Here is a 60,948-nt window from a genome sequence, read left to right as displayed (position 1 = left end):
AATATTTCTACACTGTACTTTTCTTCAGTAAAAGATCTGAGCACCTCATCCACCACTGATTTTCTTTTTCAAACATAAACACAACTTATTGATTAATTATTGTAAACTTAGTGTTCCCTTATGTGGCTTCTTTTTTTTGTCAAGTCACAAGGATGCAGCATAACAAGCTGTAAACCCAACATTGATATATAACAGCAAAAAACAAGTTAATGCAATCATTTTTGCTTTAACTTATCATTATGAAATACATTTTGATTGCACAATGTAATGTCTGTAGAATAATGACATTTAGATTGGTTCCCTATAAGCTTTGCTTTACAATGCAATTCTGTCTGCCACCTTGTTGCGATTTCCCTTTCATAATAAAAGCCCTACAGATATACTCTGCACCACTGCTTACCTGAAAGCATTTCAGTAAAGGAGAAAATCAACTAAATAGCTTAAAGTATATCCTCAGCAGAACAACCGGAGTAATAATAATAATATCACGTGGAAACACTAGCTGGGAAAATGAAATGGAAAAGGAAGAAAATGTTTTTTTGTCAGTTGCTTTTAGCTGATGAAGGAACCTGTTTGAGATCAAACATCGACCGACATTTATTGCATCGACATTGTCAATGAAGACAACACTTTGAAAATAAAATTTATTCCCCGTTTTTTGAAAAATTGTCATTAAAACACATACAGAGAAAAATACTATTAAAAAAATATTCCATCAAGAACATAAACAACAAAACAAAACTACGGTAACCTGCAGTAACCTCTTTGTAGCAACAGATAAGTGTTGAGTAGAATATAAAAGGTCGGTGATGATGGAAAGTAAATTGGGATTAGAAGAAAAACTAATATGACAAGTATGACGACTGGGTTGAAGCTTCAGCTGCCAGGGTCAGGAAGTTGGGCCTTTGAAGGAGTGTGCGAGCGGAACAGCATGGAAGAGTAGTAGTAGAGCTCATAATTACAAGTTCTTAAATGCAGTAGGTGTGGCCACAGACGCACACCGCCCTATTGGTTGCTTGGTTTTTAAAAGTGTTCATGGTTGGAAAACACTGAGAGCCAGCTCTGTAATCGGTTGACTGGGTGCGTTGTTGATTGTTGATCATTCAGCTGAGAGGTCAAGGCTCGATCTCATCGGGCACGATGGTGAGGATGATGTCCTCGTTGCCTCGCCTCACAACCGTTCGCAGCTTCTCGTTCCGTTTTATGGCTGCGCTGACATCATTGGCCGATGTGATTCGCTCGCCGTTGATACTGATGATGACATCTCTCTCCTTCAGGCCGGCTCTGTCAGTAAGAAACATATACATAACAAGGATACTTATTATTTGACATTAACCCTTGTGCAGCGCTAGGGACATTTTGACTGTGTTAATGCATATGGGATATATTTTAGCATGGATGTGAGTTTAAAATATATCTGGAAGTTCAACCTCAGATCCTATAAGTCAATGTGCAGCCAACATACAGACAGTCAGACCCTTAAGGACAAACATTTCCAAATTGAAACTGATTCATTCCACACTTTTTGATTCCACAGCCATTACATCATAAAATCAGATGTACTATTACATCTGGCTTCCAACTGGTACCTTCTACTATTTTCCACCAGATTAATACATGCTATGTTCCTGGTTTATTGCACAATAAATAAAAATGCATCAACATTTTAATGCATGTTGTTGCTCATCATTGCCATAACTCAAGACTGTGAAAAAAACTACAACCTAGCATTTAGTATACAGAAAATAATTAAAATGTTTGTGTGGTTTTTTTAATGTAACAAACAGTGGAATTATGTAAACAAACTGATGTTTAAAGGGTTAAAGTTCTGGAAATGGACGAATATTTTGTAGTTCTGATCAGGACTGATGTTGGTTAGAGATTTTACTCAGTGAAAGTGGAAAACTTTTTTGTCCTCTAAGTATATCAAAACATTCTTTTCAAAAGGGTTTAAGGGTTTAAGGGTTTAAGAGTTTAAGGGCCACTGAGTTTAATGAAGTGACACTAATATATCTGCATGAGGATTGATATGGTTATTGAATAATACTGATTAACATCGAAACAGCTGATTGCTTTTTGGTTTGGTTTGTGGTTTGGCCATTTTTGCAATTGCCTCATGATCTACTTCCATTGCTGTAATGAATACAACCTGCCACATGTAGACCACAATAGACAATCATGGGACACATTTGATATTGTGTATTGATGTAGATCTGGATCCAGACACAGATGAATCATTTCTCAACATTTTCATTTAGTAAAGTAACAGATTCAGAGGATCGTGTAGCCTTGGTGCAGGTATGTGCTGATTCCCTGTTTCATCATATTCCGTTAGCTTCTGAGGTGAACTCAAAGCAGTCTCTTTTTGTTCCTTAAATATAAATGGCTCCTGAGTAAAGACAAATCAGAATTAGCTTAACTACGACTGAAGCAGTTTGTCCTCTGTGCCAGAAGGAGTTGGACAGTCTGGGTGGGAAACATTCAAGATTTCACTGCCAGCTTTCAGCAGCTTTGAAAGCAGAAATGAACTTTCCATATCCTGCAGTCTTTACTCACAGATAGTTCACACCCAATAAATGTGCTTTCAGGCAGATCAGATCATCCTGACTCCTGCTGCTGTTTCACATAAACTCACCAGACAATAAGAAAACAAACTCGGCCTGCTGTTTTCTCAGGTGGAACGCTGTCAACAAGCTTTTCATGTGGATACCAAAACTCTTTCCAGGGACAAAATACTGTACGTTCGGAAAGAGTGAGTCTGGAACCAACCAGCATGCATCCTTCTATCTATGTTCACATGTCACAAGCTTCATTAGTGAGAGTGAAGTCCAAGAAGTGAAACATGTGCCACTTGCTTGTGGAAATACAGCTTGTTGATGTGACATATTGGGCAGTGAACACCAGATAATGTGGGAATGAGAAGCGATGAGAGAGACACTCACGCCTCAGCTGGAGTTCGGCTGATGACCTCAATGACGTACGCCCCGGAGGTGACATCTGGGAAGTCTGACTGCCTCTCCTTCAGCTCCTTAGCCAACCTGATGGGAGGAGAGAAGAGAAAAAACAGCCAAAACACGAGCTTAATTAAACCTGAAGGGATAATGCACTGAGACACATTTTAAATTCAAACATGGAAAGCATTGCTCTGATTAATCATGGCACTGGTAAAACGGAAGATTTCCAGCTTTGAAAAGCTGGAACTCTTTTGGTCTGACTTTGATGAAGCATCGTGCTGCTGGTTGGATACTTTGCACTTATTTAATTGTTCAGGCTCAACATATTCTCCTAGCTAACACGAGCCAGGTTCACACAGGAACATAACATTATAAAACAACATGGACACTTTTCTAAAACCACTGAACAAATCCTAAGTCACTTGTGCATCTTCAGTAACTACCACAATATAAATATTCTTAAAGAACCATACTAGTACCATGTCCATGTATTAGCATATTGAACTACAAATATATAAAATGTATGTTGTATATTATTATAACAGTTTACAGTTTTTGGATTAATTTTCTGGCATCCAGGCAGCCATTGGTTTACAATGAACATTTACAGAGACTCGCAAACATTAGATCTTTATCACACTTAAAAATGGCCAATAAAATGGCCCTTACAACATACATATGGTAATTTCTGGCATAAACTGTTTTCAAAAATGTTCTTGCTGGGCGATTCAAGGACGCTAAGAATTTAAATCCATCAGGCAAAAACCACTGCATTCATGAGCTTGTGAACAAACATAGACATCAAGAATAGAACAATGTAAAATTGGGCATTTATTACAATGAAAGGGTTGTTGTATGGGAGTGTCCTTTAATGCAGCAGTGGTGAAAGTTGTAAATACAGTCAAAGCTTGAAACTGCTTCACGATATGATGATAAATTTGCCCCAAAAAAAGGTGACAAAATGTTCACTCTGACTCACAGTTTCTTTCTCTTGTGTAGTGAAAAAACGGTTACAAGGAAGAAGGAAATCATCTATAAAGTGATGTGTGATGACACACACACCCACACACACACACACACATTTGGTCTTGTATCATTGTGAGGATTAATCACATCTGTTTATTGGTTTAGACTTGCTTTAATACTCGGACAGTGAGCCTTGGTGTAAAACTGGTCCTCACAAAGATATAAATACTAATGCACATACTCCTTACCGAGGTTTCCTCCCATGTACATACAAGTTTCATGAGACGTTTTTCCTCAACTTCTCAGAGAGCTTGGGCTGTGCAGCTGATCTGGGTCTCTAAGGCCCACTGAAGCCCCTTCAGCTACAATAAATACACACTAATTATTTTATGTTCATTGGTCAGTTTTTGTTGAAGAATTTAATTTGCACTAGAGTAATGTTTAATATCCAATGCTTTGTATTGATTTCTAAATCAGGGGAATATAAATTGGCCCAATTTTTCTAGTCTAGATTTGATGTTGTTCCAAATATAGAGACTTTTAAAAACAACTGTGTCATGATCGTGATTTTGTATATCCTGTTTTATTTTTAAGTGTTCACTCCCCTTGTGTCATGTCACGTAATGTACTTCCTGTCTGTGTGTTTTCCCTCTCTGTGATTGTTGATTTGTTCCTCCTGTGTCCGTTCACCTTGCCCTTGTGATTTTGCTTCTTTCCCCAGCTGTGTCTCGTTCCCCTCGTTTAGTGTCTGTGTATATATCCCTGTCTGTCCCAGTGTTCCTTGTCATCTAAGTGTCACCCTTGCAGATGTCTGCTTGTGCGTCCTCGTGCTCCCTGTGTCGTCCCGGTTTGTTTCTCACCTTTTCCCCACCGTGACAACCTGAGCATTTCTAAAGTTGCTGAAGACTTTAAGGCAGTTTTATTTACTCCGATCACATTTTCTATAACATTACCACCCTTGTTTGTTAGGACAGTCAGGATTGAGATAATCAGGAATTTACACTCTGATCTCAGAGAAATACAAAAAATATGCATTTTATTATCACTACATGTATGAAAAATAAGGACTGTATGGATACATCTAGTGTCTGATTACAGTACTGAGAATCTGAAACCATATCCCACATACTCACGTCTGTGTTTTTAAAACAATATCTTCACTAAACAAATATTTGAGCAGTTTAATTGTCATATGGTAAAAATATTAAATGGTAGTATCTTTTTAGCTACCAATTTATTTACATATTCAACAATGTGAACGTGGGGCATTGAGCATGATGTAATCAGAAACATGAACTTACGTTTGAGTGAGACTCATCATTCTGACTCCAATGTATTTCTTCTTCTGGAATATTTTACCTGGAGAACATAAGGAAATGTTTGTGTTGTTGACAATAAATGCAAGTTATCATATTCTACTTTGACTCTGTTTGTATAGGTCAAACAGTACTAACAGTAATAGTAGTAACTTAAAATCAACAATAACATGAATTTCTCTGACATGGAAGGCAATCATAAATTCACATCTTTTGTTAAATATTATATATCAAAAACAGAACTATAACAAGGCTTCTGATAATGTACAAGAGGTTTACCAAATAGGAGTAAAGAGCAAAATGCCCACAAGCCTGAAGTTTATCTTGATGAAGGCATTTTCCTCCTTTCCATGACTTTGTCCATGCAGGTAACTGCAGGCTAACTTAAATATTTTGTATCATCTATGTTTAAGAAATACTAAACAAATCATTGCATAGTTCCCTTTTTAAAAAGGACAAAAGAAAACATACCTGCATTAGTTAAAACATGAAGCTCACTTCCTGCTAAGATACATTTTAAGATCTCGTCCTCCTCTCTCTTCGGCCCTGGTCTCTATGTATATATCACTCTGTGATAAAACGTCAGAAAACAAAGAGTGAACCTGCGAACCTTTGGCCTGTCTGTCGTGTGCCTCTGCCAGGAACTCTCTGATCTTGTCTGAGGGGATGGCAAAGGAGATTCCTGCTGTGACCTTCAGAGTGTTAATGCCAATAACCTCTCCATCCTGCAGGACGCACAAACACGCACATTAGTTTGCCTTTTTTCCTCTAACGCCCCACATTAAAAGTCCAATTTCCACTTTGTAAACAGCATTTCTGACACCATATTGTTCTTCGTTGAGCAACACGGCTGGCTGAAAACAGACTTATAATCAGAGTCAGCTGCGGAATGCGACTGTTTGCCAGGCATTACCTAAACTCTTTATTTAAATGTACAAGGACTTTATGGGCCTTGGTATTTGTTTACATGTGGATGTGAACCCAGTAATGACAAACTCTGTTTCTGTTCCCGTTTCAAAGACGGCGAGAGATGATGTAACAATTATATTTTCCACTATTTGAAAAGTAAGCATTTTTAAAGTTATTTACAGAAATCTTGGAGAGCTTAAAAACCAGATAAATGTTCTAATTAATCTGGTTAGTATTTAACGTAACAAATAGTAAAATAATACTGCAATGGATAATAGGGATAAAGTGTAACGGATAGGTAAGATAAGTAGCTAGATCCTCAACGACAATAATACAATATAAGCACCATTAGACAAAACATTTAATAAAAAAAATAATTAAAAAAAGATTAGATGATACAAATCTGACAAAAACAAACCAAATAAGTAAATATCAAATAATAAGACATACAAAATCAATTATAGAGAAGTGAAACATTGTATTTTTTAAATAAAGATTTTTTATATTTAAAATGATTTTCATGATATTTGCTGCAATTAGGTGTAAAAAACATCTGCGTATATCGGTATCAGCAGTCGGCAAAATGAGTTGGAAAATATTGGCATATTGTATGTAGGCAGAAATCCAATATTATGCATGAGGACAAATAATGTGTGAGCAAACATACAAGATGAACAATACATTTTTGAACAGGTGCACGTCTTATTTTGAAATCAAGCTTGTATATTGTTTCTCATCTAGTAGGTTTTCCTTCACTCACCAGATTGACTAACGGTCCTCCTGAGTTGCCGTACTGCAAAAAAACAAATAAGCAGACAAAGAATGTAAAAGCAAAGAAATCACAATAAGTTTGAGCGAATCATTTCTGAAAGGAAAGAACTGTGAAAAACGATTTTGGCAGATGTGTGCAGTAGACATCAATGTAATTATAAATAGTTATTCTATACACATTTAACATCAAACGATGTTATAAGTTTCCTTGCAATCAATCAGCAGATAAGGGAACAGTGGAATTAACATTGAATACACATAGACAAACATCTATTGATACAAGGTCGAGCACACACACGTGGTTTTCATTAACGCAAACAATTTGGGTCGTTACCTTTTCAGTTTTGCAGAATTAGGAGATTATTGAGAGCAAAATAACTAAACCTCATGAAAGCCTCAGTCTTTTTGTTCTCCTCAAATACTTTTCTGTCTGCCTGTCTGTGTCTGTCTGTCTGTCTGTCTGTCTGTCTGTCTGTCTGCCTCAGTCTCTTGACTCACGTTGATGATGGCGTCTGTCTGGATGTAGTCCATGTCGGAGTTGCGAAGGCCCAGCTCCTTGCCTCCCCTCTGGGTGGTGCTGACGATGCCGGTGGTGACGGTGTTCTGCAGGGAGAACGGGCTGCCTATGGCCACCACAAACTCTCCAGGACGCAGGTCTGCCGAGCGGCCGAGCATCAGCACCGGCAGCTTCATCTGCTCCGTCAAACACACATGGGAGGGAAAGGAAATATGGTTGACAAACGGATGCAGTTTGAGACACAAAATATAGATTTGTTGTTGTCTTTGAATTGTGTTAATTTACTGTATTATCTGTTTATGTTGCCTAATTGTCTGATTGACAACACATCACTGGACAGTTGGCAGGACACATCTCATCCCAGCACTCAACACGCAAACACGCACGCACGCACGCACGCACGCACGCACGCACGCACGCACGCAGAGCTAAGTCAGCACTTAGTCTGGACGAGGCTTCTTTTCATTCACAACTCAAACTCTAAACTGTAAATTGTCATGAGCGACGGCTCATTTCAGCCTCATTCCACCTGGAGGGGAACAAACTGTGCGTATCAAGGGAGAAAGAACATTCAGTCAAGAAGGAAGGAGGAACAAAGTAAGAAGGGGAGTATGAACGACAGACATGAAAGATGTGACAGATGTGAATGTGTTTTATATCTCAGGGCAGCTGTGGAGTGATGAAGACATTTCCAGGCAACCATTGAAGAGGAAACACAAACTCTTTCTCTCTCTCTCTGTGGTTGAGTTTGATTGACATGCACGAAAAGCTTATCTGAAAACCACAGGTATGCTCAACACATCTGTACATGACTAACACCTTGAGTATGTGCATTGGTGTGTGTGTGTGTGAGAGAGAGAGAGAGAGAGAGAGAGAGAGAGAGAGAGAGAGAGAGAGAGCGACGGGTCCTGAGGTCTGGATGAGTCATGGTATCTGATGCTTTGGGTCTACAAAAGCTATAAATTAAATGTATTTTTATTTATTTTTATGATGAAGTAAAATAAAATGTGGAGCCTGAAACAGAAGCCAAACCAGAGATTGTGCTGTACCTCTCCCATGTGCTTCATTCTGTTAACACCTCCATTCAGTCAAATTCCATCATGTTTGAAATATTAACTCTTAACACTTCAATCGCGACTTCAATGTCAAAGGACTCGGAAGTATTTACAGGAGACGACTGGAGAAATCTGGAGTTCATAAACTTTGTTAAACTTAACAAAGTGGGGTTTGTTTATGAAATGAGAAGACTACCAGGAATGTGTAGCAAAGGGAGTAAAGCAGTTGAAAGGCCACAGGGGCCCATTGTTGATCTCATGCTTTCAAAATATGGCTCTGATAGTTTAAAACATTTACAAGAATGGTGTAATGAATGTGGTTTCCCGCAGGAGGATCGTTGAGTACGGCACAGCTAGGGAAACTAGGCATGATCTCCAATGTTATTTTATACTATGTTAATTCTGCTATTTCATACTATTTTTATAATGCTACTTCAGACTCATTTACATCAACACTGTGATTATTGTTCTGTAAATGCTCTTATTCTGTCTAATCTTGTACTAATTGTTATGTTTTTGCTGTGAAGCACTTTGGGCTGCAATTCTTGTATGAAAGGTGCTATACAAATAAAGCTTATTATTATTATTATTATTATTATTATTATTATTATTATTATTATTATTATTATCATTTCTGCATTTTTCCCACCAGCACGGAATTGTTACAAATGTCAATCTAGAGTGATATAAAAGTTGCTAATATGCACATCTAATTGTATCTGATTTAGGACCACACATGAAAGTATCCCACATGCTATTTCTGCTGTTCACACTTATGATAAAATAAAAAAAGATATGAGTCACATATGTGCAAAAGAGAACCAGATTCGGACCACATCTGCAGTCTGAACGTAGCCGAGATCACTGAGTGATCATAGGGTTTTAATTAGAGCCCATTATTAAGTATATATCTGCTTATTTTTCTTTTTGTACACATAATACAAACAAACCTTTTTTTAAATCCCTCAAAAGAACTGTGACCAAAATGTGTACTGAGCGATACGTTTACATTATACAGTGAAAACAAATAAGAACTTTAGTGGACAAAGTATGTAATAGAGACATGTAAACATTTTTTAAGGACTCTTTGCATGAATGTATGTCTGATTTTTCTCGACATCTGTTGATCCGATCGACTCCACATTTGGTGGGTGTATTACTCAGGACCTAATGAAGCGCAGTGTCGAGTGTGAAGTTATTTGAATAAATGGTTCTCGAAAAAGCTGCAAGAAGCAATACTGGAGGCCAAGCTGAACGGGCAATGCACGAGTTGTTTCTAAATGACCTCAAACACAAAGCCATTTCTGTACTGCAATTTCTTATTGCTCACCTAAACATAAAGTACACTTTTGTTGTGTTCTTTGTCAGTTTGTGCTAAAATAAATTTTGATAAACCGCCTTATTACCTGCAAGTTAAGGAACTTGAACTTGAAATTGCATTAGTTATTCTAATGAGGTCAGTCCCTACACCACCACCATGCACACAAACTAACTCCCTCTTAAATCAAACCTATAAGGACATAAACAATGTGCTTATGAATGGACTCATTCAGCTCTTTTAATCAGAGCTTTACTCTATCCGTTAAACATAAAGCCCTCTGTTCGTCTGCACTGAACCACATCCAGAACTCAAATCATCTGAAGCCATGCTGCGCTCCGCCCACCAGGAACATGACTGTGTTTCTCTCTCTGTGGTCTTCAGGACGACAGCACTTTGTACAGGGTGAGATCACAAAGCCGAAGAGCTGTGTTCATTTGTAATTTCAGAGACGCCAACACAGCAGAGCAACCAAACACAAAGACCACAACAAGGAACAAAGCAGTGGTTTCTGTCTTCTCCTCTCATATTTCTCTTCTTCTCATTATCCCTCTCTGTCCATTCATCTAACGTGCATTAAATCTTGAGTACAGTAAACATGTTACAGTTACAGTTAACTCACATCACACACACACAAACATGTCTCACTAGTAAAAAGCCATGCAGGTAGTTCTGGCTTTATGTAACAAGGATCTTCCCCTCTGCTGCTACCGCATTACTATGGAGAATTTAGTTTTTAGCACTGAGGAACTGAACAATGACTTTGACACAACAATTTGTCTGTGTTACTCTATACAATTCACAGATTTAACTGTAAACTGTTTTCAATGGGACTATGTTGCAGGTGTAGATGGTTATTTCTTATGATATTCCGTCACAACGGAAGTGGTACTGTTTTCAGGTAGCTTGACAGCAAACACAAAACGTAACTAGGCAAACTTGCAACTGGTGGATGGTTATATGTAGTGAGTGACTGATGAGGGAATGAGGTGAGCAGGTGGGCGGGGAAGAAGGTAACTGCAGAGCAGATGAAGGAAGTGGGAACAGGTGTGTAGAAGTGTGGGGCTGTCAGGTGACGGGGAATAGGAATAGGAAAGTCTGAGGGCATCAGGTGGATGTACGGAGAATGTCAATTAAAGTGTCTGGGGTATAGGGAATGTGGCTGGAGAGGAGGGACACAGGGTCCATCCCAATATCACTCCTTGATTCCTCTTTCCTCAATTACTCGACCCGGAAATCGGAGGCTTCCAGAGGAGAGGGAAGCAAGGATACATGAGTGCAGCCTACGCAGAAGTGTTATCGCTACACATGTATAGATGCTCCACAGCTGGCAGAATTCAAACAAGCCATGACAAGCACCACTTAATGAATTCCAGTTCTTACAGTTCCGTGGGAAGAGACACAAGTGAGGGAAAGGAAGCCATAAATAAGGTAACCCAGAGAGACAGACATGAAATATGAAGACACAGATATGAAGGTCAAGAGTTTAAAGCTGCTGTAATCAAATGTTTGTATTAGTTTGCTGAAGGGATAAAAGATTGAAATAAAAAAAATAACAGCACAGATAATTCACTCTCTTTGCAAACAACTATTACTCAAATCAAATTACAAATAATAACAGCTATTTGCTTCCTGTAACTTTAAAAATGATCTCTGTCGCTCTTTGAAAGCCATAATTCCTGCATCCCTCCAGCTAATTCCATTCAAATGTTAAGTTGAAAGTGTCTGCAGTAGCAGCAGTAGTTCTATCATCAATCACAGTAAACAACAGTATTAGTCCAGTATGGATGAGATGCTGCTGATCCAATCAGCTGAGAGCGGTTTCGAGGAATATGCTCATTAATATGATCGAACACCAAAGAGCTCCTGTCTGCACATGCTCAGAAGACACCTGCCTCAGCGGCAACAGAACAGGCCAACACTGGGGACTGAAACACACACTTGTATAATAAGTAATGATTTACAAATATATTCTGTTCAGTGTTCAGTTTCACCAAACTATGCGCTAATAGGAATGATAATGATGTAACTTGTCCCACCCTAACAGGTGACACCAAATTAAGGGAGATGTCAATAAAGTTTAGTTTGTGAACACCCGCACAGTTCTGAGAAGAGGTCCAATCAGGCACCATGAAAACACTTGGGTGTAGGGGCTTTAAAAGCAAAATAAGATATTTTTGTGCCACTTGGGAACAGAAAGCTGTAAAAACACTAACAGTATCACGTAAACTGGAAACATAAGATATTATTTGTAGTCCTGTTTCTGGCTACGAGGGGAATTTAAATCCAATATTTACTCTCCTAGGGCAAGACATAAGGGAAGAAATGAGAGGATTCTTTTTATTTTGCATTTCAATAATAAAATTGAACAACATTTATATATATATTTTCGACTTTTTGAATTTATTCTCGACATTTTAATTAAATTTTTGACTTTATTCTCGACTTCTCGACTTCTCGTCTTCATTCTCAACATTTCAACTTTATTCTTGACATTTTGACTTTAATCATGACATTTCGATTTCAATTAAAGAAGGAATCTTCCTCCTCCGTTTTCTTCTCCTTATGCCCTGCCAAATACTCTTGTGTACTTTTTGTTCTCCACCAACAACTGAGAAAGAAACGGTCTCTTTAACCGCTAAATGCTTCACTGTGTTCACCAGCTGGCCGTTAACTTTGTCAAAAGATCCTAACAAGACACTTTGACCTAACTCAAGATCTTTATCATTATTACAAAGCTAACAAAAGAGAAGTCTGTAGAATTTACAGTGACAAGAATTTTATTTAGTAGATAGTCAGAAGTGAGCATGAAGGCCAACGAGGTGAACAAAACCTTTATGTCTCTGTCCTCTGATAGTTATGAAGCAGAAGCTCATCTGCCCTGAACATGCAGCGACACGACTGATTGCTTCGTCTGCAAACACTTCACTGCAGCAATTACACCTAAAAGCTGTTTAACACTGACGTGCTCTATGTACACAGAGATATTTATTAATAAGTGACTATATTCCCGCTATTTCTAAATAGGACTGATTTATTGAATCTATAACACTTCCTCTTCTGCTGTGATTTGAATCAGTATCTAGTGGAATCATATAATTCGCCTTTCAACGTCAATATTTGGAAAATAAAACCAAAAAAAACTTTTCAATTACAACACTAACAGTTAAATTCCCATGATCACAGTTTTTATGTGCGATTACAGTAGATATTTTGGGAACTCTCCTCTCTATTTTGTTACTTCTTAATCAAAGGTTTAGATCCTGTAGGTGAGATTGGGACAACCTGTTGCTGCTCAACTAAACTCAGTTTAGCTCCCCAGGTTATATAATCAACATCACAGTAATAGGAACAGTGGATTCATCTACAAAAACAAAACGCAGAACTACAACAATCAGACAGTTGAGACAAACCTCTGTGTGTGTGTGTGTGTGTGTGTGTGTGTGTGTGTGTGTGTGTGTGTGTGTGTGTGTGTGTGTGTGTGTGTGTGTGTGTGTGTGTGTGTGTGTGTGTGTGTGTATTGGGATGGATGTGTGGGAGGGTGGAGGGCTGTAAGTCATTATTGCAGAAGCACAGTTGCCTCTTGGGTTTTTGTGTGCATGTAAACCACAACCACAAGTGTTGAGCAGTTTGAGGATTTCTGCACAATTTCATCCCCTGAAGCTCCTGTTACACCCAACTGCTCCGCCCAAACATGCCGGGGAAAACCATGATCGTCTCTTTCTGACCGGCAAACATGAACTCACATCCTGCAGTGTCAGTGTCTCTGTGTGTGTGAGTTCATGTTTGTCTCTGGGCTCATTCTGCCCATGTCACATCACATCTAAAGTTAAGACACACCTCGTACCTGAGTTTAATTAAACTTTTCAGCATGTTTTACACTGACCACAACAGCAGCAGTTTGTTTTAGAGAAAATATATAATATCTGTCAAGTGTCTAAATCAGTGGTCCCCAAACTAAGGCCCGCGGGCCGGATACGACTAGACTATATAGACTAGCCCCTGTCAAATAGAACGGAATAATGGCGAAAAGGTTAGGTAAGAGAAAAATTGATTCAGAATGCAGGGTATTTAACCTGCAGTGGTCAAACGATTATTTTTTTGTTCAATGCAAAGAAAAGGCTGTTTGTCTCATCTGTTATTTCTGTGAAGATCCCGGAAAGGGTTATTAATATTTGGTTATGTGTGGCTTTCTGGAAAACAATAAATGTTTACGTTTAGGCACCCCTGCGATCGTCACACTTTTTCTGTTACAAACTGACCCCGGCCCCCATCAGAGAAGGGAACAATTATGTGGCCCTCACAGGAAAAAGTTTGGGGACCCCTGGTCTAAATAGTGGAGCCTGTATGAAATAATGAGGAATTCAAACACTTTTTCCTGCCATATATGAATATCTGACAAACTGCGAATCACAGAGGCTCAACCAGAACATTGTTACATTAAAGTAAGTGCAATCATATCCAAAATGATGTCCTTAATTATATAATTAAAATGACAAAACTTTACCAAAACAATATATATACATTTGGCAAATGTATAGTTTTCTACAAAAAATATAGCGGTTATTTTTCAACCGATGACATTACCTTATCCTCCCAGTTTCTGTCAAAATAAAGTCTGTCTGGATTAAAATACAAATCTGGTAGCACCTCTGTTACACCAATAATTCACAACTATCTACTGCAAGAATTTAGAAAATGAATCCTATATACAGTTATTATTATTGCTGTTGTTAAAGGTTCTGTATTACAGAACTGACATGTGGAGAGTTTCAGTGTCTCACTGTAAACGTGATTTCCATCAGCCTGTTAGTTTACTCTATGGAAGCAGATCTGCTGATGGCAGTTCAAGATGGCAGGAAGGATGTTTGTGTATCGCTGGCATGAACAGGTCTGAACTAGCTCTCCTGACAGACTGGAGGAGGCAAAGAAACAGTTAATTGTTTCTAAACTCTTAGCTACCTAAATCAGTTTTGTTTTAAAATGTATTTATTTTATTTGTGTGATCAATGAGGATGGTAACTGTATTAGTTTATATTTTATGGTCCAAATGTCACAGTACTACTTTGAATAACTCATGCAGGGCATATGCATATCTGTAAATACAGCCATTACAGTCTACATTTTAAGACTGTTCAAGACAACAAGGTTTCTCAAATCTTTATTTATTTTAGATTGTGAAACAGAATCCAGATCAGAGTTGGGTAATGCATCCTGTTTGCCTTCATAAGCACAGCTGGACTTCATTTCTCTTATTCCCTTAAGTCCATTGCCTGCTTTCTCTTATTCTTATATCTATAGATCCATAACTTTAATAGCTACATTCAGCTCGAGTCAAATGGCTGCTTTTAATGCTTTGATACTTTACTTGGTTGCTAAATTGGGGGAAATGGATCTCTGACTCCTCTGGGCAGATTTAAAAACAACATGGAGAGATGATATATTGAGCAATTTGTTCTAATTCGTGAATCTAGCATGAACTGGATGACGTTCTCCTTTTAGTGTCTGAGTGCATAATGTTGCAGTTCGGACTTCCCAGTGTCTCACAAAAATGAGACCTTCTTGTTTTTCTATTGTACAAATGTTGTGGAAAACCTCACTTCCTGAACTGAACCCGGCCGTTGAGTCATCCCTGGACCAAAACAAAGTGCGGCGATAAATTAGAAAAACCTAAATGAACCGGTTCCCTTTGTCTCCTGACCTGCTCCACAGATATCCATTTTCATGAGTCATGGTATTATTATTGCTGAGGCGCCTCGCCTCAAAGATCACACTGGGCTAAAATAAAAACCAGGCTTTCCATTTAGGGAATGCTTACGAAGAACACATTTTCCAAAAAGGAATAAATACCTGAATTTACTTTGGAAAATAAAACAAGAGAGAAAACACAAGTCTGTCTGAGAGAAGATGAAAAAAGAAAGAAAATAAAAGAGAGGGTCACAAGAGGACACAAAGAGAGGAACTTTTCAGAAAGATGCATCTTTAAACTGAACCAGACACAGAGAAAGGAAGAAATCGAGGCAAGGTGCATTTTCTTGCGAATGATGAAAAATAAATCTTATTTATGCTAAATCTCTACTAGATAACTCCTCTTGATTAAAGGGATAGTTTGGGGCTTTTGAAGTGGGGTTGTATAGATCTGATACAGTGCACGGCACAGCTGCACTTATTCGTAGGACTACAGAAGTTCTATGGTTGAGAAGATTTACTGCCAAAGTAAAGGGCTTTTTGACGGCAATGTAAAGCAGTGAAAAGATTTAAACATGGCGTACACTTAAAGCTTGGGTTGGTGACATTGTAGAAGCCAGCAAGAGTAAACTAGATAAAAAAAATTATACAACCAAAAAACCAGCTCAATGTTGTCAACTCTTGTGAATAAGTTTTGCTTCCGCCCCCATCAACAGCAGTATATTGCTTTGCTGCTGTGTTGGTACTCCTGTCTGTTGCTCAAAACTGGCTGGCCGCCATCTACACTGACAATCAAATAAGCGTTGTCTCAGATTTATGGACGACACATGAATAAGCAAATAAATTATATTGTACACAAGTAAGATTCATCATTCCTCCAGAAAAAAAAGAAAAAAAAGATCTGACAAAGAAATAAGCACTGCAGCCAAATAGCTCTGGGACAAAGAAAATCCCTCCCAGTAGTCTGTCAACACCCGATTGTTCCTCTGCCATTGCTCTGCTTCCACAACTACAAAAAGTTCTGCAGACTTGTAAGAAAGCAATAGAAATGCTGACGCCGCAAATTTAGATTAAAAGATTTCTCCATTATAAGGCAACTTCAAGATCAAATTGAAGGGAAGATAAAAGGAGGAGTCCCTACAAAGACAATAAAAAACATTAAGAAGATCTCTCTCTCTCTCTCTCTCTCTCTCTCTCTCTCTCTCTCTCTCTCTCTCTCTCTCTCTCTCTCTCTCTGCTCACCGGTGCATCAATCTCGATTAGAGCAATGTCAGCCTTCTCATCCACATCTTTGATCTTGGCGTCGAATGTGGCTCCACTCTTCAGCTCCACCTGGAGGAAACAAAAACAACAATACATTACATGAACTAGCTAGCACATTGAATACAATTTGTCACAATAACAAAATGTGAATATGTTTCCCTTGCACTCTCTCTCTACAATACAACTGCTTTGCATACCTTGATTCTGTGCTTGTTGGCCACCACGTGGGCGTTGGTGATGATGAGTCCGTCTTCTGATACAATAAAGCCAGAGCCGCTGGCTACTGCCACCTCCCGCTTAGAAAAAATCATCCTGAGCAGAAAGGAAGAGACAGGTGCATATTTCTGAGTAACCTCAAACAACAACGTGAGGTCACTAAACCTAAATAAATGAATGTTAAATAAAAACTAAATATGCTATCCTTCTACACTTGCTTCACTCAACTACAGTGTGTGCTTTGATAAATTACTAAGTTACACAGTGTTGGTTATAATTACATTTGACACTAAATGGAAAGTCATAGTCCCCAAAGTTATTACAATTAATCCCGAGGAGGACATGAATCTATTAAACAAATTTCATGGCAATCCATGTAATATTTCCCATTAAGGCCAGATGAATGACCCTGTAATGTTTAATCTAGCAAACATTATTGATCAGTATTTTATTTTCTCTCAAGTACCCCCCTGATATATATTTCAATTTTTCAATGTCCAATGTGGGATCTGTGGATTGCAGAGGAAATAATTAAAACAGCTTTGGTGTCTCAAAATTATATATAAAAAACCCCACAAAAAAACCCGAACAAGAGTCAACCTCATGAAGGCGCTAGAGCAGGGGTGTCAAACATGTGGCCCGGGGGCCAAAACTGGCCCACTAGAGGGTCCAATCCGGACCGCGGGATGACTTTGGAAAATGTAAAAATTAGTTTTCATAAAGTAAAGTACTGTTCCAGATACCTGTGACTAAATGTTTTGTGCCTTTGTAGATACACTGTGATCTGTAAGTTGTAATGCACATGTGTAAATTATCAAATGAGGCATAATATTGTTGAAATTCCGTATGACAGAAACAGCATACGTTTTTGTCATACGGATATGTGTAACAGGGCCTTTAAGAAAAAATTGTGCAATTTCAACAATATTGCATACGAAATATCGTATATATATATATATATATATATATATGATACATTTTGTACATTTTGTGATACATAAGTAAGTGATACACTATCAATAGGTTAGACATGCGTATCTGTATATATTCACTTTTCTGATCCGATCCGATGAAAAGTTGGACGTATTTGGACTCTGACAAATTTTCGTATGCGCCGGCATGCATTTCTGTCATACATGTGACAGGGCCTTAAGAAATTTCAGGTTGTTCATAATGTTTTGTAAAAAGATTAAGTTTGAACATTTTCAGAATGTACTTGTACTTTTTTGCACTAAAACGAAGGGAAGAATTTGAAGTTGTCGTTATTTATAGGTTATTATGCTTTGATTTTACTGGTCCAGCCCACTTCAAATCAATCAAATCAGATCAAATTGTGCTGCATGTGGCCGCTGAACTAAAATGAGTTTGACACCCCTGATCTAGATGAAAGTTCAGGGGATCAACAACGTCAAAAGATTGTAATCCGCCAGTAGACCATGAGTGGTATCTATTTTTGGAACCATGAGATGCCAGTGACACAAGAATAATATACTGGACCAAACGTCACTGACTTTAATTAAAGTCCCTTGATCCTTCTCTTATCCCATTTGAACCTTCCAAAGTAGAAAGGCCGGTTCAGGTAGTTTTTCTTACTTGCGGTACAGTTCAATGTGAACGACAGCAGGTGCAATCTTCTCCACCACGTCAGCGATGAAGTTGTACTTGAAACGAAGACTGTCAGGGTTCTGCTGACCTGAAGGGGGGGAAACACACCGTAAATTACCTGCATTACACACACACACAAACGCACATGCACATACAATCACAAAGCATTCAGATTAATGGCTGATCACATCATTAAATCAGTCGAATGGATTTTGCTCGGTAGCAGCACAGTTACATCAAGTCAAGTCCTGTTGCCAGGTTAGATAAAAACTTCAATGTTTAAATGTTGCTAACTCGGCAAAACAATATACTCGTCCACGAGTTCAATCTGAAGCATGGTGAATGCTGTGTGTGGTGCAGCGCGGTGTGATTGGACATGTAGTGGCTGAGTTAAACCCAATCCAGATGTGTAGTGCAGTGACAGTCTGAGAGCAGCTGCAGGCTGTCTGCTACTCCCACTGATGCTTATAAAACAAAGGAAATGACTCAGAGCCTCAGAAGATACAGAGAGATAGCAGGGAGGGTGTTTACTGAGAAAATTGTTGCAGTCCATGCATTACCTTACATAACCCCATTTCATTCCAGCGATGCTACACAATCTTTCTTCTCTCAATTCACTGGTCATTTGTAAAACCTGAAGGGACCATTTAGTGACGTAAAAGCAGCACACGGGACGAGACTTTGAGATATTATGGCACTATTAACCTCCTTACAGTGTGGGCGAATTTACCCGAAAATACCTACAAACAACATACCCAAAGTAAATTGAAAGCTGCTCTTCAACCATTTGCACCAGCTGCATGGTTTTGGGCTAATTCAAAAGATAACTTCTTATTGTTCTTGCAAAACAGTGAAGAATCACTCCAAGTGCTTCTGGCACTAGTGGTCTGAATATACTGAATTTGAAGAAAATACACTCCGCCAGAATTTCTTTGTTGAAAAAGATGTCTGAAGATGGGTATAACTGGTAGTCCCGAGCTGAAATACACAATAGAAACATAGAACCAAGTGTTATCAAGTTCACCACCAAATTTCAGATAAAAAGGGATAAAAACTTAATTTATTAGACAGGTTTGTCCAAGAGTAACACCAGGCGTACACCAACTGTGCAATATGTACATGTACATGTACATATTATAATATTTATTAATAAATATTATTTTTATTTATTTATAAATAACTAATATATACCCATATTCCCTGTTAGTAGTAATCACACAGAGTAAGTGAAGTATAAAGACTTTTTTTTCTTTTTTTTTCTGTACAATAAATAATAAATATTATTTTGGAAATACATTTTATTTTGAAAAAACAAACGAAGGGAAGTGACGCATCAAACGAAAGAGGCACTCGTTTTCTATACGATGCGCGCGCCACCAGGACGCTGAGCTGGTCCAGGTTCAGTCTGTAACAAAAGAAGTGGGTGGGCACTTTCTTATCAAGTTGACACTCATTGGCTCATGAAGGTTGTAAAAAACCCATCGAAGCTCCGATTGGCTCAAATGAAGTGTCAATCTAATGCTGAGAGCCCGCGCTAAAACCAGGATGTGTCTGAACCGTGATGAGCACATGAGATGTTCGTTATGACTGTTTATGATCACACAATGTAAAAATCGATCAGCTGATTTCACAGATTGCAACACCTGTTCATGGACTTTTATCGATGTGACGATGTTCACAGTGGATATCTTTTACCGGAAACAAACGTGTGGACATCTGGCAATGGCTTTTGGGCATCTTTTTCAAAATATTGCTGAAAGGAGGATATTTAGGAGGCTTTATAGGTAAGTGGGCTCAAAGTTATGATTTTGAGTGTACTTGCTAGTTTGAGAAGCTGATTGTACCGCTGTTGTAATTTTCATCTCCATATTAAAATACACGAGATCCTAAGCTTTCCAAAAATATATATTTTTTTAAATTCAAAAATGTATATGTACAGGCGCAATAAGACACCTGATGGGCCCGCCGGCTGGCCAACACACGGAACAAAGCCATGTTTGTTTAGGATGAAAACTCTGACATATCATAAGCAATCAGGGAAACATGATGAAAACATTGAATTAAGAAGCAGCAGCAGCAAATAAATGCAATGAAATATATCATTTGTTGTGCTATAATCTTAGACATCTCTGTTCATTAATGGTGAATTGCAAATCCTGCAGAAATGTACACACTTGTCTATTTTTTTTATCCAATGTTTTTATTTTTTTATTTTAGTAGTAGTAGTTTAGTAGACCTCTCTGGGAATCATCACCTTATCGTGGTGGAGAGGTTTGTGTGTCCCTATGAACCTGAGAGCTGTGTTGTCTGGAGCCTAATGCTCCTGGTAGGGCCTCCCAAGGCAAATTGGTCTCAGACGAGGGGCCAGACTAAGAATGGTTCAAAAACGACCTCATGATAGAGAGGGAAAGGAAAGGAGAGACCCTGCCCGGAGGAAGACTGGGGCCCCCGTCTGGAGCAAGGCCCTGAAGGAGGGCCTGACAGCGAGCGCATGGTGGCCGGGTTTGCCACGGAGCCCGGTCAGGCACAGCCCGAAGGGTGGATGGATGGATGGGTGCTTCCCATCCATCCATCCACCACTCATGGGAAAAAACGCTGGGGTCGGGTGCGCTGTCACACGGGTGGCAGTAATGGTCAGGGACCTCAACGGACCAGACCTGGGCAGCAGAGGCTGGCTCTGGGAACGTCACCTCTCTGTGGGGGAAGGAGATGGAGCGCTACCAGTTGGATATGGTGGGGCTTACATCTACGCACAGTCTTGGCTCTGGAACCGTACTCCTGGATAGGGGTTGGACTCTATTCTTCTCCAGAGTTGCCCAAGGTGTGAGGCGTCGGGCGGGTGTGGGGATACTTACAAGTCCCCGGCTGAGCGCCGCTACATTGGAGTTCACCTCTACACCTTCAGGTTATGGGGGGGGAAAACTCTGACTGTTGTTTGTAACTATGCCCCAAACCGCAGTTCGGAGTACTCGGCCTTCTTGGAGACCCTGAATGGAGCCCTGCAGGGAGCTCCAGTAGGATGGATGGAGACACCTGGAGAGGCGTGATTGGGAGGAACGGCCTCCCTGATCTAAACCCGAACGGTCGTTTGTTGTTGGACTTCTGTGCTAGTCATGGAATGGCCATAACAAACACCATGTTCGAACATAAGGATGCTCATAAGTGTACGTGGTACCAGAGCACCCTAGGCCAAAGGTCAATGATCGATTTTGTAATCGTATCATCTGATCTGAGACCGCATGTTTTGGACACTCGGGTGAAGAGAGGGGCGGAGCTGTTAACTGATCACTATCTGGTGGTGAAAGACTCTGGACAGATCTGGTAAGCCCAAATGGGTAGTGCGGGTGAACTGGGAACGTCTGGAGGAAGCCCCTGTCCTGGAGATCTTCAACTCACACCTCCGGAGGAGCTTTTCAGACATCCCTGTGGAGGTTGGGGGCATTGAACCTGAGTGGGCGATGTTCAAAACCTCTATTGCTGAAGCTGCGGTGATGAGCTGTGGTCTCAAGGTCTTAGAGATGGACTTTCGGTCGGCACCAAGATGCTTCTGGAAAACCATCCGGCACCTCAGGAGGGGGAAGCAGGGAACCATCCAAGCTGTGTACAGTAAGGGTGGGACCCTACTGACTTTGACTGAGAAGGTTATCGGGCGGTGGAAGGAGCATTTTGAGGAACTCCTGAATCCGACTAACACGTAATACCTAAGCTAATACCTCTATGGTAGAGGCAGCGCTGGAAGCTGATGGGGGATCATCGTCAATATCCCTGACGGAAGTCACTGAGGTAGTCAAACAACTCCCCAGTGGCAAAGCCGCAGGGGTTGATGAGATCCATCCAGATATGCTGAAGGCTTTGGGTGTTGAGGGGCTGTGTTGGTTGACACACCTCGTCAACATTGCGTGGAAGTCTGGGACAGTGCCTAGGGGGTGGCAGACCGGGGTGGTGGTTCCCCTATTTAAAAAAGGGGACCAGAGTGTGTGTGCCAACTACAGGGGTATCACACTTATCAGCCTCCCTGGTAAAGTTTACTCCATGGTACTGGAAAGGAGGGTTCAGCGTCAGGGTGATACTGTGGGAGGTGCTGCGGGAGTATGGGGTGAGGGGGTCACTTCTGAGGGCCATCCAATCCCTGTACGCCATCCAATCCCTGTACGCCCAAAGCGAGAGTTGTGTCCGGATACTCGGCAGTAAGTCGGACTCGTTCCCAGTGAATGTTGTCCTCCACCAGGGCCGAGCTTTATCACCAATCCTGTTCGTGATTTTCATGGACTGGATATCGAGGCGTAGTCGTGGAGAAGAGGGGTTGCAGTTCGGTGGCCTGATGATCTCATCGCTGCTCTTTGCAGATGATGTGGTCCTTATGGCATCATCGGTCTGTGACTTTCAACAGTCACTGGATCGGTTCGCAGCCGAGTGTGAAGCGGTTGGGATAAGAATCAGCACCTCAAAATCTGAGGCCATGGCTCTCAGCAGGAAACCGGTGGATTGCCCACACCGGGTAGGGAATGAGCCCTTACCCCAAGTGATGGAGTTCAAGTACCTCGGGGTCTTGTTCGCGAGTGAGGGGACGATGGAGCGAGAGATTGGCCGGAGAATCGGAGCAGCGGGGGCGGTACTGCAGTCGCTTTACCGCACCATTGTAACGAAAAGAGAGCTGAGCCAGAAGGCAAAGCTCTCAATCTACCGGTCAATCTTCGTTTCTACCCTCACCTATGGTCATGAAGGCTGGGTCATGACCGAAAGAACGAAATCACGGGTATAAGCGGCCAAAATGGGTTTTCTGGGTGAGAAGCTCAGCCATCCGTGAGAGACTTGGAGTAGAGCCGCTGCTCCTTTACGTTGAAAGGAGCCAGTCGAGGTGGTTCGGGCATCTAGTAAGAATGCCACCTGGGCGCCTCCCTGGGGAGGTGTTCCAGGCACGTCCAGCTGGGAGGAGACCCCGGGGAAGACCCAGGACTCGGTGGAGAGATTATATCTCCTCACTGGCCTGGGAACGCCTCGGGATCCCCCAGTCGGAGCTGGAGGATGTGGCCCGGAGAAGGGAAGATTAGGGTTCCTTACTGGAGCTGCTGCCTCCGCGACCCGACCCTGGATAAGCGGTAGACGATGGATGGATGGATGGATGGATAGTTTAGTAGATCTATCTATCTATCTATCTATAACTTCTTCATTGACTCACATGAATGATATAACAGTGGTACTGTAAATATGATTCCCAATACAAGAATGTTAATGCAGCATGCTCTTACTTTTCCTTGAGACTTACTGACAATAATTACATTGATTGTCCCAGTGGTCACCAGTAAGCCCTGCACAACCATTTAAGTGTAATGTGATAAGTACCGTAACTGATCACCTATCTAGGTAAACACTTAAGTTAGTTGTTGCTTTAAAGATAAAGTAATATGTAATGGACTACTCTTTTTCATCAGTGACCCACAGCTGACTGTGAGCAGCCTTTAGTAACAGGATCATTCCCCTGTGACTCCAGGTCAGGCTGAAGTCTGATTCAAGTCCAACTCACATGACTCTAGTCTACACCTCTGCTACAAACTGAAGACTTTTTCTGAGGGTCTCCTCCACTGCTGCTGAAGAGTTTCTGACTAAACTGTTTTGCTGTGAACGTCAATGAGTAACGCAACAGCAGGTACATCTACCATAGACAGGGAAGGGACGTCAGGAAGTTCTGCAAGAAGTGACTAACACAAATTTGGGTTTGGTGTCTTTTTATGCAATTTGTAAATAACAGGACAAATACAGTATAACACCTGTATTATTCCTAAATACAAAAGAAAAAGCTGAATAATTGTTCATTGATTTTTTTGGCAATGTTTGTCTCTGTAACTGTAACTTTCAAATCTAAAAACGGATGGTTTGCTTTGTAAATTATCTGCCGTGATGGAACGTATATATGTGATTTGTAGTTGCACAAAACTGTCTTCATAACTATTTGAGCAGTTTCTCGTTTTTGACAAAAAGAAAAGTCTCCTGAATGCAGCTCTAACATGCCATCCCCAAAAAAACATTGAACATTATGTGAAATCTCACAGCTGGACGAGCCTGAACTGGGAAAAATTCCTCCAGTTTGTGAAAGAGTTGAGTCACCGTGCAACGTGTTTTGTTGATGCTGTATCCAAGCCTGTCAATCTGACAAAGAGCTCACCAGCCTCTACAGGAAGCAGAAATAACAATAAAAACTAAAAATAATAAAGGGATCCCTTCAAATCTGGGTTAAATAACCTATATTGACCCAGATAAAGTCTGTTTATGAAGTGTCACTGACATTTTCCAGATTTCTTTCCTCAGCTCAAGAAGTTCAAATCCTCAGAGGAGGGACGGGAGGAAAGTTAATGAAGGAGATGTGGAAGTATAGGAGATGAGACAGACGAACAGAAAGAGAAAGTGACTCAAAATAACAGGAGAAAGGAGATAAACCTCCTCGTTTTCTGTCCCTCTCCACATATGAAGGAGAAAAGGGATGCATAAAGAGAAGAGGAAAGGGACGAGGAGATTTGAAAGAAGGGAATATTATGTGGGAGGAAGAGAGAAAAAGAGAAGAATGGAGAGGAGGCAAAAAAGAAAACGAGAGGAGGGATGGAAATAAGGAAAGATAAGGACAGAGCAGAAGAAAACTCCACCCTTTTCTTCCTGGCATGGATGACAAGAGAAGGAAGATGATAAGATGGAAGGATTCACAGGAAAGGATGGATAAAAAAGAGGATAAGAAGAAGGTCTCTCTCTCTCTCTCTCTCTCTCTCTCTCTCTCTCTCTCTCTCTCTCTCTCTCTCTCTCTCTCTCTCTCTCACACACACACACACACACACAGGGGAGGCACTCAAGACCTCCTGGTCTAATTTCAAGACATTTTGACCTTGTTAACACAACACAAAGTGCATATGTATGTGTGTGAGAGAAAGAGAGGGAGAGAGATGGGAAACAATCCAATTTTTAGAATTTGGTGCAATGCGAGGCACTGTAAGAATTGGACTGATCAGCAATTGGAAAGATGCCAGAGAGACAGACACAGACAGACAGACAGACAGACAGACAGACAGAGATAGAGACAGAGAGAGAGAGTTAAAGAGACAGAGTATGAGGAAAGGCAGAAATGTACCTTGCTTCTAATAACATAGTAAATGTCAGATACTGTAGCCTACATTGATGCTGTAATTTATGAAAATACTAAAATGTCCTTTTACAGGAGTTCAAGTTGTGATGAAACGTGTTCAAGCTGCATTGTGCCAGATTTAGATCTTCTGCTGCGAAACACAAACTAATGAAAATGTGCATATTCTGCTGTCATTACACACATGTGGACTGTAGAACCCAGAGGTTTTTGATGGGAAGTCGTTGATGGAAGAGGTTAAAGAATAAGACTATGTAACATTTACTAAACTACTGTGGCAACAACTGACTACAATGTAATGGTAAATGCTAATATGCAAAGTTACAGTAGCTCAAGCAAACTTACTCGGTTACATGGAAATATCGATTAAGTTTGCCAAAAGTAGGAACTGGCTTCTTGCAGAGTGATGCTTTAGTTTCCTTGGATTGCTGCTATTTCCATATGCTATCATGGTGACACAGAAGGGCAACAAAACAGATTCATAGTTCACTTCATGAATGTGTCATTTACACTCTGATCAAAAGATGGAGAAGAAAGCTGAAATGCTGAAGTCATCCAAGTTCATATCCACACATACACACACGCACGCACACACATAACAACAACAAGCTCTCACCTTTCCCGCAGGTTCCTCTCTGGATGAAAATCACCGGCGGCTGATGCAGCTTCAACGCCCGGTTGCTGACGCGCTTCAGCTCGCAGATGTTCCGGTATGAGACACCGTCGCTGCCGCACACCGGATCGGAGTTGGTGCATACGCAAACACCGGCCTTACCCCTCCGCCTGACGGTGGCAGACACCTCCACACCGTCGCTCACCACACACTCCATCCCCTCGGCGCACCCACGGTCTCCGGTGCCGCCGCACTGCTCACCCTCGCCGGACGCGCACACCGGGCAGCAGTTGCAGCTGTCCAGCACGTCGCCGGCCACGCAGTCCGCGGGGATCAGCGTGCACTGCGACTTGTTGCACATTTTGGAGCATTCAATGACGGAGCGTTTGGCTACACGCGACCCGGCGATCAGATATGGGCAGACGTGCAGGGCCATTACGCACAGGAAAAACTGGAGACGCATGATGTGATAGTCCTAAAAATAAACTCACAAAGAAACAGGGAGCTGGCCTTTAAATTAATGTAACATATCACGTTATAGTTTAGAAGATTTAAAGTGCGCTCCTGGGCAGTGTGGAGTCACGACAAACTAACTGATGCAGTGTGAAACTTCTGTGTCGGGGCTGACCTGTTTATAAAAGCTGCTGGAGAAACACAGGAGGCGATTGGTGGGCGTGTGTGACGTCAGAGGAGTGGAGGTGTGTGTATGTGATGGAAGTTGTGCATGATGGAAGGTAACTGTGCAATTACTCAAGTATTGTACCTAAATGTAATTTACTTGAGTATTTAAATGATGTGCTACTTTATACTTTTACTCCACCATATTTATGTATTTGTACAATCTTCTCCACTACATTCATCTGACAACTGTGTGCAAATCACATGATCAACTAATATGCAATGTATATACTGTATATTAAACTATCTGACAGTATGAAGTCATTAACATTAGCTTTAAGATACAACAATAAATAACACATAAAAGCCGTGAGGCTGCCTCAGACAAACTGTCTGGATGCTTCATCAGAAAAACTTCAAAAGCAGACTGTAGAATTAAAGTTTGTTTTTGTGTATATAAAACAGAGCTGTGCGGTGTTTACCTCATGTGAGACTGATCATGCTGTCAGTCAGCTATCTCTGAAAAGTTTAAATAATTATTTTAATGAGTGACATACGTATGGTTGCCCCCTTTACTATGAAAACTAGTCTATACATGTCAGTTGTTTTTATTTTACTGCCCCTCACATAGTCTCCAGCCACTTCTCACTTCACAGGTTTTATTAATTGTTTCTAAGGACAGCTGTTTCTTCTTCTTACAGTGTAATGTACTTTCAAAATAAATAGTGCACTGATGCATTCTACAGCCTCCTCTGTCCACCTTCTATGCCCTTCAGTCCAACTGTAATCGTACTCTGCTCTGCTGCTGGCTGCACATTCCCATTGACCTCCAGTCAGTGAGTGCTGGTGTGCAGCAATTGATTTTTCCAGAAACAGAGGCAATTCAATACAGTGATTGAAAAGTTCAGCTACTTTTCACAGTTGGACCTGTGTTGCATCACATTTTCTAAGTCAGAATGACACACTTTTATGGGTTTCAGGAAGGAAATATTTTTAAAAAGAGATACTGAAGAGCAACTGTGTTGTCTGTTCTCTAACTATGTTCTCTTCATGTGTGTGTGAGGCTCATAATCTGGCCTTGTGTTGTTTGCTTCCTTTAAACATTCAAGTGGATAGATCTCAATACTACTCAATAACACATGTGAAGTTTTGTGATGCCAAACTGGGCCAGGTAAGTAAAGTGGTTAAATATTCACTTACCGGTACATTTTAATTTAGTTTTTCATCTGTGGTAATGTTGTAAATCGTTCATAATAAAAGGTTCCTCCATGATTCCTAGTAATCTTTATTTAGAATGTTTAACCAAAAATGCGTAACAGCATTTTTACTGCCAGTGATGGAAATGGAAGCATTAAAAATGGTTTTATTGCTAACATTTTTATGTAGACAAATAATAATAATAATAATAATAATAATAATAATAATAATAATAATAATAATAATAATAATAATAACAATAATAATAATAATACACCCACTAAGCTTTTAAAAAGTGCAGAATAAAAGTATTGCTTTTCCTCAAAAATGATTGATTGTGAAATAACTATTTAAAGAAATGTTGTCGGGTCAGAAATTAATGTTCTGTTTACCTCTGTGTACGATATCTGACGTGTGGTTGCTGCCAGTGCCGTTGTTAACAAGACGTGTGAGCCAATAGTATGACGATGTTGGTATCACATGGTATCTCTTTGTCGTCAGCAATCAATCGTCTTGGAAAAAAATGAAAAATGCCTTAGTTTGACGGTATGCACCCTGCTTGACTCCAGGACCAATACTAAGTGCTCCGTGACAAAAGGAGGAACAAGACCAGGGTTAACATTGTTTCTGCTTTTGCTGGTTGGAGTCAGCTGAAGGAGTTTTAAGGACTGAAAAGCCATGTGTGCATGTGTTTGTGCATCAAACTGGCAACCACAGTGTTGAATGAATGCAATGGAAGGGGGAGGGGAGTGTGCCATCTAGTGGCTGAATGTTATCAATGTTCTCAACTGCACCTTTAAATTCTAAGTGTATAACTTTAATCAGTGCTGATGCATGGGTTTCCCTCTGGGTCTTATCATAGTTGTAATTCTTCTATGTTTGGGCCCAAAGAGCAACAATGTTTAATTATTTTGAGTCTAATAGCTTGTGTATGGGTAATTGTGCCCCTGAGCAAGGTACCTCAACACTCTAGTCCCCCTCAAAAGGAAAACTGTCTCTTTCAACACCGCCTCACCCTGGTTCACACCCACACTCCGCAACAGACTGGCCACAAACTTGAACGTCTCGCCAAAAAAACCTCCCTTACAGTCCACCAAGAAGCCTACAAACTCCACCTCACCACCTACAAAGATTCCCTCACCGCTGCCAAGTCTGCTTACCTCTTGACCATCTTCAATGACCCCTCCCGGAACCCCAGAACCCTCTTCTCCACAGTCAAAAACCTCCTCCAGCCTCCTGCCAACAGCTTCACTACATCTACTCCTGCTTTATGCGACTCATTCCTCCAGTTTTTCACAGACAAAATCAACAACATTAATAGCTCACTATCCCCTGTACCCCACCCAGAAGCACCTACCCCAGCTTCCACCACTGTGCTTCTTTCCCCTATCTCCCTGGACCTCCTAATCCCCCCACCCCTCTGCCGCCTCTCCCAGTTCAACCTGGTTACCCCTCCTGAGCTCCTCCAACTGATCAGCTCCTCCAAACCCACAACCTGCTCCCTTGACCCTCTTTCAACTCCACTACTGAAGTCCTGCCTCCCTGTCCTCAGCCCCTACCTCACTCACCTCTTCAACTATAAATAAAATTTAAAAAAGTAAGATGGCGACGGTCAGAGTGGCTGCGGCTGTACTGGCTTACGACAACACCGGACATCAAATTGCAAATAAATCACTTCTAGCTGCAAATAAATTACTTACGTTAGATGCAAGACTAGTATATGATCGCCAGGTTATGCTAGATCTGCGAAAGGTCTGCAGTTTAGAATGCATACACACAACCACCCTGGATAGCCTGCGCCGACTCTGGCTACTACGCCAGCAAGACCCAGCGGCCTCTGCAACAGCGGAGCCTCCTACCAGAATGGGCCGCATCAGGAGGAAGCAGAAGCGGTGCAATAGGAAACGTAAGCGCGGTAGTCGGGGAGGGCTATCGGCTAAGCTAAAGGCTAACCCCTACAGAACGCCACTACTTTCCATCCTACTTGCCAATGTACGCTCCCTGGAGAACAAACTGGACTACCTGAAGCTGGATCTATCGGCAAATCGGGAGATGAAGGAATGTTGCGCCATAATTCTGACGGAAACATGGCTAAATTCATCCGTCCCCGATGTCGCTGTTAGCATGGAAGGGCTAACAACTTTCTGGTAGGGCAGGAAGTGCGATCTCAGCGGAAAATCCTGTGGGGGTGGCGTGTGTATCTACGTGAGTAACAAGTGGAGTACAAATGTCACAATTTCTAGCCACTGCTCTCCTGACATTGAATTTTTAACAATACCAGACCGTTTTATCTGCCCAGGGAATTCACCACAGTCATTATCACTGCAGTGTATATTCCCACCAGTGCAAACGTTAAAGAGGCAATGACTTTTCTCTATCAGAACATCAGTGAGTTGCAATCTGTCCATTCGGAGGGCGTTTTTATTGTAGCAGGGGACTTTAACCAGGCAAACATGAAGACCGTTCTCCCTCAGTTCCATCAGCATGTGGATTTTGCAACCAGAGGCTTTGACAACCACTGGATCTGGCCTACACAAACATTAAGAAGTCATTCAAGGCAGCCCCCCACCCCCACCTCGGCTCCTCGGACCATCTCTCTGTTATGCTAATTCCTGCATACAGGCCCCTGCTCATCAGAGAAAAGCCCACGGTGAAGCAGGTGAGGATCTGGCCTGAAGGAGCCATGTCAGCGTTGCAAGACTGTCACCAAGTACATCACTGCACGTGCCAATGAGAAACCCTGGATGACTACGGAGGTGCGTGACTTGCTGAAGGCACGGAACGCCTCTTACAAATCTGGTGACGTGGTGGCTCTAACCCTAACCCTAACCCTATCAGCAAGAGCCAACCTGGACCGTGCTATCAGAGAAGCTAAGCACACCCATGGTCAAAAAATTCAGAGTTTCTTTAATGACACCATGAATACCAGGCACATGTGGCAGGGAATTCAGACCATCACTGGATACAAGGCTGCTCCACCACCCTGTGAGGACAACACAATCTTTCTCAACAACCTCAATAATCACTTTGGATGCTTTGAGGCACTAAACAACACAACTGCAATGAAAGCTGTTCCCAAGCATGATGAACAATCACTGATCCTCGACACCGCTGATGTCCAGAGGACGCTGAAGAAAGTTAACCCCCGGAAGGCGGCGGGCCCGGACAGTATTCCAGGACGGCTGCTCAGGGACTGTGCTGACCAGCTGGCCCATGTCCTCACGGACATCTTCAACACCTCGCTGGACCAGGCTATTGGTCCATCATGTTTCAAGTCAGCAGCCATTGTTGCAGTGCCTAAAAAATCCCCAGTCACTTGTCTGAATGATTACCGGCCAGTAGCACTCACCCCCATCATGATTAAGCGCTTCGAGAGGCTGGTCAAGGACCATATCATCTCCATACTTCCCCCCAATCTCGACCAGTTCCAGTTTGCTTACCGCCCAAACTGCTCCACAGAGGACGTCATCTCCTCTGCACTCCATCTGAGCCTGGCCCACCTGGAGGAGAAGAACACCCATGTGCGAATGCTGTTCCTGGATTTCAGCTCAGCATTCAACACAATTATCCCCCAGCATCTGGTAAGCAACTGGGACCCCTCGGCCTCAACACCCCCCTGTGTAACTGGCTGCTGGATTTCCTCACGAACAGACCCCAGCATGTGCGGGTTGGAAACAGCACCTCCAGCACTATTTCTCTGAGCACCGGCTCCCATCCTCACCACGTTCTACAGAGGCACCATAGAGAGCATACTGACCAGTTGCATCTCTACATGGTCTGGAAACTGCAACACCTCAAACTGGAAGTCTCTGCAGAGAGTGGTGAGGACAGCGGAGAGGATCATCAGGACGTCTCTTCCTTCCATCAGAGACACTGCAAATAAACGCTGCCTCACCAGAGCTCAGAACATTATAAAAGACCCCACTCACCCCCACCACGGCCAGTTCTCCCTGCTGCCCTCTGGCAAGAGGTTCCGCAGCATAAGGAGCAGAACTACCAGATTCTGCAACAGTTTCTTTCCCCAATCCATCAGACTGTTGAACCAAAAATAACTTTTTCTCCTGAGCAATGTGATGTGGACTCCACTCTTAAGAACTCTTAAATGTATATATTTTATAGAGTGTATATATGTTATTTATATAAAGTACATTTATATTTTAAGTACACATTTTATTTTATATTTATGCATCAGCACCACGACACTTTTAAATATTTATGACCACTTTTAGTCACTTTTACAGTAAGCCAGGACAAACGAAATTTCATTTGAATTGTACTTTGTATAATTTCGAAATGACAATAAAGTTTTTTGATTGATTGATTGAACTCCTCGCTGTCCCATGGAACCGTCCCATCTGTCTTCAAAACAGCGGCGATCACCCCAATCCTCAAAAAACCCGGTCTGGATCCCTCCTCTCTCAATAACTACCGCTCAATCTCAAACCTCCCTTTCCTGTCAAAAACATTGGAACGCATTCGATCTTCGACCCCACCCTCTCCCTTGAGCCACATATCCGCCAAATTGTCAAAACTTCCTTTTTCCACCTTCACAATATTGCAAAAATCTGACCGTCTCTCACCCGGCCAACAGCTGAAAGATTGATTCACACCTTCATTTCCTTCCGCCTTGACTACTGTAACTCCCTTCTATATGGCATCACCGCAAGCTCCATCAACAGACTCCAACTGGTCCAGAACTCCGCCGCCCGACTCCTCACACACACCACATCTTGGCACCATATCACCCCAGTCCTCAAAGAACTCCACTGGCTACCTGTCTCCCTCCGAATCAACTACAAACTCCTGGTCCTCACTTACAAAGCCCCCCACCATCTAGCCCCCTCCTATCTCACTGACCTCATCTCCTCCTACCAACCCCCACGGTCCCTCAGATCCACCTCAGCTGGTCTCCTTTCCACCCCCAAATCCAAGCTGCGCAGCGTTGGAGACAGAGCCTTCTCCAGGGCAGCACCCAGGCTCTGGAACTCCCTCCCCCAAGACATCTGTGACTCTCAGTCCCTCTCCATATTTCAGTCCCGCCTCAAGACGCACCTCTTCTCAAGTATCATTTGCTAGCCCCCTGTTAACCGTATTATTATTATTATTATTATTATTATTATTAATTTATTTTTCCTTTTCTCTTTCCCTTTCTTCCCTCGTCTTAACCCCTCCCCCCACTTCCCCTACTATTGTAAAGTGGCTTTAAGGTCTCGAAAAGCGCTATATAAATTCAATTTATTATTATTATTATTACTTGACCCTGAGTTGCTCCAGGGAGACTGTCCCTGTAGTTAGTTCGCTCTGAATAAGAGCGTCTGCTAAATGACCTGTAATGTAAAGTAATGTAATTGTGAATCACATGACCTGCAATTCCAACTGTGGCCACTCCACCATTGTTTTTTATTGGGGCCTTGGTTTAAGAATATCTAAATCATCAGTATGTTGTTTGTTTGGTCAGTAGGCTATTGTAGGGTACAGTGAACATTGCAGTCTCTTGGAGACAGTACAAGGACTTAAATGTCTGTATTACCTCCGCCAAGGATGTCATGTTTTTATTTTGGTTAGTTTGTCTGTCTATCTTTCTTAACAAAAAGGCTAAGCAAATTGTCAGTGAGGGAGTTAGTGCTTAATCACATTTCATACCTCCTCTCCCTCTGGCTTGCACAAGTCAGGCAAACGGGAAAGATAGTCAGCAATGAGATTTTTCTTACCAGGACAATACTGTATGGTGAACTGGTATGGCTGGAGGGGTAGCACCAATGCATGATCCTTGCGTTCTGATGTTGCTTTGAGTGCATGCACTTCAAAGGTCTGTGGTCAGTCTGCAATGCAAACTTCAATGAATCAACAGTCCACTTTATAGCCGGTCCCTCTTTTTCCACAGTAGAGGTCAAACAGTTTGTTACAGGATAGGTTTCTCTTCTCCAGGCTCTCCCTGGGCTAGCACTGCTCCTAGTCCAAAACCAGAGGCATTGACCTGCACAAGGAACATTTTTGTGAAGTCAGGGCTCTGCAACACAGGATCTTGACAGATTTGCCTCTTTAATGCCCGAAAGGTATTTTCACATTCATCATTCCAAACCACTTTAGAGGATGATTTCTTTGTTAGATCAGTGAGTGGCGCTGCCAATTTAGCAAAATGGGGAATAAACCTTCTGTATCACCCAATCAGGCCTAAAAAAGACCTAACATGCTTCTTGGTCAGGGGTCTTGGGATCTCCTGTTACCTTCTTTATTTGTGGCTTTATTTGCCCACGGCCAACCAGGTACCCATAGTACTTCACCTCCTCTTGAGCCCAAGAACACTTGTTTGCATTCTGGGCTAGACCGGCTTCCTGTATCTTGCCAAGAACAACTTTAAGATGCTGCAGGTGTTCTATCCAGGATTCACTGTAGATCACCAGACCGTCAATGCGGCTGCAAACCTGGGGCAGTCATTAAGAACAATGTCCATTAATCTTTGAAAGGTTGCTGGCGCTCCATGAAGACCAAAAGGTAGCACAGTGTAATGAAATGTCAAGTTACTGTGACTTTTATTCAATGTCTGCCCAAACTTGAAAAGGCTCAGAAGAATACAGAGGACGCTTGGACAACTCAACTCATATTTTGAATTTATTCATCAATTAATTTGAGTTCCAATAGGTTGAAAACCTTCAAACAGAAAACAAAGGATACATTAGACATATGATAAACACTGCCTAACTGAACAAATGTTTATGCTGGAAATATTTCCTTCAGCATTTTTATAATTATTGTTTCTATATGTTACATTTTATCTTTAATAAATCAAACTCAATCATTAATGTCAGTAATCCTTATCACACCACAACCCACACATCCTTATAATAAATGGATAAACATTCTAAACATTAGAACAACGCGTGTTTAAACGCAGTGGACACAAACAAAGGCGCAGCGCCGTCACATGAAATTATACACGTCAATGTGCTCCGCCGTAGTTATCAAACATATCTGCTAAACAAACAAATACATTTAACCAGCTGTAACATACCAACGGCGTTTCTGTGGCCTTCTCTACATTGATCCCACGCGATGAGTCTACAAACAACAAAGGAACAAAGGAAGTACCTGGCCTAACTTATCCACCTATTGAACGGATGAACCGGAAGCGCGCATGAATAATAATTTATAACGCAAGTCAAAACATCGCAAATCGTGACCATTTACCATTCTGACACGGTCCAAAATAATACTAAAAGCTAATAAACGTAATATTCCGACCTTTTGGTCTTTACTTTCTTTAATAATCAACAAATCAGGCAAATGTTAATTTTAAACTCTGTCTTCTCTCTAATAATAAACAGAATAAACAAATGAATATAAATTTTAAACCCCATCTTAACACAAACCCATTCCTGGAATCTGGAAAGCCGTATACTCTTTGCAAGCTAGTTCAAGAGGCACTTGCCAGTAACCTTTTCAAAGGTCTAAAGCTGTGATATACTTTACCCCAATCTCTCCAGCAGCTCGTCAATACAGGGCATGCATGAAATGCTGTTCAGTTTTCTTAAGTCTGAACAGAACCAAGGTTGAGTGGAGTTTTTCTTAGGAACAAGCACTACATGGTTTGACCACTCACTTCTAGACAGTTCAATGACTTCCATGTCCAACATCACCTGCACCTCCTTCCTCAGTGGTTCCATCATTCCTTCTGGAATTCTGTAAGGCTTCAGGCAAAAGGGTTTAGTGTCCTTCACGACAATGTTGTGATTCATAACATTAGTTCGGCCAGGTTTTTCTGAGAACTTCTAGTGTTCTAGTGTTTATGTTGACCTATTATATCCATGGCTATTCTCATATAAGGTACACTGATGATAGGTCAAGGTTGTAATTGGTCTCGGTCTGAAACTTTGGTGGGAGCTACAACCTGAGTCGTGGCATGTTTTATAATATTCAAGTACCTCTCTGTATAATCCTGGCCAACAGAAGCACTGAGCAATGAGTTTATAGGTCTTGGCCTGTCCTACATGCCCAGCCCATGGAATAGTATGACCCAAATGCAGGATTACTTGGCGAGACTCTTTTGGAATAACAAGCCTAGGTTTTTCAACCAGCACACCAACAATTAGCATAAAGGCTTGCCCTTCAACATCAATCATTACATCTGCAGTAGGATAATCTTTCTTACATCCATGAACACGTGATATTTACACTTTGATAAGTGTAAGCTGGATTTTACCAAGGTTTGTGAACTACCAGTGTCAGCCAGAGCCTTTGCCATACAACCATTAACTGTTATTATCATTGTCATTGTCACCACTTTCTGCACAAGCTACAAAATACATCTAAACTGACTTTGACTCTCTTAATGGACACAAAAAAACTTTGTGGCCAGGTTGCTGACAGTAGTAACATATAAAGTTTGAATTAACAGGTTTCTTACCAACCCCAGTGTTCATACTTCCTACACCAGGCAAACTGTAAGGTTTTCCCTCCCCAAACCTTGGCTTCCCAACAGTTACTTTTTTCATTGAAGGGTCCCGGTGGGTTGCTGTGTAGCGTTCTGCTAGGTCTTTGCTTCCTCCCCTGTCAGGGGGGAGTGCTCGTTTACCCAGGTGCGGACGTCTGGATGAAGCACACAAAGGTATTGCTCCAAGATGATGGTTTCACCAATCTGCTCCTTAGTGCTGCTGTTTGGTCGCATCCATCCATTTATAAAGTTCCTTTACCTAGTTGTAGGTTTCTCGTACAGTCTCTCCTACAGGCGCAACAGTGCTCCTAAAACGCTGCCTCTAAGTCTCTTCTGTTACATTGAACTTCAGTAACACTGCAGCCTTAATAGCCTCATAGTATTCTGACTGTTCCTCATCCATTCCAGCATAAGCCTCAAGAGTTTTTCCTGTCAACAATGTGACCACTCTGGCTGCCCATTAAACTGGCTGCCACCCCCATGTTCTGGCTATCCGCTCAAACCGAACAAAGAAGTTCTCTGGATCTTCACCTTCTTTGAAGTCAGGTATTCTGGGTTTACCGACATGGGGCCTTACATATGGGTTGGTGGTGCAACATGCTGTTGAAGCTGAGCTGGTAACTGTGGTGATGAGTAGACAGCTCCACTAGCTTGGAGGGGAGTGCATATTTCAGGTGGATCAGCTGTTAGCAGGGTTTTGAGGTTTCAGCTTGCAGCCTTGGAACACCAGAAGTCATGGAAAGGGGATAATGTTGAACAGGCCGTTCATAACTTATACTGCATACAGTCCTGCATAGACTTCGATACCATATCCCTTCCCAGTGGTTTAATTTCTTCAAAAAGTATCATCTCAGTTTGTTTAGACCGACGCATATACTCTCTCATTTCTTCAAAGAACTTTTGTGCAGAGAGTTCCTCATCTGCGTCACGGGCTGTAACCAATTTTGGGCGGACCGCCAGTTCTTCATCTTCTTCACCTTCAGCAGCCATGGCTCCATCAGGTGATGGCTCACCCTCCATTGTCCTTTGAACTTTTCCATCCTCCATGTCTGCCAAGGCATTTTTTCTTGCCACATGAGTCCTTCCACGTCCTACACCTCTCATTTAGTCAGTATTCCAACACTGACTCTACACAGGTGTATTAAATCCCACTCCTGACACCAAAATGTTGCAAAGTGAGGTGCAGGGTAGCATCAAACGTGATGAAAAGCAAAATTACTCTGGCAGACAGGTTCGCTTAGAAAATAAGGACTTTTATTTTCCAGCCATCCAAAATAAACCACAACAAATAATATGACTCAATGAAACAAAACGTTCTTTCTTATCCGCACCGTATTGGAGCTACTCTTTCTCCCCCGAAACAAAGGAAAAACCACCCACATATATTGCCATAAAGTCCGCCCTCTCAGTTCAAACCGGCCAATCAGCTCGGCACTCCAGAACAGAGAGTCTACAAGTTTAACAAATATACATGTTTAAATCTCATCTTAAACATCACAACAAGGCCTCAGTACATTCTTTAACATGTTAACCCAAATACCGCACCCTCAAAACAACAAACTACCAATACATCCGTCAGTATTTTTATCCTAAATAGCTGCCAACACCATCAATCAACTAATTACCGCATATAGCCCGCCCACTCACACACCACATATAATGCCTTCAGCTAAGGGGCACTTCCTCTTTAGGCATCGGCGACTCAAATTCAGGTTATGTCTTTCCTGACAGCTTGTCTGTTAATATGTTTAATGCAATGGTACCTTGTCTTGGTCAATTGAAATTAGAACCATAAATGAAATAAAGAACTGAAAAACTGTTTATCTTTCTTAACAAAAAGGCTAAGCAAATTTTTAGTGATCGAGTTAATGCTTCATCACAATGTGAATGCAGCATTGGCCTTGGCTGAGGTCTGCGCTTTGGAAGTGCCATTGTTGTTCATCCGTGCATTTATCTTTGTAAGTCCGATTTTGTCTTCCATACTTTTTGCGACAAATGTATTGTATGTATTTACAGCCGCGCCACAACAGGCTTTTTCACTCAGCTCCCTGTTTCTAGACTGTGTAGAACAATCAGTTCTACAGTCCCTCCACGCATTGTAATATGACTGACCGGCCTCTGCTGGGCTCATTTCCTTCCCGCTTGGCTCGACACCACAGAGCTGCCACTGTTGTGTTTGTGTCAGCAGGCTCCAGCGGCTGCAGAGTTATTGCAGGGAGAAGCCAAGGAAACCGAGCCGATTAGAGGTGTGTGTGTGCGTGTGTGTGTGTGTGTGTGTGTGTGTGTGTGTGTGTGTGTGTGTGTGTGTGTGTGTGTGTGTGTGTGTGTGTGTGTGTGTAGGTGTGTGTGTGTGTGTCACTATATGAATATTTGAGGGGCCATGATAGCTGAGTGAGAAGACACATACCATATAACCGCAGTGACCGTGGTATGATTCCACCCAAGGACCTTTGTTGCATCTCATCCATTTTCTATCTTATCAGATTTGCCAAATTCGTAACTTGTCATTCAACTGTTGGTTGTCACAACTTGGACTTTTGAATAGTTTGTCTCATGAGCTACAAAATCTCTTTATTTATAAATAATGAAGAACATTTCTACAAAAAGAAGTTATACAGAAGAGGAAAAAAGCCAGACCATCATTAATTAAATAAGGCAGAAGCGAATCTAATGACTGGAACATATGTTTCAAATGGAGGTAGATCACATCCCAAAGGTTGCTCTGACACAGACTCCTTCAGTCAAAAGAAAACCTGGAAGATGGAAAATGACGCTGAGCAGAATTGTGACGGGCAAGGTAGCCAAGATGTACTTAACTTAAGGGGCGGCTCAACATGTTGCCAAGGATAGGGAACGATGGGAGGGCATTGTGGCCTTATGTCCCACAGGGGATAAAGAAGATTAAAGGAATAGTTACAACTCTTATACCACTCTCATTCTGTCTGTCATTCATCAATTATTTTAAATAAGTACTTTTACTTTTCGTACATTAAGTTCATTTTGATGCTACTACTTTTGTACTTTTTAATATACATTTTGAATGCAAGACTTTTACTTTTAACAGAGTATTTCTACCCTGTATGACTACTTTTACTTAAGTAAAAGGTCTGAGTACTTCGTCCACCACTTTTTTCTTAACCTTTTATTGCCATCCAACACAGACTGGTCGGTCATCCACCTATATTTATATATATATATATATATCCACATAGGATTAAAGGAGCAGCTCGGCGTCTGGAAGCCAGAGTTTTTTCTTAGTTTTTTAAAACGCCCTGCCATATTATTTGATCACTCGGAACCCTCAGGGCCATTCAGCTGCTCCCGCTGCGTCTCATCAGTCCGAGAGAAGACGTGATGTAGAGGGGATTTTCATCCATTTTTCTGTCTCTCTGTTTGTGCGTGTTGATGTTGTCACCCTCAGCACCATGGAAACTTACTCCAGAGGATCTAAGGGAGAGTGAATAGTGTTGATGATCTCAGGACTCACCGCCTGAACAAGGATAGGAACACTAATGTTCCTCAAGGTACTTGAGAGATTTCCAAGTTTCTTTAAATTGGTTCCAGGGGTCTTTAAAGGGGATTTAAAGGGTCCTTGAAGGGGTTCCAGTGATCCCCTGAGAGTTTCCAGTGGTCATTGGAGGAATTATAAAGGTATATGGGGACTTTCCAGGGACCCTTGAAAGTGTCCTAATGAAACATGAAGGTGATCCAGTGGCCACTAGTTGTCTGGGATGGAAATTGTCATTGAATGAATTCAAGCAACCCTTGAAGGACTTTCAGGCATCCTGGAAGGAGTTTCATGGATCCTTGCAGGGGCTGGGTGTTAGATGGGCTCCAATGGCTCTTTCAATGGTTCAAGGGGTCTTGAAGAAACTTCATGAATCCTTCAAGGGGTTCCAACAATACTTGAAGGGGATGAAACGGTTTAAAGATAAAAAATTGGTAATATTATAGACGGTATTATGTCTTACCGTTTCAAATTTTTATAATCATTAAAACCATGTTTGATTACCGCACATTGAAAAACTCACGGTAAATACTGTCCAACACTCTCAAAGACAGCATGCAACATAGGTTTGTTTTGCGTAAATTAAAAAACATGGTGGAAGGCAAGGACAGCGCTCCGGACTAAGAGGACACAGTCTGAAGTGTAGTCTTATTTTGTTTTTTGTAAAAATGCTGAGGGAAACTTGACTGAAGATGGCCACCCTGTCTGCAGAACAAGCTGAAAGAAAATGTTAAAGCCGGCTTTCATGGTTTTAATGTTTAGATGAGGTTTTGGCTACTGCATAGTGCTGATAATTGTATTTGTGGTTTTCAATATAAAAACTTAGTGAAATGATTTTAGTGTAGATCATAACTTTTTGAACATTCTAGCACATTTTAAAAATACCGTAATAATAATAATAATAATAATAATAATAATAATAATAATAATAATAAAAATAACAATAATAATAATAATAATAAATTGTATTTGTAAAGCGCCTTTCAAAGCTAAAAGCAATCTCAAGGCGCTAATACTGATAAGCGTGATCATTTTGGTCATTTTCATACTGTTTCATCTCTACTTGAAGGTGAATCAACGATCTTTGAAGGGGTCTGAGGTTCTTTGAATAGGTACTTATAGTCATTGAAACGGTTTCTGGCGACTACAGTATGAAGAGGTGATAAAGTAGTTCTTTAATAAGTTCCTTGGATCCTTGAATGGGTTTCAGTTACCCTGAATGGTTTCTTCTGGCCCTTTCATTTCAACAATCAGTCATGGAAGAGTTGCAGAAATTCCTAAAGGAGTTCCAGAGGCCCACCAAAAGTGTCCCAGTGGTCATTGAAGGACTTCCAGGGGACTCGAGGTGCTATTGGCCATTAAAGTAGTTCACAGGGTTTTGAATGAGTCCCGTGGATTCTTGAAGGATTCCCAGATCCCCAGCATCATAAGGAACAATTTAACAGATGCAGGTCTTGCCAAGAGTGCATGTAGTCTCATACTTTTAATACATGATTGAACTCTGTTATACAATAAACAATGCACTGGGGGAACGAGCATAATGTGATTCTTCTCCTCACACACGGACCGTTGGATGTCTAATTTCCTGTCACAAGATGGTGTGATGTAACAGCAACGAACATTCATTGGAGAATTTCTAAAAAAAATAAAGCAGTCTGCATTTTGTAATAACTTTCAGGATCCACATGAGAAGAGAAATAAAAGAAAAATACGTGAACTTTTATCCATAAAATACATTTTTACTTTTAGATGAAATTGATATGAAACAATAATAAGAAGTTGTCTTTCTTAATTCATTTTACTGAGTGAATTAGACATGTCAGTTGTTTTCTGTGCTGCTTGGAAAATAACTTGGAACGATGTTTGGAAACATTTCTTTCCATGATTTTAAAATTAAGATTGAAAGTTTATTCCTTTGGAAACAAACAATCTCATTCTAAAGGTAATATCTGTTCTGGAGCTTTTGATCATCATAGTCTTCCTCAGGAGAAGGTCTTTGCCCATGGAACTGTTTTAACATGTTCTTTTTCTGAGCACTTAAAGTACTTCTAATCCATGTTGGTTTAAAAGTTGAGATTGAAAGTTCATTATTGACTTTGGAAATTGAAACTGTTTTTTTATGAGTCATGCATGTAAAATGAGCCAGAATTCACAGATATAAAATGTAATAAATTAACAAAATCTCCATTCCCAGTGGATATGTCCTCTGCCTGCCTCTCCCCAGCTCCAGCGTCAGTTGGACAGCTCATCATTCCTGTTTATGATGTGAAGTCCGCTGGAGGCCGTTCAAATGCTCTGCTCTTCCTGGAAACCTAAAGTGTGTGTGTGTGCGTGTGTGTGCGTGTGTGTGCGTGTGTGTGCGTATGTGTGTGTGTGTGTGTGTGTGTGTGTGTGTGTGTGTGTGTGTGTGTGTAAAATATCAATCTAATTCCTCTCAAGTTGAGTAGTCCAGCACTAATATTATATATATATATATATATATATATATATATATATATATATATATATATATATATAGAGCGTGAAAAAGACAAAAGAGAGAACAACAAAGTCAGACTTGGCAGATGATAACATGCAGCTGTCAGGCCTGAACAGAGCGTGCTTGTGTTTACGTCTGAGACTATTTGTCTCAGATGACTCAGGCCTCCTCCCATCCGTCCAAACAGTCCAGTGAAGTCCTCATGTCAGAGCCGCTCTGCAACATTTCGTTTCACCATGTTTCTGGTTTTGGATTTTGGCAGCAAATTAGTAATTACAATAACATCACGTCTTTGATGCTGATTTTGGTCTAAATCAAGACAAACAATGATGAATCCGAGGTTTCCCGATCAGACAGTTCAACGAGGACACAATTTACAACCTGAAACAGATCAACAGAAGAACCAGAAACAGTTATTCTTCCTGTGGAAGTAACAGTAGTGGTTTCAAAATCTTAAACCTTGTTTAGAAAACACTCTCCTGGTTGTATTCTCTCATGTTGCTAGCTGGACATAGACAACCTTCGCAGATCAAGAACCCAACCTGACCTGAACCAGGTTTTAGGTTTCTGGTCCATCTTGTATATTCAGGTCTGACTTAAACTGGCTGCTGTGTGAACAGCATCTGTTCAGACAGAGTTAGCTCTCTGAAAACTAAAAGCTACACTAGCTATGTTTCCATTCACACATTCTTCATGCACATTTTGAAGTATTGCAAGCTGTTTGGAAATGGCAACATTTGATAAATCTTCCTCAATTGCGCACTTGAGGTGTTTGCCATTGACGATAAAGAGTCGATGTGCTGAAAGGATTATTGAAATAATTTTGCCGAATAATTTCAGACGTAGCAAACATTTACCTCACATGACTGATCAGCTGTATATATGGTCACTGTCTTCCCAGATATTCCCATAACGCAGCCACATGGCCAATACTAGCTGACATCCCTTGTAGATGGGCTAGATGGCCAAGGTGACTTGCTTTGTTCCCCTGGGTTTAAAATGTTATATTATGCTCATGTTGCCACACTTAAAAGCAAATAAAGCAGCTTTCACTTTGATGTAGAGGTTTCTGGACTGAACTTACAGCAGCGGGGCTCCAGTGCAGGACTCTTTGTTTTGCTCTCGTGTTGTTCTTACTGGCAGCGTCACAACTCGTTTTTAAATCCTGAACTGGCAGCAACTGGTTGCTTTCTGTCTTTCTCTGTGAAGGAACACATGGTCTTCTCCTCTGAAGTCTATCAGCAGGGACCCATTTCAAATATAAACTCTGAGCCAGGATCTGCTTCACTCCCATTTGTCTTGTTAGGTGATGAGTGGCGGTTGCCTCATTAGACAGACGAGAGTCCAGCGCTGATTAAGCCTCAGTATACTGCTGAATGTCAATCACAGTGGGAGGACGGCAGGTTGTGTAACAACTTCCTGGTGCTTCAGCAGGAGTGTGATAGATTAGATAGATACAACTGTTCGATAGCCTAAGATCAGGGCAACCTGACTGGAAGACTCCACCTGAGGTGGAAGTGCAGGACACAATGTGCGAGGCAGGTGCTGCCAGTACATGTTGTTTAGTTTAGTGTAATAAGTAGACATAGAATAAGAAGGCAGAATGAGAACGTATCTTTCTGAGCTGTGTCATAATTCAGGGCTCCTTTGAAGTACAATATTGTTGATTAAATATGTCATAACAAATCAACAAAAGGCCCTTTTTGACATTTTAGTTCCTTAGTCCAAGGAACTAAGGAACTGAATAAATAAAACATGTATCTGAATGACATCTGAAAAACAGAGGATCCTTGGTCATTGAAAAGTACTATAACCGCAGAGAATGAACTTTTTTAGGGCCTACGGTCCTGGAACTAAATGTAGTCCCTGGTTCCTGCAGGTAAAGTTCCTAAAGAGGCTGTGGTTTTATTGGAGACAAGACTCCAGATTTTTTTAATTGATCATGTGTTGCGGAATTGAAACTCCAGGAGAGAACAGCAGGGAAGTCAAAAGGGTTGGCAAGCTTGGGATGCATATTGTATCATTTATCACAATCAGATCATATATATAATATATTTTTTATAGAAAATGATCAGTGTGTTTTCTTACATTATTCGCTCTTGGCACATGGAGAAAATAGAAACTATCTGCGACGCAGCGGTTCTCTGAATATTTTGGCAATATGTGGCACCGAAAGGTATTCTTTATCTTCAGACAGATACTAACTAGCTGTTTCTCCCTGTTCCCAGTCTTCATGCTAAGCTAAGCTAACAGGCTGCTGGTGGTAGATTTATTTTTACTTACAGATATGACAGTGGTATCAGTCCTCTCATCTAACTCTCGGCAATTTAGTAAGCATATTTTCAAAAATGTTGAACTATTCCTTATCTGCGACCGATAACAGCTGCTGGTAATAAGATGTTGTTATCTGACGACAAGTAGCCTACAACATGCACCAGCCGCTTCACTGACTGCACACAGCTTACTTCATTGTACACGGCTGAACTTTTCGTTGAAATTTTACTTGTTGCAAAAGCTTGAACTACGAATGAAGATTCCCTCATCTTAGCCTAGTTCACATTTGTGTTCATGTAGTACAGGGCTGTTCAACTTCATTAGCAAGAGGGCCGAATAGGAAAATCACTGGGGGTTTGTGGGCCACACAATACTTTGTCAATGAACCACTACAAATAACTCTTACTTACAGTAGTGTTAACAGTTACTAATACATGAAATGAACTAGTCACGTGCATCCCCTTGTTTCACTTTATTTGTATCACCATAATTCATTACAGAAAGCAACAGTCCATTCAGAACAGTAGGAAAGCTATGGCTACAAAGCTTCACACAAAAGTGCAAAATGTTGCATCTTTAAAACCAAGGAGACGAGAGTTGTTTCCCAACAGGTCCATGTCCACTCATGTAGAAAGATGAATATAATAAAACAGTATTCATCACTTTACCAGTAAGTAGCCCTGTTTATAATATCCTCAACACTTCCAAACATACATAAGGTGCTTTGAAAACAAGTCCATATCCATAAAATGAAATACTAAATGCAAATAGAAGATAGTAAAACAGTAGCATCAGACTCACAATAACATACATATGTAGGATAAACTTTTACAATGTTACAGTAAGTAGGCTTGTTTGAATCATAAAACAGATGTGTCTTTGCATTTACACTAAGAATGCATTACATGCCTGAGTAGTCAGGTGATGTACTCCTATAGAACTACAAACATATCAGACTTCTGTCATGTTGAGCCTGTTTGAGTCAGTGAGAGAAATTACACTGTCTTGATTTAGCTATTTCAGCATAGTGGTGAGGGCTCATGCTGTGCCCCCCCCCCCCCCCCCCCCCCCCCCTGAAATTCAAGGTATTTTTAAAATGTATTTTATATATTCACAACTCACTTTTCACATTGAACAGATGCTCTTTTATTAAATGTTATTATCTAGTTTATGTGCACATTTCAGTGTTTACTGCTTTGCGCATTCACATTCTCTCCTCTGCTCTGTTTCGCGACACATACACACACACACACACACACACACACACACACACACACACACACACAATACGTGTACAGAAACAGAGCGGAGGAAAGGATGGGAGAGAACTAAAACAAAGCAGGGCTGCTATCGTGGCTCTCTTGTTCTGGGCAAAAGCGACCAAAAGCCACTTGACTAATTAAATGATGCTAACGGTCCCTGAACTTTCCTTCTCCGTTCCTCTGAGCCTGGCAGGAAACGAGCCGTGACTTGACCTGTAGTGCCTCTTCACGTTGTATTCTTTCATCACAGAAATACATTTGTGCACGATAAACCCACCAGATTATTACTTGTTGCAGCTGGCAAAGTAAATCTATTTGTCAGTCCATTCGCTCTGGAAGTGGTGATTTTCAGAATCAACTCTAGGTTTCTTTGGCTTGGAGAGAGACATCTTGAAGCGTGTTGTTAGCGTGCCGAGCTAAAGTAAGGGAGTGACTTTCTCTGTGGCCTGCCAACCCAGTGTGCAGCGTGAGCTTGACTGAGCCGATGGCAGGTGCGGACAGAGTGTGTTTTCTTCCGGACGCTGCTGCAGCTCGGAGTGGGATGGAAACACTTGCGTTTTTGCCGCATCGCCGGATTTGGTGTGAATCAGGCCTTGGTTTTATATACAGTATATCTCAAAAGTGAGTACACCCTTTAGATTTTTGCAAATATTCTGTTATATCCTTTCAGGGGATAACATTATCCTACTGAAACTTTGATATAACTTAAAGTAGTCAGTGTGCTGCTTGAATAACAGTATAGATTTATTGTCCTTTGAAAATTACTCAGTACACAGCTGTTAATGTCTAAACAGCTGGCAACAAAAGTGAGTACACCCCATAGTGAACATGTCCTAATTGTGCCCAATGATGTTGTTTTCCCGCCCTGGTGTCATGTGACTCGTTAGTGTTACAAGGATGCAGGTGTAAATGATAAGCAGGGCTGTTAAATTTGGTGTTTTGGGCACAATTCTCTCTGAATGCTGGACAACATGGCACCTCATGGCAAGGAACTCTCTGAGCGGCTGAAAAAAAGGATTATTGCGCTTCACAAAGATGGCCTTGGCTATAAGAAGATTGCCAACACCATGAAAATGAGTTGCAGCACAGTGGCTAAGATCATACAGCGGTTTTCCAGGACAGGTTCCACTCGGAACAGGCCTCGCCAGGGTCGACCAAAGAAGTTGAGTCCACGTGCTCAGCGTCATATCCAGAGGTTGGTTTCCAAAAATAGACGTGCGAGTGCTTCCAGCATTGCTGCAGAGGTTGCAGAAGTGGGATGTCAGCCTGTCAGTGCCCAGACCATACGCCGCACACTGCATCAAATCGGTTTGTATGGCCGTCGCCCCAGACAGAAGCCCCTTCTGAAACCGATGCATAAGAAAGCCCGCAAACAGTTTGCTGAAGACAATGAATCCAAGAACATGAGTTACTGGAACCATGTCCTGTGGTCTGATGAGACCAAAATAAACCTGTTTGGGTCAGATGGTGTCCGGCGTGTGTGGCGGCACCCTGGTGAGGAGTACCAAGACAAATGTGTTTTGCCTACAGTCAAGCATGGTGGTGGCAGCATCATGGACTGGGGCTGCATGAGTGCTGCCGGCACTGGGGAGCTGCATTTCATTGAGGGACACATGAATTCCAATATATACTGTGACATCCTGCAGCAGAGCATGATCCCCTCTCTTCGGAAACTGGGCCGTAGGGCAGTTTTCCAACATGATAATGACCCTAAACACACCTCCAAGATGACAACGGCCTTGCTGAAGAAGCTGAAGGTTAAGGTGATGGACTGGCCAAGTATGTCTCCAGACCTAAACCCAATTGAGCACATGTGGGGCATCCTCAAGAGGAAGGTGGAGGAGTGCAAGGTGTCCAACATCCGTGCGCTCCGTGATGTCGTCGTGGAGGAGTGGAAGAAGATTCCAGAAGCAACCTGTGCAGCTCTGGTGAATTCCATGCCCAGGAGGGTTAAAGCAGTGCTAGATAACAATGGTGGTCACACAAAATATTGACACTTTGGGCACAATTTAGACATGTTCACTATGGGGTGTACTCACTTTTGTTGCCAGCTGTTTAGACATTAACAGCTGTGTACTGAGTAATTTTCAAAGACAATAAATCTATACTGTTATTCAAGCAGCACACTGACTACTTTAAGTTATATCAAAGTTTCAGTAGGATAATGTTATCCCCTGAAAGGATATAACAGAATATTTGCAAAAATCTAAAGGGTGTACTCACTTTTGAGATATACTGTATGCTATACATGTCAGGCCGATTTGCATGCAACCTCTTGCTGGCCAGAAAAAAGTTCAGAAGGGCCGAGTACGGCCCGTGAGCCGCTAGTTGAATTGGCCTGATGTAATGCTTCATCTTTGTAGTTTGGAGGAATCGGTGCAAAAACCAAAATGTTTTGCCCTTCAAGGAGAAAATAAGTAACACAATTTTGTGTAAGTTATGATGCAAGCATATGGGAAACATTTTGTCATGTATTATTATTAAGTATTAGTATTACTACTCATATTGAATGTATGTGTACAAAGTGAGATGTGCAGACTCTGCTACTTAATGAAAGGTCACAGATGGTGTGTCTCACATCCAAACTTCATCTGGGGGAGTTTTCTTAGCTTTTTATATGAGGAGGGACAGGCAATGAGCAGAGCAACTGAAAGCAAGGCTGCTTGCTCCAAAAGAGCCATTAACGGTGGGGATCGAGCGGATCTTTGGCTGGGCCAGGGGCCAACCCGACGTGAACCTCTCTCTTTAACCTTTGTATGGATTTGGTTTTAAATCTGTGCCTCATTTGAGAAAGTGACACCAACTTTTAACAGGAGTTCTTGGCTTATAAAATGGGGAATGATTTGTTGTTATGGCACTTACAGTGGAACCAGTGTTTCATAGTTAAATGCAGTAGTATGATGTGATGTCAGTGTTGCCTTTCCAAAATATGAACTTGATTAAAACTTGATTTATTTTCTGCATTTCAACAGCAAGTGGAAGAGTGGAGGAGTTGATTTCCAAAAACTTGTAAATGCAATTAGAACTTCATTATGACTTAAAATTACATCTTTGCTGGACATAAAGGTTTCCTCGAGGTTCAAAATGTTAACATTAACGTGTTTGCAATAGCATTTAGGAAAGGACTACCTGAGGTTTAAAACAGATGTATTCTGCCTGATTGACAAACTTCGGTAGATTCAAAAGGGAGCTCTAGCTCTTTGATTCTGAGGAACTGACTCCGAAACCTGAGGTTTTAAATCGCTGTAATGTTTTCAGATATCAAACTCCACTCTGGGAAACATCTGGAGGAGACGTCCCTGCCTCGTTTGGCCAGTTACCCTGAGGAATGAATAACGCAGGGTCATTTAGGGAAGTTTCTCTCAGCAGTACACATAAACTGAACCTGATTTGGAAATATGTGTGTGGATATTTTAACAGCGCTTACTGTAACAGCTGGAGAAGAACAGATGTTACATAATGATGTGGGGGCAGTGTTTAGACGTATGCATCCCGGCTACATAGACACCAACACACATTGACAAATAACATATTTTGCCTGTCTATAATCACTTTTGGCACCTGTAATAACAGTTCTGTGCTTTTGGCAAGGATTACTCTCCTAAAGTTACATTTGTCTCCACAATTTGGATTCATGTGAAGTTATCATTAACTGGCTGTTAGTCAGAATCTGGTGAATTTGTCAAAACGAATCAGGTAGTGTGCGACTACAAGGCCTTTTCCATGAACACAGTGTAAATGATGCAATGAAGAAGAAAAAAACAGCACAATGTTGAACAAATAAATAAATATGGATATAGATATGGAACATGCATAATCAAAAGTTTGAACGCAAAATCAGGATTATTCAACCAATCAATCAAAGCAAACATCTAAAAATAAGTAAAATAACTAAAATAAACTGCAATTTAAATGTATTCACAATGAATATATGACAGATCTCATATGTGATTGGTTACCACGTAACAATTTTCTTTCAGGCAGCCCCGCCCTCTGCGCTACCCACCCATCATGCTCCTGGCCAGGAACTAGAAACTTCTCATAGAAAACTAAAAGTTGTCTGCTCCACCACGTTGTGTGTGTTCAGGCTCTAAGATCATTGATTGGGACGTGGCCCAAAGTGCAACATGCCCACGGAGAGCAGTTAAACAATGATTCTGTGTGATTCATACACTGAGGAACATGTGGTCTAGCTGAACTTAAATGAATAATGATGAAATAATAGTAAACATCTTTATTCTAACCTGAGAAAAGCTGCAATGTAAAGTTAATGTAGAAACTGAAAAAAGCTAAATAAGTGTTTCTTTGGCCCCAATGTGGAAGAAAGAGAAATAAATCTAAATAAACTCTACAGATACCAAGAGGAATTTCAAACGGGGTTGTTCAGTGTTTGTCTCCAACAGGTACATGATGTTCATCTTACACAACTCCTTGAGGTGTGGGGCGTGACTGCAGCATGACACGGTGCCGTGGGACTGACGCTCTGCAGCTGGCGTCCAAGAATCATGACCTAATGACCAACAACCGCCTCAGGAGCGTTTATTATTTGGAGAGCCTCCACCCTATGAGGAACAGCATGAAGAATGGAGGCTTCCTGATCATCAGGACAAAGGAGGAAATGAAGTGACACACTGTATGTAGGAAGATTTACAGCATTTGTAAACAGTGATATCTAGTGGACATATACACACCAGCTCCTCACTGAAGGATGTAAACACCATGATCCAAATGTGTTGTAAATGTAAAATTTATGTTATTTAACCATATTAATGATATAAAAAACATTACTATAACACAACTAAAATATGTTTCATACATAACATACTGTATAGTGAAATATCAATGTTTAGTCTCTTTTAAGGGGAGACACTACCTTGTGGGGTACACATTCCTCCGATTGGAAATCACTCTACTAGATCACCAGATGTGTATTAATCCACCACTGAAAATAGTCCCCAACAAATGCACTATTTCCTCCTGTTTAAGAAATGTTTTCTAAAAACTACAATTATGCAATCACTGAGCTTTTTTATTTTTATAAATATAAATGTAACTCTACATTTGTGAGGTGTTTACAAAGGTTTAGGTCTTAGGTTTAGAAACCACTGATCTTCAGTCCGAGTGCCACAGACAGAAAGTCCGACAGTTTTAGACTCTGACTATCTTTGTTGGTTTTGATCTTTTCATGAGATTTGTTGACAATAGGAACAATGCAGAATACGGCCATAAGTTAACTTTAACTGCTACATGTTACTTTTCTCCATGAACCTTAAATGCACAATATGTAACTTCTGCCGCGAGGGGTTTGGTGACGTTGTGAAGTAGCGTGGGATCATGGGAGTTGTCAACTTCTTAGGATTAACAAAGAAGAAACCTGAATCCAGTTAAAATCATTTTCTAATTTCTTTTAATAAACAGAGCACATGGTGTTAGAATCCAGTACACATTAAAAAGGGTCAAAACAGCTCATCTTTATCAACTCTTTAGAAAGAACAATGCAGGCACTTTACCCAGCTTATGTTTAACAGGGAACAACAGTGGTGTGTGTGTCGGTGTGTGTGTCTGTGTCTGTGTGTGTGTGTGTGGGGGGGGGGACACACGTGTTTATAAAAGTCAGTAAACAACATATATATATATGTAGATTTTTTCCCCCCAAAGCAATTCATCACTGTGAATAATTCAACTAAAAGCACATAAGAACAGGAAAAAAAATCACCCAAAACCAGCTTCCAACACCCAGTGTGCAGCGACTAAACAAGAAAATGGCTGCTGAGTTTTTTGCTTTCTTGCAGCTCCCTCAAGTCCAAAAACAACATTTACCAGATCAACAATATGAGTTGGAGTCAGAACACCCCACATCTTTAAACTAAAAACATTTACACAAATACATCAACATCTGATGGAGTTACAAAGAAACGGTGATACAGTGCAGGAGGTGATTAAAGCTGGTGAGCGGAACAAAAAGCAGCTCCTCAACACTTCAGTCTACAGCAGCCTTTTATTACTGCCGCTTTAAGTCGTCTCATCTTTACTTTGACCAGAAACATTTAGATGTTTTACTGGAAGCAGCTAAGAGTCTCTTGTGCTTTGCACAGCGAAGAATGTGCATTTATCAAAGTCGTCAATGTCACTGCTTTTGTACATTTCAGGCATTTGCCCCGGTTGAAAGATTTTAGGGCTGCAACTAACAATTATTATAGATTAATCTGCCCATTCTTTTCTGGATTAATAGATTATTTGGTCTATAAAATGTCAGAAAATGGTCCATCCCAGTTTCTCAAAGTCCAAGGCCATGTCCTTAAATGTGTTGTTTTCAGTCCAAAACCCAAAGATATTCACTTTAAGACTGTATAAAACAGAGAAAAGCTGAAAGCTATAAACTGCCTTTTCTGCTATTTTCGCATTAAAAATTACTTTAATGATTAATCGATTACCAAAATAGTTGACAATTTTCTATGAATTTAGAAAATGTTCTAAATTCATCTTGACAATTCTGAAAGCCGAGCGGGTTTCCTTTTTAAGAAACGTTGGCATTTTATAAATCGAGTGTTTTCACTTGCATGTAAAACCCACATACTTTCATAGATACTGCATTTGTAGATGATGCAATGATTGCACTATAGATGAAAAGAAACCTTAATGAGTGAGGTCATGCTGCAACAATATGATTTTTCCATGTTGGACTTTAGAGTGTAACTCTACACATAAGCAGAATTCGTTCAGCTCCACGAGTGAATCCATTGATTGTAGCGAGTGCTTTTGAAATTGAGCTATTTTGTCATCTCATTTCACCAGTGACCAGGCCCTAACGTATGACCTCCTGGCTTATGATTACTTTTTAAAAATCCATTAACTGTCTTCAAAAAGACCATGATGTTTTGTTGCTCCTTGTTTTTTTAAACATTTTACAGATTCAACTTCTTTCGACAACAGCAGTAAATGTATTGGTCAATAAGTGCACGCTCAGTGTATCTGGACTTTGGATCTCTAAAGCTTGTGTTTGACAGGATGACCTTTTAGGTGAGTGAGACAAAGTAAAGGTTCTCCAGAGGAAATTTAAGATTGAAGAGTTATTAACATCAAGCGGGATTGTTGAACAAAATAAAGTGAGAAGCTGGATTAGTCAGTCTCTCAGCGGAGTCGACACTGTAACATCTGAGCCGCTGCTTGTAAAAAACAACAACACATGACTGCAAACTTTGGTTTGTCTGTTTCTTACATGAATCACGAAACCAGCCCATCATCGTGCGATGAGCAGGGTTCCTGGTGTTTGCGCTACTGAAACATTTCAAAACTTCACTGTACAATATCGAAGATTTTTTTCTTTGCACGACAGCAGGTTTTGTTTGTAAATAATATCCAGGAAGACAAAAGGGAAGGAGAAAAGAGCAGAGGAAGAAGGTCCTACTCCACGTGTGCACACACATACAAAAGAATGGTCCCAGGAAGTCTTGTAGAAGGTTCATTTGGCCGGTCAGGTAGTCACGAAGCACGCACAGCAGTCTCCGCACATGGAGCTTGTGAAGGAGTGTGTATGTGTATGATTATCAATCATCTGCATCGTCAAATCAGGGTCATCTGCAGGTCAGAAGTCTTGGTGGTGCGACTGTTCAGCTCCTCCCCACCACCGCTGCCGACAAACCCCAGCCGAGCGATTTCGCTGCGCCGTTTCCACGGTGACTCCTCCTCCTCTGCTACTTCGACGACTGCACCGTCTCCTGCAGCGACAGGCGGGAGCGCGCCGAAGGTAAGGGCATCATCACAGGCTGGACGCCACTCAGCCTCCACGGGAGCAGGCCCAGGAAGTTGTCCTGGTGGTGCGTGTCCAGAGTGAAGCTGAGGGCCCGCTGATGCGGTGCCGGAGGAGGATTGTGGGGGTTGTAGTTCCGGCTCGAAGGGGTAGTAGAAGGTGGAGGATGTTGGGGAGGGAGGGGAGTAGTCACTGTGTTCCTGGAGAGAGAGACGGAAGGGGGAGAGCAAGTGAGAGGCAGAAGAGGAAGATTGGTTGTGAAGGATGAATGGATGAACACAGCGATGACTCAATGGCTGGATGATGGAGGGATGAGTAGCGCAGTGTGAGGAGAAAACAAAAAAGGGGAAAAAGTCTGTCTTTGTTCAGGAAAGAGCATTTCATAAAGATGCAGGTCAAAATATGACATTTTAACGTCACCTTGTTCACCAGTAAACTCATTTAATTCATGGTAAACTTCCCCCCCAGCGTTTCCAATTCATTAATATTGTTGCTGTAGCTATTGCAAAGACAACCACGTCACTTTTTCTCAGAGCCTAGTAACTACCAGTGACACATTTGGAGACTTATTCAGACCATCAGAGAAAAAAAGCAAGAAATATATTCAAATACACGACATTGTAATTCATTCCCAATGCTGCTCAGAGAAATCGTCCAAAGCTCTTCTGGCCTCTCTCCCTCGCTGCAACCGACACAACCACTAAGCTTTGTGCAAATGAATGCCTTAATGTCTTAACAAATATGCAAATGAGCATATGACGTCATCATTACCGACTTTTGGCGCAACTGCTGGCTACTTTCATTGCCAAAGAGTTGGCACCACAACACAGGACACACTGCAGTCTGTTTTACACAGTTACTCCGGTTGTTCCACCGTCCACCACTTCCACTACTGGGGGATAATAACTGACATTGATACTCTTTAGTAACTGGGGGAAACTACAGATCGCTACTGAGGAAACAAAAGCGTTATCCTCTTCCTGTGTTGATTGCAAAATGGTTGACGCACTTCCTTTGTGCCGTAAATGGAGCCTTCATTTTCTTGAGTGAAACTTATAGCTTATAGGAACTAATCTAAACACAGATGGTGTCATTATTCTACAGTCATTACATTGTGCAATAACCTTTACGTCATCATGGTAAGTTAAAGCAAAAAACTTGTCTCTTGCCACTTTAAAGTTTGATATTGAAAATGCTGTGAATGGTGAATGTAACACTAAGGGCTCGTGCAGTTACAAGCAACACGTACGAACGAGTGACGCTGCAGTTGCCAAGGAGCAGGGCAGGATCGAACAGCAGTTGCTAAGGAAGCAGAGAGGCAGTGGGGCTTGGTGATTGGATGATGAGCAGCGGTGGGAGGGGCAGGAAGTAGGCAGCAGGGCTCATTTGGGGAAGGTTAGTACGTCACTGTCACACCTCACTCTCTGAAAAGCAGACACACACACACACACAAACACACAGAGAAAATACAGAAAGACACAGAGGGTTAGTGGGGAAAAAAGAAAAGAAAAAGCTCATAATGATTTTTAGTTTTAGAAAGTTCCGCTGGGAGTCAGGAACGCTGTAAATGTTATTGAGATGTGAATAATGACAAACAACATGAAATAAACAGCGGAGTCTGGGAGGAACAGAGAAAAGACAGACATACAAGTTCAGAGATGATCGGTCGTGTTATGACAATGAAGAGAAAGTGTGTTTTGACCCGACTCGTGGATGTATGCCTTACATGTTGCGGTCAACATAAAGTGTCTAATAATATCAAAAACATGAGAAGCTGGGATGTACGAAAGCCCTGAGAGGCAAGTTAGAAAATACATTTCTGGTGATTCATTTTCTAAGTCTAACTGTAACGTTTTCTCTCCTGTGTATCATTTAGAAACTTTTGCCAGGGTCATTTTTTATTATAATTCTAATCTTATTAATGTTTTTTCTCTGAACATTTGTTGGTGTTGGATTGTTGTAATACTCATTATCACCACTACATCTTCTAAATAGGACTAATTTATGTTTGACTGGACAAAACTTTTTTCTCCACCAATTTCACAGATGACATTTTTTTTTTTTTAAGGAACTTAAAAGATAATTCTGGCAAAAAACTTTTTTCAGCTGTTTTTAAATCATGAACAAAAGGAGAAAAAGCACTTTAGATCAAACTTAGAAAATGGATCACCAAAGATTTATTTTGGTATCCTCTCAGGGCTTCCGTAGAGATTTCATGGATCACTGTGTTACTCTAAATCGAATCGATGGCAGATCGATAAGAAGACGATGATGCCTGGCTGGGACGGGTTACGATTGAGGATGAGGATGCTGCCAACAAACAGCATTCTGGCACGAAGTGATCAGGGTTAAACTCGCACACCTGCCAACAAGCTTGGGACAAATCGACTCGGGTCAAAGGTCAATAACCAGGAATATTTCATGCAGCACTCTTTAAGATGTTTGTTTTATTCACATTTTGACCCTTTTAAAAGGGCAAAATCTACAGACTACCAAGAGACCGGCACTGCATCCTCTTTGTTTGCAAAGTACTTTTTGGCAAACTGCCTGGGTATCTTACATGTCTTTATAACTATAGATTAAATCACACTGCATGAGGTTCCAACACTGTTTGGTCTTCAAAAATCATTTCAATACTGAGATTAGGAAAGTGGCTCTTAAATACTGTGCTCCACACAAATGGAACAATTTGCAGAAGCTTGTAAATTTGATAAGATAATCCTTTTTAATCTATTTAAATCTCTTTGACTGACAGAGCAGTGTGAATGTGTTTTCTTTTAACTGATGTGCTTGGCCTGTTTGTTGTATCATTTGTTGATGAGTTCAGTAACATGTGTGTGCTTCTTTTACGTACTGTTATCAGGGCGTACTTGCCTTTCCTGTTTCAAGAAAGGCTATTAAAAAATAATAATAACCTGAAGTTGCTCCGGCTGTGATTTTAAAGGGTTGTTCCACTGCTTTAGCAGCAGGTGGTGAGATTATTCAAACCGTACAGCTATTAGTAGCTTTAGGATGGACGACAGGGTTCACTCTGTCGGACACAGAAGCAGAGACCTCCTGTGGTGTGCAGGGTAAATGCTGAGTAAAGGGAGGCTGGTGGCAGGGGTTAATGGGGGGGTACAGGGACAGGGCATGGGGGGGTCACATACGTGCTGCATTCACCACTGCAGAATGGCGTATACCTCTGTATACAAGGACTGGACAGCCTTCTGGCCTGACGGATCTGAAAACAGTTTACAGCACAGCTCAGTTACAGTCATGTGAAGAGCTCCTTTCCAAAGCACCACACATGCATCCACACAGGCCTGACTGCTGGAGACGATCCAAAGAGGAAGTGTCATCAAACCGTCCAATAAACGATCAAATATAAAAACATTTCTGCATTAAAATGTCTAAAAACAACTTGACCTATCTTCTATATTTTGTTAAGTTGTGTACTTATATAATCCCAAATGTTTCCAACCATTTTCAAACCTAGAGAAAGCTTTAATATTAATCAAGGTAACGGTCCGTTTTGGTCGCCTGTGATGGCGTCGTAAACCCTGTTTGCATGCGTCAGCGTTCTGGTTGTAGAAGCCAGCAGCTGTCATAAATTGACTTTTTATCCACATACACTTTTTAGCTCTTCGTTGTTTTTAACTATATATTTCCTAACGTGGAGAAGCTGACAGTAATGGTGGCGCTAACTAACCGAAACCACCTTTTTCTGGCCGTCTTTACACTTCCATCAGACTGGTTGTATATTAATATCATGTTTTATTTTATAGTGGCTTATTTAAACTTTACATTTTTGTTCTTTCTTCTGGTTGTTAATTGTGTGGTTTTGGAAGGAAACTCTTCAAACAGAGAAGAGACTGAGGGAGAAGAAGAACAGAGAAAGAAATGTGTGTGTGTGTGTGTGTGTGTGTGTGTGTGTGTGTATTGGATTTACATAAATGGTAGCTCAGAGTGTAAATTGTGTTGACAGTTTGTGCAAAAGAGAACAAACACTTTTCATTGTGTGAAAACACATTTCAAACACCATCATCATCATCATCATCATCATCATCATCATCATCATCATCATCATCAGGTTGTTAAACTCCTAAAAAAGGAAAAAAGTGATTAAACATGGATAGAATCTTTAAATAACACAGATTTATTATCTACTGAACATAACACTTACAATCACCTAATGATGGATTTACAATTATTATATTCCTAAATATGGGATACAAATGTGGGATTGAAATTGAGTTTTAAATTGATCTAATTGATCTCTGAATAAATGAAAATGATCAAATTCAAATGTTCCATGTTTTAAACCTCGATGTGCTGTTTGTCTGCTGCAGTAACTCCTTCTGCCACAAGATGGAGCCACTGCCCTGAGTAGAACAACATGGGGCCCCTTTTTCATGAGTGAAGAAACCAAAAAGAAGAGTCTAAAGTGACTTTAAAGGAAGATTTCAACAAAACAATGAAGCAAGATGTATTGTTCATCTTAGTATTATCTTTGTGACAGTATTTTGTTTATGTTCTTGTGTGTACGTTCTGCTTTTAAATTGAAAGTTACTGAAGAGAATAATGTAAAATGCTCATGTTCCAACTAGGACAAACGTTTAAAATTGCTCTTGATTTAAAAACATCTTGATGCAGGCTCAATGCCAATCAAAGTTTTGCAGTTTCAATACAACAAGTGTATGTAAAAAAACGAATTAATATTTTTATAAACTTGTTTTTCTATTAAAATTTCCCCCAATATACTTAAAGATACCTACAGTGTTAGCAGAGCGTCCTGGGCCGCGCTGAGCAACGATCGCCCCTGAGATGGCCTTAATCCAGCTGTGCATGTCCTCTGGACTGTCAGCCTGACACACACACCCACACACACACACACACCCACACACACCCACACACACACACACACACACACACACACACACACACACACACACACACACACACACACACACACACACACACACACACACACACACACACACACACACACACACACAGAAGATGTGATTTTGTGTTATTGTTTTTCAACAGTACATCTGAACTGGGATGCTAAAGAAGTCATTTGTAAATACATAAATAGTATTATTACTGCAGTGCTCACAATGTTACGGTGTTAAAACATACATATTAAGTGATTATAAGAAAGCAGTAAGCCAGCAAAAAAATATGTTTAGAAATTAAAACATATTAGATAACAGCCTGTGAGAGAGAAACAAAAGTCAAACCCGAGATAAAAACACTAACGATTCTACAGCTCTGTAAGGCTGCTGTAGGGTTAGCATACTAACATTTGCAAATTCAATTCATCCTGAGGGGACATGAGTGTGTGGACCAAGATACATGACAATAGTTGTCAAGACATTTCACACATTTGCTGGAGGAGTAAGTTAGTTAAGGGATCACTGAAGTGAAACATTGTCTTTACAATCCATCCAATACCTGTTGACATATTTCAGTCGGAGATTCAAATTGGATTTTAAACAAAAAATGAAAACAAAGGATCTAAAAGTAGAGCCCATCAGGTGTTAACATGTGTCAGGAGACACCACTCTCCTATTTTCCATCATCACCGTGTGTCGATGCTCCAGAAACAATCTGATTACTGATCTGTTCTCTGCCACGGCTGCTTTAGTGAACCTCAAAACTCAAAGATGAAACATCTCAGTAAGCACTGCCTCCACACTGTTAGACAGCACCTGTCCGTGTGTGTTACCTGTATGTAGAAGGTTCTGGAGCTGGTGACCATTTCAAACAGGTTGTCCCTCATCATCAGATCACTGCCACAACACAAACAGGGACAAAGCAGCAGCAGTTAGTAACGACCTGCGATGTGAAGCCTGGGCAGCAGCACATCTTCACATCTCATCTACCTGTGTTTGCACTCCTGAACTTTGTGAATCTCCTTCAACGGGATGCCTCTCAGTGCCTCCCTCTCCTGCGAGGAAGACGAGAAGAAACAATAACACACACAGACTTCACCACAGCGAACACATGCATAATCACAATTCAGACGTGAAGCAGGGGAAATGTAAAAGCAGAGTATCCTGCATACATTAGCGCCCGAGCTGTGGAGCAAGTGGAGCAGCTGCTCCCCCACTGTCAGACTTTTGGATCATACAATATTGTTATTTTAAACATTTGAGCTACTTTGGATAAGAAATTGTTATATCTGGCCATTCCATACGCAGTATATTTAAACATGTGTTTTAATGTGTCATTCATGACATCATACTTTTAATTGGCTGGCAGCCGTGGTACAAACACATGAGGATATTTTATCAGCGTACGTTTAACACAAACTTATAAAGTTATTAAACTAGTTATTTCAGTCACACGTGCTTCAGTCTAATATCGACATGACACTGTCCCGGTTGAATCATCAGGAAAAAGGTGAACCGTGTTAGAAAACATCTGGTTCTTTGATAAAAAGTTTTAAAAAAAGGTACAAGCCTATAAAACTGAAGTCAACTACGTTTGAAAGAGATATTTTGTGACAAAATTCTGTTTTACATTAAACTTTGTATAAAGCTGATAAAACATTCAGCAGTTTTAAATCAGATGTATTGTCTTTCTCTCTCTTTATACATTTAAACACATAGTTCTGTCTCTGACAATAACTTACAATGTTTCTAAATCAAGGAGTGATTCATTACATCACTACAGAACACATAGCCAGAACACACACACACACACACACACACACACACACGTACTAGGTGTGTCCACTTATGTGCACAGACAGGCTGTGGTTAGTCGCTAATCTTTCCACACGTGGGTGATATGAGGAGGTATTCAGGACGTGTAGAGACACACAACTAACTTACCCTCAAGCCCACACACCACACACCACACACACACACACACACACACACACACACACACACACACACACACTTTATTTTAAAGGATCAGATAATCAAAAAACATATTTTCTCACCAGGTCAGATTTGAAGTAGCTGACAGCGTTTTCATCCAGCATGAAGTATCTCCTCTTCCAATTCTTCATCTGAGGAAGAGGAAGGGAGGTATCAACATCAGTGTATTTGATAGTTTAGTTCAACAAAATGTGTCTATTTCCCTTTAAATGGGACCATCACTTACATAATCAACAT

At 41.1% G+C, this 60,948-nt stretch overlaps 2 protein-coding genes and 1 long non-coding RNA gene across 10 annotated transcripts in view; all 3 read right to left on the bottom strand.

The window, feature by feature from the left end:
- Nucleotides 1-630: 630 nt before the first annotated feature.
- On the bottom strand, nucleotides 631-26,909 carry LOC115024747 (serine protease HTRA1B-like). Its single transcript, XM_029456569.1, has 10 exons — nucleotides 26,321-26,909; nucleotides 18,567-18,666; nucleotides 16,955-17,069; nucleotides 16,737-16,826; nucleotides 7,415-7,609; nucleotides 6,906-6,938; nucleotides 5,847-5,961; nucleotides 5,222-5,279; nucleotides 2,943-3,038; nucleotides 631-1,284 (listed from the first exon to the last, which is right to left on the bottom strand). The coding sequence occupies exons 1-10, from the start codon at nucleotides 26,778-26,780 to the stop codon at nucleotides 1,116-1,118; spliced, it is 1,431 nt and encodes a 476-aa protein (XP_029312429.1). The 5' UTR covers nucleotides 26,781-26,909; the 3' UTR covers nucleotides 631-1,115.
- Nucleotides 26,910-28,530: 1,621 nt separating this feature from the next.
- Nucleotides 28,531-37,860, bottom strand: LOC115024748 (uncharacterized). The gene is made up of 3 exons (XR_003834151.1): nucleotides 35,145-37,860; nucleotides 33,844-34,557; nucleotides 28,531-28,644 (listed from the first exon to the last, which is right to left on the bottom strand). It is a non-coding gene; the product is annotated as an uncharacterized LOC115024748 (long non-coding RNA).
- Nucleotides 37,861-51,470: 13,610 nt separating this feature from the next.
- The window catches only part of plekha1b (pleckstrin homology domain containing, family A (phosphoinositide binding specific) member 1b), a 19,047-nt gene continuing 9,569 nt past the window's right edge, over nucleotides 51,471-60,948 (bottom strand). Inside the window, exons 8-14 of one of the 8 annotated variants that reach the window (XR_003834142.1) lie at nucleotides 60,774-60,842; nucleotides 59,707-59,771; nucleotides 59,550-59,613; nucleotides 58,594-58,683; nucleotides 57,768-57,920; nucleotides 56,986-57,059; nucleotides 53,983-54,036 (exon numbers count right to left, since the gene is read on the bottom strand). Coding sequence is in view for 3 of the 8 variants with exons in the window: in XM_029456241.1 (XP_029312101.1) it covers nucleotides 53,650-54,036; nucleotides 58,594-58,683; nucleotides 59,550-59,613; nucleotides 59,707-59,771; nucleotides 60,774-60,842 (675 nt within the window). In the remaining 5 variants the exon portion in view is untranslated. Of the gene's footprint in view, nucleotides 54,037-55,085; nucleotides 55,261-56,985; nucleotides 57,921-58,593; nucleotides 58,684-59,549; nucleotides 59,614-59,706; nucleotides 59,772-60,773; nucleotides 60,843-60,948 lie in introns of those variants that run through there. The other 7 variants (XM_029456242.1, XM_029456243.1, XR_003834143.1 and 4 more) reach the window with 7 other exon arrangements.

This window comes from Cottoperca gobio, chromosome 19 (genome assembly GCF_900634415.1).
Source record: "Cottoperca gobio chromosome 19, fCotGob3.1, whole genome shotgun sequence".
Lineage (NCBI taxonomy): Eukaryota > Metazoa > Chordata > Actinopteri > Perciformes > Bovichtidae > Cottoperca > Cottoperca gobio.
This window is presented reverse-complemented; position numbering and strand designations above follow the sequence as displayed.

Bases quoted from the DNA above. Each gene is read 5' to 3' on its own strand.
- LOC115024747 (XM_029456569.1), bottom strand. From the start codon at position 26,780: ATGCGTCTCCAGTTTTTCCTGTGCGTAATGGCCCTGCACGTCTGCCCA. The intron at 16,827-16,954 runs GTATGCAAAGCA...TGTTTCCTCCAG, and splicing joins CCAACAAGCACAGAATCAAG to GTGGAGCTGAAGAGTGGAGC. The intron at 7,610-16,736 runs GTGAGCAGAGAG...TTGACGGAGCAG, and splicing joins TAATCGAGATTGATGCACCG to ATGAAGCTGCCGGTGCTGAT.